This window comes from Macaca fascicularis, chromosome 3 (genome assembly GCF_037993035.2).
Source record: "Macaca fascicularis isolate 582-1 chromosome 3, T2T-MFA8v1.1".
Taxonomy (NCBI): Eukaryota; Metazoa; Chordata; class Mammalia; order Primates; family Cercopithecidae; genus Macaca; species Macaca fascicularis.
In genome coordinates, this window is record NC_088377.1 from 4,628,915 (window position 1) to 4,698,689 (window position 69,775).

The window sequence follows — 69,775 nt, forward strand, 5'->3', positions numbered from 1 at the left end:
TGCGTCTGCTGGAGCCCCTGTGGATTTTAGCGCTTGGAGGAAGCAGGTTCCCAGAGCAGCCATGCCTGATACCTGGGAGAGGGAACTGGAGTTTAATTGGGAACCATCTGCTATTTTTCTACTTCCTCTGCCCTCTCAGAGTTACTGGTAATGACTTGGAAAGGTCTCTGGTCTTTGGCGTTGTGATAGGTGGAATTCTTTCATAGGAAACACAGCCCCAGGATTGTTTTGATGCAAGCCGTGGGTCCAAAGCCACTCCCCACTTTGCTATGTGGGGGAAGGACCGAGAACCGGATGGCTTGGATACTTTCATTCTTAATTAGGTCATGCCCGTGTGAGCCAGGAAAGGTCTGTGTTTATGCGAAGCTAGTAATACTGTTGCCTACTATCTCTTCTGTGGTGCCATCTACATTTTTGGGACTCGGGAATTATGTGAGTACCGAAACAACTTATGCTTATAGTAGGTGTACACACGCACAGGGAAAGAATTGCGTTTATGTGGGACAGGTGAAAACAGTCGCAAAAAAGCAATGGAAAGGGCTTTGAAAGTAATTTATCTTCTGAAGAATAACGATATGGAAACTTCTAAATGGTGAGAGGGAATCTCTCTAAAGCAATCGATTTGAAGATTGGTTGGACAAACAGCGGGAAAGTCGTTGTCTTAGCAGAATTAAGTTCATACTTTTTTTTTTTTTTTTTTTTTTTTTGCTAATTCTAGAAGGTTTTCTGTTATCTGCGGTAGCTCAGACAAAAATGCATTCTCACCAGACGAGTTTTCGGTTAATCGATACTGAATGCGCTTTGTGTAGACTGTCGAATTTCAAAGATTTATCGTATGACCAAGATGCACCTGATGCTACAATTGAAAATAGGGGAACAAATGCTTTCTGTTCTTCCTTGGCTAAGGAGATAGAGGTGGAGGTGGAGCCGGAGGTCAGAGGTCCTGAAATAGTCACCATGGGGGAAAATGATCCGCCTGCCGCTGAAGCCCCCTTCTCATTCCGATCACTTTTTGGCCTTGATGATTTGAAAATAAGTCCTGTTGCACCAGGTAAGTAGACCCAGGTGAGGACCCTGTGATTTCTGACCACACATGTCCCATGTAGATGACCAATGTGGCTAACTGTCCCTGTCGGGGAAGTATCTTCCCAGCCGTTCTGACACCCATAGGCTGGTCTTCCTTAGACCTGCGGAATCTCGGGGAGAAGGGGTATTGGAGAGGGGATCGTTTGGTTAAGCCCCTTGCTCTCTCCCTGGAGATGGGTATTTTCTTCCCTTGTTGGAGGTTTTCAGAGACTGGGGCTCCACAATTGCCCTGTCAATCTTGAAGGAGGTCAGATCCTGGCCAGGAAATCTCTGAGCCCTCCAGGAAGTCCTGAGAAGCAGCGGCCACCAGTCCTTCCGAAAACTCAGGATAAACTGGATGTCGCCAAAGATATTAGAGGCCTAGATTAAAATAGAGCAGCAGATGACAGAGTGGCTCCTAAGAACTGAAGAAAAAAAGTTGGTTTTGTAAATAAGTCACAAATGCCTGGTAAAACAGTGGACTCTCTAGCAACCTATATGGCTAGGATCTTTTTGACCAGAGATGGTCAGGACTGGTCAAAGGGAGCTGTGGGGTTGCTGGTTCTGGAAGTCGGGGCTTGGACGCAGGCAGATTCCTGACCCATTGGTTCTGGGGAGGAACCACAGGAGCTCTGCCTGAGGTTCCAGAAAGCGGGAGTGGGGGTCACCCTAATGATTTCTTTTAAACCACCTGGAAAATTGGCTTGGAGAAGGTTTGGAAAGGATGGGAGGTGGGAGAAAAGATTTCAAGTAACTGAAAAGACACACTATTTAAAAATATGGCTCAAAATTAGTGTAAGTGTCAATGAAAGAAAAAAAAATCTTGCAATCACCTGACCCCCAAAACTTACCTGGTTTTTTACATCTGCAAAGTCTCTTCCTGCTTTTGCTAATATGTGTGGTTTCATGCACAGTACGGATATAGGTAGGTGGGTTTTTTTCCATAAAAGGTTTTTATAAATGTTTTCTTATGGAATCACAATATTCCATTAAGTAGATATGCAATTTACATAGCCATTTGGTCATAGTTTGACCTATAGTTGTTCCTAATATTTTATAATATAAATAATATAAATATTGATAGCATTATAATATTCCTTTCTCTTATTTTTTGATTTTTTTTTTTTTTTTTTTTTTTTGAGACGGAGTCTCGCTGTGTCTCCCAGGCTGGAGTGCAGTGGCGTGATCTCGGCTCACTGCAAGCTCCGCCTCCCGGGTTCACGCCATTCTCCCGCCTCAGCCTCCCAAGTAGCTGGGACTACAGGCGCCCACCACCGTGCCCGGCTAATTTTTTTTTGTATTTTTAGTAGAGACGGGGTTTCACCATGTTAGCTAGGATAGTCTCGATCTTCTCACCTCGTGATCCACCCGCTTCGGCCTCCCAAAGTGCTGGGATTACAGGCTTGAGCCACCGCGCCCGGCCATTTTTTGATTATTTTGCTATGACTAAGTAGTGGGGAGGAACAAAAACTTTTCCTTGTAAATAGAACAATACATTGTTCATTAGAAAAACAATTTAGAAAATACAGTTCATCAAAAAGATTTTAAAAAATTACCCACAATGGCACCATTACTCAGAGATAATCCTATTAGCAATGTACTATTGAATTTCTTGCCTTTTTCTATCTATATATCTATATTTCCTCTTGAAAGTAACATGTACTATTTGTGTTATTTTGAAGCTTTTAAAAAATTTTAACAATATCACCTTCACCTTTCTATGGCATTAAATAATTAAATATTTTCTAGATGTTGACAAACTATGGCTGATGGGTCAAATCTGGCCCACCCCTTGCTTTTGTAAATAAAGTTTTATTGGAACACAGACACACTCATTTGTTCACATACCGTCTGTGGCTGCTTTCATGCCATAACAACAGAGTGGGGTTGTTAGGACAGACCACATGGTCCATAAAGTTTAAGTACTATATTTACTATCTGGTCCTTTACAGAAAAAGCTCGCCACCCCTTTTCTATATCATCTTGTCCTCCTATAGGTATTCCATTACGTATGTACCTCATTTGTTATTTCATCCGTTCTTTTTTGTGGGTAATTTGGTCTATTTCCTGTGCATCAATATTATAAGCGCCATTCTTCTAAGTGTCCTTGGGGTCGATATTTGTGTATATCTATGGTGACATTTTGGGATAAATTCCTAGAAGTGGAACTGCTAGGTCAAAACTTTCATCTGTTTTTGAGCTTTCTGGTGTCTAAGTTTACACAGTCGGGAAGTTTATACAATTTCTACCCCTGTGACTGTAGGTGGGGGGCCATTTCCTTTCACTTCATGTGAATCATTGTGAAGTTTGTACATAGTTATGTCTAATTTGCATTGTTCATCATTTTCATTTCTCAAGAAGTCGAAAGTTTTGTTTTGTTTTTTTTCCTTGAGATGGAGTCTCACTCTGTCACCCAGGCTGGAGTGCAATGGCGTGATTGCACTGCAATCTCCACCTCCCGGGTTCAAGTGATTCTCCTGCCTCAGCCTCCTGAGTAGCTGGGATTACAGGCACCTGCCACTGCACCCCGCTAATTTTTGTATTTTTAGTAGAGGCAGGTTTCACCATGTTGGGCAGGCTGGTCAAGAAGTTGAAAGCTTTTTCACACTTGTGTGCCACTTGCATTCCTTCTTTGGAGAAATATTGTGCATTTTGTTGTTTATTCCAGGCAATGCCCTCAAGGACCAAGTACAGAGGAGACGTGGGGCACCTGCAGTGCCCTCAGGGCAGCCTGGCAGAGAAGCAGAGCAAATGGGAACTGATACAACGTTTCTATTAAATGTCAATCTTTGACTTGACAATTTGGGGTCATTTTCTAAATCTGACTTAGATACAGAGCAGGTGGAATGCGAAGAGGTCATTCCTGGGGTTCCTGAAGATTTCTAAGTGTAAGACGGAGGATAGGCATCCTCATAGAGGAGAATCGTTAGTGTGCGGGGGACTGAGGTGTGAGGGTGGAGCGAGGATCCTTTTTACGCGCTCACCACCACAGACGGGCTGTCCTGGAAGGACTTGGTCTCAGACCCTGAGTTAAAACCACCTTCATTATCATGATGTCATTCATACATTCATCTAGCACATTTTTATCAAGGACTACGGTGTGTCCCCTGCTGTTCTAGGTATGGAGAATGCAGACTCAACAAACCACTGAGCTTGTCCAGGCCTGAAACACAGAGCTGGCCACTGTCTCTTGTCCTCCTCGCAGCCTCCACATCTGCGACGTGCAGCTCCTATTTCCCTGCTCTTCCTCCATCTCCCGCTCACCCTCCCCTCCGCACACTCTTTTCTCCTCGCATTCTACGTCTTTTCATCATTTTTGTCTTCAAATTCTCTTCTTTCTTAGGCAGCCTCAGCTGATACTGATCGTTTTATAATCACACTCCTTATTGCCAGAGGGTGAAGTTGTGAGTCTCCATGGACAGGCAGGGAAAGATCTTCCATGAGAGAGTTCTCGGTTCAACAAGTCCAAGACTAGGAGGAGAGAGGCAGGTGCTAGTCTCATCCTGGGCAATTGTGTGCCCTGGGCAGGCTTCTCTCCCCTTTCTGGATTCCAATCTTCCTAATTTTTAACAAAGACAACTTGGGTATTCATGCATTTTCAGGATTGATGAAGTAATTTATGTGAAGTGGCCTGCTCTCCCCAGGAGGGAAGAGTGCTAGTGGGAATTCTTCTGCTGCCCGGAGAGGCTTATACTTCTGTCCAGGCATCTGGACACTCCTTACATATTGTCCACCAGATTTGCCTGGTTCTGGAGGCAAGAATTGCAAAGGGTCTGAGATGTCACCCTACTTGCAAGCCAAAATTTAGCCTGCCACAGTTTCATGGGTGCTTTGGAAGACACGAGAGTCCTGGGTCAGAGACAAAGGACTCTGTTCCTCTCAGTGCAGCAAGGGGCACAAGCATCCTGTTTGTGCTGGCTGCCTTTGCCTTCTCAGTCCCACAGAGGCATGTGGAGCAGCCTACGTGTATGCTGCACGTGCAAGTGGTTTGCATTGCTGCTGCATATCCCAGAGTCAAGAGAACCCTCATCTTTATAATGGTCTGAAAGCAGACCTGTGCAAACTTTGCTCTGGAGGAAGACATTACATTTGTTAAACTGGACAGTGAACAAAGCTGCCTCTTGCTCTGGAGGGAGACACTCTCTGTATCTTCCAAGGCTGTTTGCTCTACACACAACCTTGAAGAGATGATCTGGAATGAAAGCTGTCAGTGTCTGTGCACAGCAGCTGTGGAGAATGGTGTATCAACAGCCTGTCCTCAGCTGGACATGGTGGCTCACGCCTGTAATCCCAGTACTTTGGAAGGCCGAGTGGGGAGAATCACCAGAGCCCAGGAGTTTGATATTAGTGTGGGCAACATAGTGAGATCCCCATCTCTATAAGAAAAAATTTAAACAAACAAACAAAATCAACATCTTGTTCTTGTGTCCCCTCTGGGAGATCTCAGCCCTACCTCTGCCTGCAAGCCCCCTGTGTGGGTTTCATATCCTCCTCTGCAGGGGAACAGCCTTGGAAACTGGGATGCTACTTCCCCTCCATATTAGTGTCCTAGAACTGCTGAAACAAAGTCCCCAAAACTGGGTGACTTAAAACAACAGGCATTTGTTGTCTTAGTTCTGGAGGCCGGAAGTCCAAATTCCAAGGTGTCATCAAGGCCATACTCCCTCTTAAACCCATGGAGCACCATGCCCTGCCTCTTCCTAGCTCCTGGTGGTTTGCCAATAATATTTGGCATTTCTTGGCATGTAGATGCATTGCTCCCATCTCTGCCTTCATCTTCATGAGGCTGACTTCTGCCTGTGCCTCCTCCCATCCTCTTCCCTTCATGTATGTTTGTCCCTGTGTCCTGATTTCCCCGTTTTTTTTTTGTTGTTGTTTTTTGGAGACAGAGTTTCGCTCTTATTGCCCAGACTGGAGTGCATTGGCGCGATCTCGGCTCACTGCAACCTCTGCCTCCTGGGTTCAAGTGATTCTCGTGCCTCAGCCTCCTGAGTAGTTGGGATTACAGGTGCCCACCATCATGCCCAGCTAATTTTTGTATTTTTAGTAGAGATGGGGTTTCACCATGTTGGCCAGGCTGGTCTAAACTCACCTCAAGTGACCCACCTGCTTCAGCCTCCCAAAGTGCTGGGATTACAGGAGTGAGCCACTGCACCCAGCTGTTTTCCCCTTTTTATAAGGACAACAGTCACTTTGGATTAGAGCCCACCCTAATGACCTCATTTTAACTAGATGACTTTGTAAAGACTCTCCAGTCCATATCCAAATAAGATGTCATTCTGAGGTACTAAGAGTTAAGACCTCAACGTGTCTTTCTGGGGGATACTATTCAACCCGTAGCACCATCCCCTCATCCCCCATGGAATAACCGGGTCAGAGGTGGAGCAGGTAGGACTGAACTTCTAAAGAATGTGCCCCATGGTTGGTGGCCCTTTCCCTAATTAAGGCACCTTTCTTTGGGCTGAGACTTCTCTGCAAAGAGGGGAGGGGGAATGGATAGCTGATGTGTAAGTTCCATGCCACTCCAAGTCAAGCTCTGTGACTTTCTGCTCTTCCTCTTTCTGGTTTTCAGATGCAGATGCCGTTGCTGCACAGATCCTGTCACTGCTGCCATTGAAGTTTTTTCCAATCATCGTCATTGGGATCATTGCATTGATATTAGCACTGGCCATTGGTCTGGGCAGTGAGTACAATTCATTATTTAGTAGGATCTCAAATACCTAGCCAAGTAGTTAAACTTTCATGAGCGCTCCCTCTCACCCCGGCATTTTGCTGCTGCCCAGCCTTAATTACTGGAGGCAAACATCCTTTTGGTTTGCTGACTTGAAGTTTTATTTGCCCACATGAATGTAAAGCCAGTCTGGGGTGCAGCAAGGGCTGCTGGCCATGCTCATGGCTTTGTCACCAAGGAACCTGCCCGGTTAGGAGTGGCCAAAGGCAGCTGATGAAATAGAATCCCACAGGTGGGAAGGAGGCACTGACCGGGGCAGCGGGGAGAAGACAAAGCGGCCCATTCAAGCAATGCAGGCACATCAGCTGCTTTTACAATAAGGTGCATGTGACTTTTGAGAAAGTGGGTCATTTGGACGAAGGGTCTCTAATAGGGAACAATTTTTCTTTCAAATACCTGAATCACAGGTCAGTTTAATTCGCCACCTGCCCCACTGTGTGGTCCACAGTTCATTCACTTTTTGCCCTCGGTAAGAGAAACCAGGAAGGCCCGAGCAGTTCTCAGTCAGGACTCCTTGCTTGGCCGGCTCAGCAGGTCGGCCCCCAGCTATGCAGTTTCTCTCTTGACTTTGAGCCCTCCAGAGTCTCAATTCACCTCGCGTTGTGGTTCCCAGGCCAGGCCACTTAGCGAGACCAAGTGGGGCACAGCAGCCCCACCCCTTGGAATTCAAAACAGAAACTGGGCTCCAGGAAACAGGCTGCTGACAGGGATGCAATTTCAACACAAGTTTCATTATTCACGGGCAGCTCCGTGCCGTGTGGCAGGTGGACAGTTGCTCGTGTGGCACTCTGAAAGAGCTGTTGGTGAATTCTTGCCTTCCTCCCTTTCCCAGTCCACTTCGACTGCTCTGGGAAGTACAGGTGTCGCTCATCCTTTAAGTGTGTTGAGCTGACAGCTCGATGTGACGGAGTCTCAGATTGCAGAGACGGGGAGGACGAGTACCGCTGTGGTAAGGTCATGGCTCTTCCCCGGGGAAGTAGAAGGAAGCAGCAGAAGCCAACCCTGACCCTTCCCATCTGTAAAATGGGTCCAAGCCATTGGATTTTTAGGCCATGTCCTCAGCTGGGATTGAACTGGCATTTGCCCAAAGACATGTTGGACTGGGGGTCACGGAGGGCCTTCCATGGAGCTCTGCCTCACGTGGGGAGACCACAGAAGCAATAAGATGAGACCACCGAGAAGTCTCAGGGGTCCAGAGTCCCTGCTCTGTGATGGGGAGGCTGCTGTGGACAAGAAGTGGGTCAGGTGTGGCAGAGGAGGGGTTTGAGCTGGCTGTGGAGAAACCCCGGCCTGCGGTCTCAGGGTTCCACCTGCCACTAACGAGCCTTTCTCTCTGCACATCGGCCAGTCCGCGTGAGCGGTCGGAATGCCGTGCTCCAGGTGTTCACAGCTGCTTCGTGGAAGACCATGTGCTCCGATGACTGGAAGGGTCACTACGCAAATGTTGCCTGTGCCCAGCTGGGTTTCCCAAGGTAAGTTAAAGAGCATTTCCAACCCATGGGCAAAACACAGAGAGGATAACAATGAGGAAAGACAACTACCGTTTAGTTGGGCACTATTGGGTGCTTTAACGCTCTCAGATTCCATCCTCGCAGCCACCTTAGGATGCCCGATATCATCCTCACTTCACAGGCAAGCAAACCAAAGCCAGACAGGCTAAGTGACTTGCTCAAGGCACATGGGAAATGGCATGTTTGGGGGTTCTCAGGGCCAGGCCAGGATCGGAGCTGCACACATGCAATAAAAAGCTTCAAAGTGAAAAACAGAAAAACAAAAACAAAACCAAAAAACCCTCCAGCTCCTCAGCTTGCAGCTCCTAGAGTAGCTTCCTGGACACTTTCGTGCTTGGTCCTGGTGGTCACATCAGTGTCCACGCATGCTTCCCCAAGAACCCCACAGAACCAATTGTTGAAAGTCAGAAATTTAGTGAAGACAAAATCATCCAAAACAGTTGTTTAGCAACATGTAGAACAAAAAACTATAACAGCTGACTGTTCACTTTTTAGTGTTTGTGTTGCCTACATGATTTTTTGCATTGGGGTGACACATTTTTGGCCCAGGCATGGGCCTCCTTCTCTTCCCTGGCCCCTTTCTTCTGACTTCCTACAGCCGCTGTACTTCCACGGGCTCCCCTAGCAGCCTCCTTACTCCCCTTTGCTCTCAAGTCTCAGCGCTCAAAACAAACAGGCTGCATTCTGCTTTGCCCTCAAGTAGATGGGGTCATTAAAGCCACACTTCCCTGAGTCCTCCAGTCTCAGTTTTCAAATTCCATGCATCATATTCTTGGCTCTCTTTCCCCAAAGCCGGTGGAAGCCAAAATGCTCTCCAGCCTCTAGCCCTGAGGTCTGCCTCCTTCTCCCTCCACACCAACTGAGATTCAGAAATGAGCTGCAATTCAAGTTCAATGAGAACAGCAAAAATCATCCACACTAACACCTTCAGGAATTATATATTACTCCTCAGAGACAAGGAGGAAGAGGTACACACACACACACACACACACACACACACACACTGCACACAGCTGAGAGCTTCCCCGTCAGGCATTTCTCTTCCCTGCGAAGGTCGTGCCAACTGCCTTGATTACATTTTCCTCAAAACTCAAAGCTGACCGAACTTTGTATTCTACATACACATCCCATAGCATTTACAGTAAGCTGAAGAAATCCTACTGATAAGCTGGTGTGTTCGCCATGACAACAAGCTACTGCACTATGTTTTGTTCATTTCACAAAGAAAGGAGAACATGGCTGTTTATTCACCATCTTCCATCTTGTGACTCTCCAAACATTTGATTCTTTTTTAAAAAGTTGCACCACTTTCTCCACTGTTCTCCAGAAGACCTGCGTCCTGGCACTGTGAACATGAGCTGGGCTCTGGTGTTCGTGGAATCACTTTGTTGTATGTGTTCATCTCTTCCAGTGGGGCCCCACGCCGGTCCTGGGCAGATAAGAAATGTCTCTCTTGTTCCTCCAACTCGTTGTTCATGGGGAGCTTGGTGTCCCTGCTTGGGTGTTCCCCGACAATACTGCGCCTATTTCTGTGCTCACCTCCCCTCTGGACTTGCTTCAGGCCAAGCAAAGGGCATTTCACTGGAATGTGCAAAGAGTGACCCATCCAGGGACATCAGGAGGTGGTCACTCACTGTGTGGCTGCAGCCCAGGGTGGGTGGACAGGGCCGTCAGGTGCAGGCCAGAAGCGGGGGTCATCCCGGAACAGAGCAGGCCTGGAATGAATGCCTTGCCAGGGTGAGTGAACTTCATTCTCTTGGCAAAAGGAAGCCTTTGACGGGTTTGGGGGGACAAAATGACATCCCCCAGGTACAATCCCTGTCATATTGTGACTCGCACATAGGCTGAATGCTTCAAAGGGTAAATTTACCACATTGGGTCTGTGTTTCCGATGTACTTGCAGCTATGTAAGTTCAGATAACCTCAGAGTGAGCTCGCTGGAGGGGCAGTTCCGCGAGGAGTTTGTGTCCATCAATCACCTCTTGCCAGACGACAAGGTGACTGCGTTACACCACTCGGTATATGTGAGGTAGGTGGTCAGGCGATGCTATTGTCTGCATGGGTATCGAGTCACCTGCTGGATTTGTGATACTGTTCTCAACTCCACAAGGACGTAAGAAGCATACGTGTGTTATCTCAGATGGAAGGTGGGAGTTGGCCACCTTGGTGAGACTGGTGGATGCACCAGGCTGGGGATGTGAGAACCTGGACCCAACTGGGCAAGTATGGCCCAACGAAGAAAGGGAAGGAAATAGAGTAGAAGGGTAACAGTGCTGTGTGTGTGACCAAGGTACTGTCACATGACAGGCACTCTGGGTCTGTGTGGGGAATGAAAGCAGGCAAGAAAGAATGGGGGTGGGGAGGAAAAGAGGAAGGGAGGGAGGGAGGGAGGGAGGAAGGAAGGAAGGAAGGAAGGAAGGAAGGAAGGAAGGAAGGAAGGAAGGAAGGAAGGAAAAGAGGGAAGGTAAAAGGAAGAAAAACAGAAATTAAGATAGAAATTTATCCTTCTTTGTTTACTAAATATTTTAGCATTCATTCTTTAATTTACATGTTTTCCCCAACAACTCATGGGGAAGGTAAAACCAGGTGTCCTTAAATAACCATCAGGTAGCTGAAACCTACAGGGACCACCTGCCTTGCCCCAGGTTAGACGGTACATAGCAGATACAGCCAAGAGTTCTGAATCCAATTCCATATTATCTTCCTGACACCTTGGCCCAAACCCTAAGATGCTCATTTTCTGCTCTGGGAACGACAGGCTTGTTGGTCTGTCCATCGGGGATGAATAAGCACCTGGGACCCACATGTAGTCTGGAGGGACAGCTCATGTCTTGGGTGCTAAATCCACAGTCTGGTGACACTAGCTTTCTCTTGCATGATGAGCTGGGGCTCAAAAGGCAGAAAACATTACAAAGATTTTGGGATCCTTTTCCCTTCACTATAAGAAAAGCACCCACCCAGGTCTCCACCTGTGTGTGGGGATGGGGGTAGGACTGTCAGTTTTGGGGCAATCACACTTTGTTGCTCTGGGGAGGAGTCCTCTGCCAGGTGTGTGAACCCAGGCTACAAGGAGTCCTGGAGAGCTTGCCACGCTGTCCCTTGGGCACTCTTGTGTCCCCAGGGACCAGGAGGTGGAGAACATTGGGCTGAATCTCCACGCAATGACAGCGTGATATGTTGATAGAATATATCTCCTTATACATCCTTTATCACTAGCTATCTAAAGCTTAGAAATACAGAACAGCCCGTTGCATACACAATACTTCACTGTTAGTCGAGTGTTTTGGAATGAATTGTGTGACCTCATCCTCATTTTTTTTAACATAGACTAAAACTGTAATCTATATTCAAGAGAGGGGGAAATAGAATTTATTTTTCTGTTACCCTAAGATTAAGTTTTTAAGAGTGTTCCTTTCACAGACCTGGGGCATTTTTCACGGAGCCTACTTTTTCTCCGCTTTAGGGAAGGATGTGCCTCTGGCCACGTGGTTACCTTGCAGTGCACAGGTAAGAGTTCTAGAAAGGCAGGGGTCTGGGGGAAGCAAGCACACGCTGAGTCCTATCTCCTTGCCCGCTGAGTCCTCTCTCCCATGGGGCTTTGTGTCCCTTCCCCTTGGGTGCCAGGTGGGAACTCTGTGTACCCCTACCTGCCGGACGAGGGGAGCAGTGTCATCCTCACCTGTTGGCCTCACCTGTCAGGTGGGGGAGACAGCCAGAGCAACTCATTAGCAGCAGACAGGACCAAGGCCCATGATGTCCCATCGCTCTGTAGAGCCTTGAGTCCCTGACTTAGTACCCATTTCCTCCTTACACGTGCACAGTGCTCACTCCAGACCTCGGGCAGTACCCCTCATTCCTGGCAGAGGGGAGTGTTCACACTGCAAGGGTGGAGTCTGGAGCAGTCAGGGAGGTGTGTACACCTGCGGCCGTGAGGAGGGGGCTGCAGAAGGTTCCTGCCTGCTCCTGACATCCCAGGGTGTTGTCATCACTGGGGGAACAGGATGGGGAGTGGCACTGCCAACGCTGGGCACTGACCAAGTAGGGCAGATGCTTTTCCCACCACATCCCCCACAGCACCTACCATCCTCAGGTCTCCCCAAGAGCCTCCCCTGCTGAGCTCCCCCTTGCAGCACTTGTCTTACAGCTGCTGTGAGCTCTGGGAGGGTGGGGGGCAGTGAGGGTGGGGAGACAGGAGCAGGTGCATGGTGGTGACACCATGTCCCCCAAAGAAGTCTGCAGCGTGGAGCCACAAGCCCTTGTTCCCTTCCGTAGCCTGTGGTCATAGAAGGGGCTACAGCTCACGCATCGTGGGTGGAAACATGTCCTCGCTCTCGCAGTGGCCCTGGCAGGCCAGCCTTCAGTTCCAGGGCTACCACCTGTGCGGGGGCTCTGTCATCGCGCCCCTGTGGATCGTCACTGCTGCACACTGTGTTTACGAGTGAGTGCTGCTGACCTTCTTCCCAGACCCCTGTTCACTTCTGGGTCATGTCGGGGCGGGGCTGCTTTGGGTGGTGAGAAGCAGGTCCAGAGGGAAGACAGAGAGACCAACCCCCAAGTAATGTCCAGTTGGAGAGGTGAGAGGTGCCTCCAGCCTCACTGTGGACCATCATCATTGGCTGGTGGTGACTGGTGACCTTGAGCTTGTTTTCAGGATTGTAGCTCCTACAGAAAGGACAGACAGAGGAGGAAGGAAGCTCATGTGCTGGAGGAAACCCACAAAAGTGAAAGGACCTAGACCTTCCTGTAGCTAATTCCAGTGGACCATGTTATGGCAGAGACAGGGTGAGATGGTAGTGAGGGAGGCTAGAGGGAATATGTTGGGGGCCAGGTACTGGGTCTCTTCTTCTTAAAATCTCAGGAGCTTAGAGTGCAAGAAAACTGCAGAAAAGACTTCCAAACACAATGATTCTCCCTGATATTTTTACCCCTGATTTTGTTGCTGTTTGAAGAAGAATGGGCCCTGATAAACTCCTTGCAGTGAGCAACGTTGAGTTCAGCCCTCAAATGCCAAGAAGACCTCAGAGGTGCTGAGAGTGAGGCCTGTCTGGGAAACACATGGGGTGTGGGTCTGTGTTTCTGCAGGGCATGAGAGTGCAGTTACGTATACAGCATAAACAAGCAGGGTGATGGGACCACCTCTTGCCTGATAACCTCTCCCACCATCTTCCTAGGTTTTCAAGACACCTGAAGTCAATGAGTTCAGTGGTCAGACTTTTCCTGTGCTTCACCTCTTGCTCTTCTCATTTCAGCTTGTACCTCCCGAAGTCATGGACCATCCAGGTGGGTCTAGTTTCCCTGCTGGACAATCCAGCCCCATCCCACTTGGTGGAGAAGATTGTCTACCACAGCAAGTACAAGCCAAAGAGGCTGGGGAATGACATCGCCCTCATGAAGCTGACTGGGCCGCTCACGTTCAATGGTACATCTGGGTCTCTATGTGGTTCTGTGGCGCTTCCTTTGTTTCAAGAGGATTTGCAATTGCTCAATGAAGCAGTCTTATGATGGCCGCTTTATAATCCTTGTCAGATATTAATAATTCCAACTCCTGATTCATGTTGGTGTTGGCATCAGTTGATTATCTTTTCTCATTAAAGTTGTGATGTTCCTAGTTCTTGTGATTTCATGTGATTTTCAGTTGTATCCTGGACAATGTGGCTATCATGTTTGCAGACTTGAGTCCTACGTACCTTTTCAATGTTACCCTGTTTAAATGTAGTTTGTAGATCCTGGCCTACAGAATGAATGCACTGATGACTCTGCCAGGTAGATTGGTGGGTTGTGGTTCCAACCATAACTTAATTTTAGAGCCTTCGTGGGCTGTGTGCTTTGTCTGGTGCCACCTTCTCCCTGTTGGTGCCACCTGGAGGCAGGAAGAGCTTCTTGAGGCCAGACCACCTGGGGCCTCTAGGTGGTGGAAGAGAGTCATCCATCTGTAGGGACAAAGAGCCCTTCCCTGTCCAGATGCCTAGTGGGGATGCGTCGCCTCCGCCAGTGCCACCCGCCTGCCTGTTTTCTCCAAGTAGAGGGGCCATCTCGGTTGAGAAACAGAACCTCCCAGGCTGGCCAGGTGGTGTGGTGGCACCCTCTCATTTCTTTACAGGCTGAAAGATGCTGGGCACCCTCAGCCCCCTGGAAGTACAGAAAAGTTCTCTCCCTACCAGCAGCTCCTAAACACCCTGTTTCTTGAAAAAGTCAAGCCCTGCCTTCTGGACATTACGAAAATGCCAGAAGAGACACACCTGATAAAACTTGCAAACATCTCGTAGATGCAAACAAAGTACTAGGAGACTACTCCCAAATAAATTAAAGCCCTTTCTCCTTCTCAAGTAAACAGGGAGAGCATAATAAATAGGTGAATTCCCTCTTATTGGAGCAGAATCCTGGCCTGAGACCAGCTGCAGGCTCTACTTGGCAGAGTCACTACTGCATCCATCTCATGGACATGTAATGCCCGAAAACAAACATTTCCAGAGAGGCAGGAAAATGGTTGTGGTGGTGCCAGTTTGCCAACTATTATTAATGATATTGGTTACAGGAAATGAGGTGCCAGCACTTGTTCTTTGACAAAAATTCAAGTGAGTTCTTTCATTCTTTCTCTACCTCTCCATTACTGTGCTGCACAGAAAAGCTTGGGGGAACCTTAGGGTGTGTTCACATGAAAGCCTGAGGTATGTGCAGAGCACTCTGGCTTTGGGGGAGGCCCACAGGACCCAGCTCTACACACAGGCAAACTTGTCGTCTCCAGATGTCCCAGGAACCGTAGCAATATTCATGGAGCCGTGTTCTATAAGCAACACATGTACATCTAGACCAGGAGTGGGCACGTGCTGGCCTGAGGGCCAGGTCTGCCCCATCGTGTTTTGGTAAATAGACATTTTACCGGACACAGTCACACCTATGTGGGTACCTATCACCTGGGGCTGTCTTCATGCTCCAATGGCAGCCATAGAGACCGCACAGCCTACGAAGCCCAAAACATTGACTATTCAGCCCTTTCCACAAGAGGTGTGCTGACCCTGGTCTAGGCTCCCTCACCCTGCCACGGTGGAGGGCTGTTCTACAGTTTTAAGTGCTCTGGGAGTGGTGGATGGGGTAAGGGGCTCCTGCTGTGAGCTGATCGTTTTCAAGTAACCAAGGGCTTGACCTTCCCTTGTGAGATAGTTCGTGCTCCTCCGAGGCAGAAGCACAGATGAGATGGTTTTCTTGGACTCCTGCTTCAACTGAGTTGAGAACTACTGTTTCCTTTCAAACAGAGATGATCCAGCCTGTGTGCCTGCCCAACTCTGAAGAGAACTTCCCTGATGGAAAAGTGTGCTGGACGTCAGGATGGGGGGCCACAGAGGATGGAGGTCAGTGGGCTGAAGCCAAGATTCTGAGCCCGGGAGCCCAGAACCCAGAGGGCTGTGGAGGGGGCTCCCCCAATGTTCCAATGTGATGTTCCCATGGGTTGCCCAGATACGCCGGCCAGGGAGTGTGTGTCAACTGCTCAGGACACAGTCAGCCGAGGAGCTGTGGGTCAGGAGTCACGGTTCCATTGTTATGGGGACAACATGACACTGCAGACCTTCTCAGGAGAGAGTTAGACCTTCTTAAACACAGCAGGTGTTTCCCTTCCCCTGCCCAGACCCCCAGCCTCGTTAACTGAGGACATACAGAGCCCACCTAGACAACACTCCCAGGCTTCATTCGGAACTCAAAGATTTGTGTTTGTGAAGACTCTTTGCCTTGTGGGACTTTGGAAGATGTGTTCTTTCATCCTACAAAGAGCAAGTGGAAGCAGCAGCAGATGAGATTGCTGTAATAATAAGGGAAGCAGGAGTGGCAGTAACCATAGTCCATGCAAGTGAAGCCTGGGCGCCTTTCCTTAGTGTGGGCACAGAGCCGGTCACAAGTCTTAGGTTTTTCCATCAATCACTTTCTTTGTTAGTAGGAAGAGGATTCATTTTCTGTGGCTGCTGTAACAAATTCTCACAGTCTGGGTGGCTCAAAACGATGGAAATTGGCCAGGTGTGTTCGCTCACACCTGTAGTCCCAGCACTTTGGGAGGCCAAGTCTATGGGATCCCTTGAGGCCATTAGTTTGAGACTAGCCTGGGCAACATAGAGAGGCATCGTCTCCACAAAAAATACAGAAATTAGCCAGGCATGGTGGCATGCACCTATAATCCCAGGACTTTGGGAGGCCAAGGCAGGAGGATTGCTTGAACCCAGGAGTTTGAGACCAACCTGGGCAACATGGCAAGACCCTGTCTCTATAAAAAATTAGCCTGGGCCGGGTGCAGTGACTCATGCCTATAATCCCAGCACTTTGGGAGGCCGAGGCAAGTGGATCACTTGAGGTCAGGAGTTTGAGACCAGCCTGGCCAACATGGTGAAACCCTGTCTCTACTAAAAATATAAAAATTAGCCAGGCGTGGTGGCACATACCTGTAATCCCAGCTATTCAGGAGCGAGGCTGTAGAATCACTTGAACCCAGGAGGCAGAGGTTGCAGTGAGCCAAGATCACGCCATTCCATTCCAGTCTGGGTGATAGAGCAAGACTCCATCTCAAAACAAACAAACAAACAAACAAACATTAGCCTGACACAGTGGTCCCAGCTACTCAGGAGGCTGGGGTGGGATTGCTTGAGTCCAGGAATTCTAAGCTACACTGAGCTGTGATCATGCCACCATATTCCATCCTGAGTGACAGAGTGAGACTTTGTGTTTAAAAAAACAAAAAACAAAAAAGAACAACAACAACAAAAAAAGAAAATGTGGAGATTTATTTCCACACCCAACTGTGGTGTCTGTAGGGTGGTTTTCCTGGAGGCTGTGACCCGTTTCCTTGGGTCCTGGTGGCTGCAGCTGCACCGGCGTTCCTGTGCTTGTAGCTGGATCTCCAGCCTCAGCGTCCGTCCTCCTGTGGCTTTGTCCCCTGTGTCTCTGTATCTCAAACTTCCCTCTCCTGTGTCTTATAAGAATACCAAGTCGTTGGATTTAGGGTCCACCCTAAATGCAGGGAGATCTCATGTTGAGATTCTTACGTTAATTACATCTGCAAAGACCCTATTCCAAATAAGGTTGGGCTCCATAGTGGCAGGTAGGCATATTTTGGAGGGGCCCACAGTTCAGCCCAACACAGGAAGTTCAGTGTTTTCCTCTCAACACCGATCACTTGAGCCCCTCGCCCCGCTGAAGGCACGCAGGGGCTGAGCCGGATGCTTCGAGTCTGCGGGGCCTACTTACCCCCCACTCACTGGCAGTGCTGCTCAGCTGGCCGAGGGCACTCAGAGCTCTCTGTAGTTTCCAGCCCACCCACGTGGCCCAGGCCCAGCTCTGAGCCAGTGCGGCTGGTCCAGGGCCCTTCCAGCTTCATCAGAACCAGCACCCCTGGTGTGTGGTGGGAGCTGGGAGACCAATCTTTGCTCCCCTTTCTCTCGTGGTGGGCTCTCATTCAGGACCACTCAGCCCACCAGAGTCATTCTAATGACACTGGGCTCTGAAGAGGAGGCTGTGCAACAGCTTCATCCTCCCAGGAGATTCTCCATCCTGCTGCAGATTTGCTTCTCGCTGACAATCTGCTCTGTCCAGCACAAAAGGTCCAGCGAGCCCCTGTCCTGATGCGGCTTCAGCCCCAGCCTGGGCTGGAATCTTCTCCCATAATGCGTTGAGCTGTTTCGCCACGTTCCGGGCAGGAAGCTGAGTGTCTTGTGATACCATGTGCTCCTCAGAGCAGCCCCTCAGGGTCCTGTCATTGTGGGATTTTGTTGTCTCCATGAAATCTATGGAGTCTTTAAAACATCAAGATGCCTGGGTCACATGAACCAGCTAGGCTGGAGGGGTCCATCGCTCCGTGTCGGGGGTGTGCTTGGCCCACTGCAGGTGGATTGAATCTCCTGTGACTGTTGCAACAAACGACCCCAAATTCGTGGCTTAAAATGACACAAAGGTATCATCTCATAGTTAGGAAGGTCACAGGTCCAAACTCAGTCTCAGGGCGCTGGTGTCAAGTGTGGGCTGGGCTGGCTTCTCCTGGAGGCCCTCGGGGAACCTGCCTCCTGCCTTTCCCAGCATCTGCGCTCTGCCCGCACTGCTTGGCTCGTGCCCCTCCTTGGTCTTCCAGGTCAGCAGTGCCACATCTTCTAATCTCTCTCTGACTCTCTGACTCTGGTCCCTGCTCTGTCGTCACGGCTTCTCCTCCGGCTCCTCCAAAGACCCCTGTGACTTCGTTGGGTCCACCCTCTTACTCAGGATCATCTCCCCGCTCAAGGCCTGTGCCTCAATGAACCTGCGATGTCCCATTTGCCCTGTAAGGTGACACAGTCATAGCTTCTGGGGATTGGGGTGAGAATGTCTTTGGGGGACATTTTTCTGCTGACCACCCCAGAGTTCACAAAGATGCTGAGTGACTTTCCTGAGCCTCAGTTTCCCTCCCATAACTTGGGGTGTTCTGATGGCTGATTGGGCTGGTGCCCTGGGGAGGTGCCTTGGCCACTGTTGCCCCCCCCTCCACTTTGGACACTTTAGGAGAGTCGGTGGCCCTGCCTTGAAGCAGAGTGGCCCCTTGCAGCCACCTAACAGGTGGGCAAGCTCTGGGCTTGACATGCTTCAATACGGTGGGAATCTACTCATCCCACCGGCAGGGCCCTGTCCTTTTCTGCTGTTGCATCACACCAGGGAGCACCCCCCTCGTCCCTCGTTCCCTCGTTCCCTCGTCCCCCTGGTCCCAGCACGTGCCCTCTGTGTTTTGAGCCAGGCTTCCTTCTCACACGCCTCCTCTCACTTGCTTTGAAGCAGGTGACGCCTCCCCTGTCCTGAACCACGCGGCCGTCCCTTTGATTTCCAACAAGATCTGCAACCACAGGGATGTGTACGGTGGCATCATCTCCCCCTCCATGCTCTGCGCGGGCTACCTGAAGGGTGGTGTGGACAGCTGCCAGGTACGGGGCCACAGCGGTGGGTGGGGCCGTGGCAGGGTGATCCAGCCCTTGGGACAGGCCGTTGCCAGCATTTCCCTGTGACAGAACAAAAAGTAAATTTACAGGGCGTGGAGAAGAAATTTGCTCAAGATATCACTCCTTCTCCTGGCTGCCAGGCCTGTGTTTACCCAGTGATCTGGCTCTGCGTGGGTGCTGGGTGGTGGGAGGGGTCTCGTGCTGCTCCCCTCCAATTCTGACTTTGTGGGGGGCCACAGGGGAGGGAGGTGGCAGGGAAGCAGTGAATCTGGCCCTCCGAAAGCTGCAGTGGGTGGGACTCCAGTTCTACCAGGTGGATCACAGGTTACCTGAGGGCCCTGGCCAGGCGGACCCTCCCTCTCACCAGCTGCCCTTGAGCTTCAAAGGGTCAGGGTCTGCATTCTGGAAGGGACACACAGCTGGAGGCAGCACCCCAAAGGGGTCGAGGGACATCCTCTCTTGGGGATGCTGTGTCTGGACGGGCTGGTGGGTTTTCTTCTGTAACCTGGGTGGTCCATTGTGACATCGTGAAGGGGATCCCAACTCCACAGCAAGCAGCCTCGCATGGCAGTCTGTCCCCAGAAAGCAACCTCGCATGGCAGTGCCTGTCCCCCAACATTTGCTTCTCTCCTGTCACCCAGGGGGACAGCGGGGGGCCCCTGGTGTGTCAAGAGAGGAGGCTGTGGAAGTTAGTGGGAGCGACCAGCTTTGGCATCGGCTGCGCTGAGGCGAACAAGCCCGGGGTGTACACCCGCGTCACCTCCTTCCTGGACTGGATCCATGAGCAGATGGAGGTGGGTGCAGCGCCCTCCCCACCTCACATTGTCCCTGGTTTTTGACCCCTAGGGTTCATTAAATGCAACCCTGGTCTTGCCATAAAGAACCAGGGAGTGACCAAGTGGTTGTCAGTTCAGCAGCAGTGATTTGGTGGCTCCGGGGTGTCAGACGCTTGTGCCGAAAACAAAGATCACAGCTAGTCCTGGGCAGCTCTGGGTGGGTACAGCCTGGCAGGCAGAGGAGCTGGGGCCGGCAGGAAGAAGGAGCCTCACGACATGGGAAAGGAGGAGGCAGTGAGGAGGAGCCCCTGCTGGGATGGGGATGGGTCAGGTGTGCCCCTGTGTGCCAGGAGCAGGGAGAAAATGGGAGGGAGCGAGGGGCTGAGACAGTTCGAGAGAGGACCCTGCCTGACTGCTGAGGGGCTGGAACCTCGCTGGGAGCCAGGGATGTGAGGCAGCCTCTGCAGTCAGGAGGGGCTTGGAGAGCTCTGCGTTGGTAGTGTAGGGGTGGGTGGTCCTGGAGGGGGAGGGGTGGAAGTGGGAGGGGCCTACAGGGGGGCACCGAACAGCGAGGCTGGCTTGGCAGGACCCAGGCATGGAGGGGAGCTCTGAGACGGTGGAGGAGGAAGAAGGAGGCTTAGGGCTTTGCTGGGATCCTGGCAGGTGAACACAGAGCCTTTCTCATGTGGGCGCTGGGGAAACATTTGCTGGCTCGATCTCAGAGTCTCTCACCCCACTCCTTGGGATGGTTTTAAACACAGGAGGTCCTCACTCAGTACGGTTGACGGGATCTTGGAAACTGCAGCTTTAGGAGAAACAGTGCACACAGGCCCTCCAGCAACGTCCTTGCTTGCAACATAATTTTGTTACAAAGTCGATGAGAAAAAAATTGGTTTCATTATATATCATTTTGCTTAAAGTCGTAGTTTCCAATAACTAACAATGATGTCAAAGTGAGTACGGTTTTTTTCGTAATTCAGGTGAAATTTATAAAACATACAATTCACCATTTTAAAGTGAACAACCCTGTAGCATCAGCACATTCCCAGGGCTGTGCAGCCGCCACCTCTGCCAGTTCCCAGCATTCTCATCTGCCAAAAGACACGTGGCACCCTAGAAGCACGCAGTTACTCCCCACTCCACTCTTCTCCCCAGCCTCTGGCACCCACCAGTCAGCTTTCTGTCTCCGAGGCTCAAGGACCTTAAAAACCTTTAATTTGAAACAATTGACCAAGAAAGGACATCAGATGCTGAATGTGCCTCAGGCGTTAATTCCCATTTTGCTCTCATTGATTTTGTGCCTTAATTGAGAAACTACAGAACGGTGCCCACGGCAGAGGGCGAGGCCTGGGACTGAGACCTGGGCTAGTTTCACCTTCAGCACTGCTGCCCTGCAGCCCTGAGCACAGTCACAACCCCCGGGGTGTGGCGAGGGCTGTGCTCCAGCTTGGTGGAAAGTGCTTGTTCCTGTTCACCTTGCTGGGAGAGGCAGCCTGGCCTCGTACCGGGCACTGAGTGGCCTGCAGTGCTCTTCGGTACAAAGCTCAGCTCAGCGTGCCCGCACTGTAGAAAGGACCAGGATGGACAGCTGAATGGGAGACCTCCTCACTGTTCAGGGTTCTGTGGGAGCCTGGGGCACAGAAGGGTCGTGGGTGCAGAGGGCAAAGGGCAGGAAAGGAGAAGCTGGTCCTCCGCACGGGTCTGTGGGGGCATTCACGGGACACAGATCCCCAGGGGTTGACCACTGAGCCGGTGATCCTAAAAGTCCTCCTTAAGACACTGAAGGCGCAAGGCAGAGAAGCCCACTGCCATGTCTTCCAGCTGTCGTGGGCGAGCTGGAGAAAAACGTTCAAAATCAGCCTGGGAAGCCCGCTCACAACGGTGCCACGACGGGGCCGCCTCAGCCCCTCCCCTGTCAGCACCATCCTGGGCCACAGAGGCTGTGACCCTCCCTGTACTACAGTGGAGGGGACCTGCATGAGACCCCCGGCTAACAAGGGCAGAGTGTGAGTCTCATCAGATCCCCGACGTGGCCGCAGCGCCACTGCACAGCGGAATCAACAGATCTCACACTTAGGGGTGCAGAAGCCTGTCTCAGGCTGTTTGTTAAATGTGAAGATTGCAGGGCGTTTCTCCAGAGTCTGATGGGGAGGTCTGGGGTGAAGACCCTGGTGAATTTGTTGCACGGGGGCTTCAGGGCACACTGAGAAGCCCTGGGAGGGTCTTGGGGGCAGTTTCCCCTATTGTGGTGAAGCTGTGGGAAGCTGTGGTGGAGGAGCTCGTCTGTGACACTGGCTCCGGTGGTGCCTGGAGCCCCTGCTCCTTGCACGACGCCTTAGTCATCCGCTGCCTCCAACCCACCAGTGCACGTGTGAGATGCGCTGCCTCAGACACACACAGCCTTTCCCAAGTCTCTCTTCAGACGTCCTAGGGGAGACTCAGAAGAGACTGCCTTTCCTAGGAGGCTTTCCAGCGGCCCGCTGTGCGTTTCAGTTGTTCCGTTGTGAGGAATGTCAACGGGAGGGCCTTCCGAGGACTCACTCTCTTGCAGGGAAGTGTCCCGTGTGCTAGTTGGTGGCGTGCCCGCGGCCTCATCTTCATTTTCATCCAGCACTTTTCTCTGTCTAGTTGAGGGCTTAAAACAAAATTGTTCTGACTCAAACCAGAACTTAGGAACACAGTGCCAAGACCTAGAAGTTTCCTATGGAAGTGATGAAATGGTCACAGGGCAGAGATGGGACCTGCAGATGCTTTGCTGGTCGGCGCTTTTCCTGCCTGCCTCGGATCCGCTCACAGCTGGCAGCCCCAGGGGGAGGCCAACCTTGTCTTCATCGTGGAGAACAGCCTCACAATTCCTGTAGGGCAAAATGCAGGTGCCTGTTCCGTCACCATGCTGGACGGATGGCTGGAAGTGCTAAAAACAATAACACCTTTGTTTTCATTTACAGAGAGACCTAAAAACCTGAAGAGGGAGGGGACAAACCTGCTTTCCTGCGGTGATGAAGACAGCCCAATCCTCCCCTGGCCGCCCGTGTGGGAACCTGCACATCAGCAAACACCCTCAGAACTCTGCGTTCCGGCACCAGCAGCAGGCCCGAAAGAGGCGCCCTTCCATCGGATTCCAGCACAACCTTCCAGCTCCTTTTTTTGTTTTGAGATGGAGTCTCGCTCTGTCGCCCAGGCTGGAGTGCAGTGGTGAAATCTCTGCTCACTGCAGCCTCTGCCTCCCGGGTTCAAGTGATTCTCCTGCCTCAGCTTTCCCAGTAGCTGGGACCACAGGCACCTGCCACCACGCCCAGTTAATTTTTATATTTTTAGTAGAGACGGGGTTTCACCATGTTGGCCAGGCTGCTCTCGAACTCCTGACCTCAAATGATGTGCCTGCTTTAGCCTCCCACAGTGTGGGGATTACAGGCATGGGCCACCACGCCCAGCCTCATGCTCCTTTCTGATCTTCACTAAGAACAAAAGAAGCAGCAACTCACAAGTGTGGTCTTTCCCACTGGTCCACTTGGTTTTCTCTCCAGGGGTCTTGCAAAATTCCTGATGAGATAAGCAGTTATGTGACCTCATGTGCAAAGCCACCAACAGCCACTCAGTAAAGATGTACCGGCCCAGAACTGCGTAATTGCGGTCATTGCACGTTTTTATCCCTAGGGACCAGAACCAAACCCACCCTTTCTACTTCCAAGACTTGTTTTCACACGCGGAGAAATTAATCTATGAATGACTCGTTTAAGGCATATTTTCATGATTTCTTTGTAGCATTTGGTGCTTGATGTATTCTTGCCCTTTGATTCCAAATAATACGTTTTCTTCCCTCATTGTGTGGCATGTCTGAGTGGACACTGACTGGTCATGTGAATCGAAGTCATCCACTGAATTCCAGAGGCTCCGTTACCGTCATCTCTCCTGTGTGCACTGTGCATTTGGCATTCTTCTGTCAGAACAGGTTGCTCAGCAGATTAGCATCAGCTCATGTCATACACAAAACTCAAAAGCAGAGCAAGGCCAGGCAAAGTAGTGGGTGTGAGCAGTGGCCGGAGGGAGTGAGTGGTGGCCAGAGGGTGTGAGACCTGGACGGAGGGTCTGAGTGGTGGCCATAGTGTGTTAGTGGTGGCCGGAGGGAGTGACTGGTGGCCAGAGGGTGTAAGACCTGGACAGAGGGTCTGAGTGGTGGCCATAGCATGTTAGTGGTGGCTGGAGGGAGTGACTGGTGGCTTGGGGGCGTGAGACCTGGATAGAGGGTCTGAGTGGTGGCAGTAGTGTGTGAGCAGTGGCCGGAGAGTGTGAGCGGTGGCCAGAGGGAGTCCACGGTGGCCAGAGAGCGTAAGTGGTGACAGGATAGTATAAGCGGTGGCCGGACTGTGTGAGCCATGGCTGGAGGTTTTGAGTGGTGGTCAAAGGGTGTAAGCGGTGGCCAGAGGGAATGAGCTCTGGTTGAAAGGAGTGGGCAGTGGCAGGAGGGTGTGAGCAACAGCCAGATGGTGTGAGGGGTGGCGGAGGGAGTAACAGTAGTTTGAGGGAGTGAGCAGTGGCCGAAGGGTGTTAGCGGTGGCCAGAGGGTGTGAGTGGTGGCTGAAGGGTGTGGGCGTGGCCAGAGGGAGTGAGCACTGATCAGAAGATGTGGGACCTGGACCGAGGGTGTGAGTGGTGGCCGGAGGGAGTGAGAAGTAGCCGGAGGGTGTGAGTGGTCGTTGGAGGGAGCGAGCGGTGACCAGAGGGTGTGATCGGAGGCCGGAAGGAGTTGGCGGTGGCTGGAGGGTGTGAGCAGTGTCTGGAGAGAGTGGATGGTGTCCAGAGGGTGTGCACGGTGGCCAGAGGAAGTCGGTCTTGGTCACAGGGAGTGAGTGGTGGCTGGAGGGTATCAGCAGTGGCCGGAGGGTCACAGGAGTTGCTGAGGTCTGCTGTTCCCTTCACATGTGCCGTGGCCATTTACCAATCACTCTTTTCACCAGGAGCCGCTGGTGCAAGGACGGCGCAGCCCCCCACCTTCAACCCTCCTGCTCCTAATCCGCCCTCATTAGCACCTGGGACTGGTCCAGCAGAGGCCAGGGCACCTCCAGGCAGGGATGTTGTGTAGGAGCTGGCCAAGCCTTTAAGTTATATTTTCTACAATATTATTGGTTCCCAATGCAGTATTAAAGTTCCTGGAGGCCACAGAGGAAGAGGCGGGAAAAGGGAAGGGACAGGAGTGGGGGACGGAGCCCAGGACCAGAGTGCTGCTGGCCTATCGAGCTCACTCTCAGAGGAAACCCAAGAACTTCCCAGGCCTGGCTGCCAGGAAGGGCTCCGGGGAGGGCAGCCAGTCCCACTCCTCCACGGACCTGGAAACTTCCAGATCAGGTGCTATTTCCAGACCGCTAGGCAGCTGTCTCCTAGGCCAGTGGCCTGGGTGCCTCATCTCACCTCCCTCCTGCTGTCAGAGCTCCCTGGAGGAAGAAGGACTGGGGAACTTGGGGGTCTACTTCCTGCCAGACCAGAGCTACTTACAGCAGCCATACCTGGGGGTTCCGTAGTGAGAGTTGGCCTGAAAGCTAAAGCAGGAAATAGGCTCCATGGCTAGGCAGGCCTCAGGGACCACGGTCAAGGGTTTAGAGTCTGCAACCCACTTCAGCCCCAGCAGACACGTCTTTTATCTCACTAGGAGTCAGCCCTTCAGCTGGGCAATGCTAAGAACAGTTCTGCAGCCCAGGGGCTTCCATAATGTTCAGGCAAGACCCTTACAATTAAGACTGTTACGAAGGTTTGTGTTCAGGTTTTTGCATTTGTGTACAAGTCTTCACTTCTGTTGAGTAAAAGCCCAGGTGCAATTACTGGGGGATTTAATAGCTGCATACTTCGATTTTTAAGAAACTGGGTCAGGGACGGTGGCTCACGCCTGTAATCCCAGCACTTTGGGAGGCTGAGGCGGCAGGCAGATCACGAGGTCCAGAGATCAAGACCATCCTGGCCAACATGGTGAAATCCCATCTCTGCTAAAAATACCAAAAAAATTAGCCAGGAATGGTGGTGCGCACCTGTAGCCCCAGCTACTTGGGAGGCTGAGGCAGGAGAATTGCTTGAACCCAGGAGGCGGAGCTTGTAGTGAGCCAAGATAGTGCCACTGCACTCCAGCCTGGTGACAAAGCAAGATTCCATCTAAAAAGAATAAAAGAAAAGAAAGAAGGAAAGAAGAAAGAAAGAAAGGGAAGGAAGGAAGGAAGGAAGGAAGGAAGGAAGGAAGGGAAAGAAAGGAAGGAAGGAAGAAAAAAAGAAAAAAGAAAGAAAAGAAAAGAAAGAAGGAAAGAAAAGAAAGAAAGAAAGAAAGAAACTGCCACATTCTTTTCCAGAGTGGCGCCACCATTTTACATTTCCACCAGCAACACAGGAGGGATATGGTTTTCCAAACCCTCACCAGCATCTGGTGTTGCCACTGTGTTTATTTACCACTCTGATCAGTATCTCATTATGCTTTTAATTTGGATTACCTGATGGCAAATGATGTTTTCTGCCAGCTGTATATCCTCTTTGGTAAGATGTCTGCTCACGTCTTTGGCCCATATTTTCATTGGATTGCAAAGGTCCTGAGTTTTGAAAGTTTTTATATGTTCTAGATACAACTCCTTTGCCAAATATGTAGTTTGTAAATATTTTCTCCCAGTCTGTGGCTTAACTCTTTATCCTCTTCTCATGGGCTTTCACGGAGCAAGAGTTTTGCTTTCAATGAGATCTAATTTATCAATTTTTCCTTTTAAGTATCATGTTCATGGTGTCAAGTTGAAGAAGCCTTTGCTCAGTTTGAGGTCCCAAAGATGTTTTTCTGAAAGTTTTATGGTTTTATGCTTTACACTTTATGATGTATTTTGAGTTTTGTACAAGGTTTATTTAGATCAAGTTTCATTCCCCCCATTCCCCCCATGGAGGTCCAATTGTTCTTGCACCGTTTGTTGAAAAGCCTCTATTTCTTCCATCGAATCACTTTTACACCGTTGCCAAAATCTGCTGGGCATATCTGTGTGGGGCTATTTCAGCATTCTCTGGTCTGTTCTATTGATCTCTGTGTCTATCCTGCTGCCACTACCACACTACTTCGGTTCCTACAGCTCTATAGTAAACTTTCGTATCATGTAGAGTGATCCCTTCCATTTGCTTCTTACTGTTTTAGCTATTCCAGCGAGTGTGTCTTTCCTTGAAAATTCTAAAATAAGCTTATCTATGTTCGCCAAAAAGCCTACTGGGGTTTTGATAGGAATTGCGTTAACCCTATAAATCAATCTGGGGAGAAATGACATCTTTGCTACATTGTCTTCCAATCCATAAACATGGTATGCCTCTCCATTTGTTATTTAATTTCCTTTGTCAGAACATTGTCATTTCCAGCATATAGATCCTGTACATGTTTGTGAAGTGTATACCTACATATTCAATTTTTTGAGTGATTGTAAATGGCATTTGTGATTTTAATGTCAGTTTCTTCACATTCACTGATAGTATATAGAAATGTGGTTGGTTTTTGTGTGCTGATATTGTGTGCTATGATCTTGCTGAGCTCTCCTATTTCTGAAAGTTTTTTTGTTTTCATTTTGTTTCACAGACTCCTTGAGATTTTGTGCACAGGGCCATTTACAAAGAGCTAATTTTATTTCTTCCCTTTCCATCTGTATCATTTTTGTTTTTTGTTTTTCTTGCCTTATTCCAGTGACTAGAACATCTAGGACTATGAACATCCTTCCCTCATTCCCAGTCTTAGGGGCAAAGTATTCAGTCTTTCACTGTTAAGTATGACATTAGCCATAGTGTGTTTAGATGCTCTTTTTCAAGTCAAGGAAATTCCCCTGTATTACTGAATTGCTGAGAGTTTTAATCATGAATAGGTGTTAGATTTTGTCAAATATTTGTCCACATCAGTTTGATGTGATCAAATGACTTTTCTTCTTTAGCTTGTTGATAGACGGATTGTACTAATTATTTCATAATACTGATCCAGTCTTGTGCAGTTGAAATAAGCCCTACTTGGTCACGTATTTAATTATTTTTTATACATTGTTTATTAGATTTGCTAATTTTTTGTTGGGGAATTTTGCATCTAAGATCATGAGAGATAGTGGTCTGATGTTTTCTTTTTTGTGTCTTGCCTTTGGTTTTGTTATTAGCGTGATACTGGCCTCACAAAATAAGTTGAGAAATGTTCACTCCTCTTCCATTTTTCTGGAGGAGATTGTGTAAAATTCATGTTAATTCTTTAAAAACTGGGCCTATACATTTCTTTGGGGGAAGAGATTTTAAATTATGAATGCAATTTCTCTGATGGCTGTAGAGTTTTTCAGATTGTAAAGAATTGACATCTTTGTTGAGTATTGGTTGAGTGTTGATAGTTTGTGAGTTTTGAGGAATTAGTTCATTTTTTTCTAAGTTGTCAATTCATGAATGTAAAGCACTTCACCATTTTTCCTTATGATCCTTTAGACATCTGTGGGATCTGTAATGATGTCCTCTGTTTCATTCCTGACATTAGTTATTTGTGTCTTATCTGCTGTTTGTCAATTTTATTGATTTTTCCAAAGAACCAGTTGTCTCATTGATATTTTTTTCTGTGGTTTTTCTATTTTCGATTTCATTGATTTCTGCTCTTTTCTTTATTATTTCCTTCCTATTCTTTGCTTTGGGTTTATTTGGCTCTTTTTTTTTTTTTTCTACTCTCAAAACTTAGCTTAATGATTTGAGAGCCTTCCTTATTTCTGATGTAATTTAGTGCTGTAAATTTCCCTCTCAGCACTGCTTCAGCTGAGCCTGACAAATTTTGATATGCTGTGTTTTTATTTTCATTTGGTTCTATGTATTTTAAAATTTCTTTTGAAACTTATTTTATAATCCATAGATTATTTGGAAGTGTATTATTAATTTCCACAGGTTTAGAGATTTTTCTGTTGTCTCTTATCGACTTCTAGTTGATTCTGTTGTGGTCAGAGAACCCACTCTGTATGATTTCAACTGTTTTACATGTTGGTGTGGTTTGTTTTATGGCCTGGGATATATATGTTCTATCCTGGTGGATTTACATGGATCCTTAGAAAAATTTGTATTCTGTTACTGTTGGGTGGAATGTCTTATAAATATCAATGAGACACTATTGGTTAGTTGATAGCTCAGATCTTCCAGATCCTTGCTGATTGTACGTCTAGTAGTTCTGTCTGTGTTCATTGCTGTGAAGGAGTCTTGAAGTCTCCCACTCTAACTATGGTTGTGTCTCTTCTTCCTTTCTGCTCCATCCATTTTCTTCTGTGTATTTTGAAGCTTTGCTGTTTGATGAGGACTAATTCTTTTGAAAATTTTAAATGGAAAATCGTTTTTAGAGCTATGTAATTGTCATAACACATTTGAGAATACGTACACCCCCTTTTTTCTCCTCGAACCACATTCGTTTCTTCATCACGCCATCCTCAGTGCAGACAGAGGCAGGAAAGACCAGGCCCATGGAGGTCTGGGCCTCAGAAGCTGACTTGCTGCTTTAATTGGTCTTGGGAAATGTTTTTACACTTCTCCTTCTGTGGAAAAATGAAAAGAGATGAAGGGTGGACTTGCAAAGGAGTTTTCTAAACATTCCATCCCCTTGATAAAGTAGGAATTTAAAACAGAAAGTAACGGACAGATGAGTGCACTTCACACATTCTCTGCCATGTGCATTAAAGATGAGTCTGTCACGGGGAGCCTGGCTACGTTCAGCTCTGAGCTTGAGAGAACACAGTCACCCCTTCCTCTCGTGCTGAAGCAAGTATGTGAGGATACAAAAGAGGGAGAGCAGCTTGATAGAGAGATGCTTGAATCTCCCCCAACATATATTTAACAATGAAGTCACGCATTTAACACGCCTGGTGACATCCTGGAGGACTGCTGAGCAGCGCTGACTGTGGCCACACCATGCGTGGGCCCTTGTTACCAAGGGCAACAGTCTGCGTGCCACTGAGTGCCTCAGTGGTTCTCCAGTGGTGAGGACGGCCCAAGAGGGAGGCAGTGCCACCCTAGAGCATGGGCAGTGAATCCGGGGTGGGAACAGGAACCCCAGGAGTCCAGGCCTTTCCCCCTGGGTGATCATGCAGCTCAGGCATTTTCCTTAAGCCCCTCTTCTCCAGAGTCCTCCCTCGTAACTTGTCTTAGCTAAATCTTAGGGTTGTTAGGATGATGAAACAGGATTGTTGTTGGGAGGGACCCTGTGCTTTTGCGTTAACTTCCAGCAGCAAGTCAAATGATAAAAGTGGTATGAACGTCTTCGGTGTCTCCTGCAGGTGTGAAGTTTGTACAGAGGCAGAAGACTGGTGGCCCCCTCAGACAGGCGGCCCAGGCCACACCTGTTGTCAGGGCCTCTGTCCTCCAAAGGCACAGCACAGCAGGGACACAGAGACTTGGATAAGGACACAACCGACGAGATAGGATATGCCCAGACGGCACAATCCCGCGCGCATCCCCCACTGATAGACGATGGACATTCCGTCAGGGTGCCTGGGCTTCAGAGCAAGTAATTGACAAAGGGAAGACATGGTTACAAGGTATAAAAATAGAAATAAAGTGTAATGAGTGTCTTTAGAGGTGATCAAATCCTGGGCCTTTGTCCAGCAAACGAAGGTTTTCCTCTTGGTCAATCTTGATGGATCACTAAACCAATGGACACTCCAGCCTCTTCTTCATCATGTCTTTATCTCTGGGACTCATGGAGTATCATGGTGGGAACAGGCCTTGGAAGCAGTACCAGGGATGAGCCACCACCATCCTTGGGACCTTCTCCGTACAGATAATTTGTAGTTTTTGACCTTTCCTCAGTAGAAGCGGGAACTGTTCATCATCAGTCCAAACCAGACAGAAAATCCTCACACTTGGACTAAAAACTTCACCACATGTCTCTGTCTTGGGTAGGTATGAGTTGACCACCACGAGGGGCCATATTCACAGGGTTGAGGCCGGGGTGGTGGGCAGATGGCCAGAGGGAATACTTGGGTCATGGGAGGCTGCACCAGCCAGTGCACGTGGCCAGGACAGGGGGAGCACAGAGGTCAAGGAGCCAAGGCTCCAGCAGTGCCCGTGAGAGAGAGGAAGGGACATGGTGTCGAGGAAGGGGGGCTTGCCCAGTCTACTCACTGCAGGGACTGGGGTGCTGATAAATGAGAATCTACAGCGTCCACACTAACCCAGGCTGAAACCTTGGCAAGGAGTCAGCAGCTTAATTCCAAAGTCACCCACTGGGAGGAGCAGGTCTGCATTCCAGCCTGGTTGGAGTTGTGCCTAGGCATTGGTAGTTTAAGTAACTACAGCTTGGCAGAGCCGGTGGCACCTGGAAAGGAGGGTGTAGAATTGAGACCTGTGTATCTGCATCCCAGAAAGAATCCTAAACTCAGGAAAATCACTTTGTGTGAAGATGTCCATCAAAAGAAATCTTCCTTTATAGTGAAATATTGTAAGCAACCTAAATTACCAATACAAGAGGAGTTATTATTATTATTATTATTATTCTTTTCTTCAACTTTTAAGTTCCAGGGTGCGTGGGCAGGAAGTGCAGGTTGTTACATAAGGAAACATGTGTCACAGTGGTTTGCTGCACAGATCAACCCATCACCCAGGTATTAAGCCCAGCATCCATTAGCTTTTCTTCCTGATGCTCTTCCTCCACCCACCCTGTCCCTCTTCCACAGGCCCCAGTGTGCCTTTTTCCCCTGATGTATCCACGTGTTCTTGTCATTCAGCTCCCACTTATAAGTGAGAACATTTGGTGCCTAGTTTTCTGTTCCTGTGTTAGTTTGCTGAGGATAATGGCTTCCAGCTCCATCCATGTCCCTGCAAAGGACATGATCTCATTCCTTTTTATGGCTGCATAGTATTCCATTGGTGTACCACCTTTTCTTTATGCAGTCTATCATTGATGGGCATTTGGGTTGATTCCATGTCCTTGCTATTGTGAATCATGCTGTAATGAACATATGCGTGCATGTATCTTTATAATAGAATGATTTATATTTGAGTATATACCCAGTAATGGGATTGCTTGGTCAAATGATATTTCTGCTTCTAGATTTTTGAGGAATCGTCACATTGTCTTTGTCTTCCACAATGGTTGAACTAATTTACATTCCCACCAACGGTGTAAAAGCGTTCCTTTTCTCTGCAACCTCACTGGCATCTATTGTTTGTTGACTTTTTAGTAACTGCCATTCTGGCTGGCATGAGATGGTATCTCATTGTGGTTTTGATTTGCATTTCTGTAATGACCAGTGATGTTGAGCTTTTTTCACATTTGTTGGCCAAATGAATATCTTCTCCTGAGAAACGTCTGTTCATGTCCTTTGCCCACTTTTTAATGGGGTTGTTTTTTCTTGTAAATTTGTTTAAGTTCCCTGTAGACTGGATATTAGACCTTTGTCAGATGGATAGATTGCAAAAACTTTCTCCCATTCTGTAGGCTGTCTGTTTGCTCTGATGATAGTTTCTTTTGCCATGCAGAAGCTCATTAATTGGAACCCGTTGTCAATTTTTGCTTTTGTTGCAATTGTTTTGGGCATTTTTGTCATGAAAACTTTCCCTGTACCTATGTTCTGAATGGTATTGCCTAGATTTTCTTCTAGGGTTTTTATGGTTTTGGGTTTTACCTTTAAGTCTTTAGTCCATCTTGTGCTAATTTTTGTCTAAGGTATAAAGAAGGGGTCCAGTTTCAATTTTCTGCATATGGCTAGCCAGTTCTCCCTACATCATTTATTAAATAGGGAATCTTTTCCCCATTGCTTCTGTCAGGTTTTTCTCTTCGACATTTGATGATGTGAGTGATGTCTCACTCCCAGTTCTCAGCTCCTTGGAGGCCACGGTTAGGCTTTCTTGGCTCTTGGAGTCATGATCGATGGAAGGGCTGCCCTGCCTTGCCATGCCCCTCTGAACAGGAAGGGTGGTGGGAGCTGCAGCAGGTGGCTGTGAGGGGCAGGGAGTGTGGCGAGGAGGGGCGGGGGCCGTTTTACCATTGATGGGGCCAGATGTGTTCTCCTCCCTCCATGGGCACATCTGCATCTCACTGATTTGTACTGAGTTGGGCCTCTGGGATTTGTTGGGTGGGACAAGGAGGACTCAGTGGGCAGGAATGGGCAGCCTCTCCCTAGCAGGTGCTAAAATCTAAGAGATTACAGGCCACTCACACCACAACCTTAGACCTGTGTTTAACTTCAGGGAAGGTGTGAGGACACAGGTCATGGGGCAAGCGTGACATGGGACATGGCCTGCAGAGAACCCCAAAGTTAAACACCTGCCTCCGTCTCTTACTCACGGAGTCATCGACTAGGGAAGGTAGGAGAACTCCTCTGTCTCTCTCTTTTTGGGGAGAGTAAAATCATTACATTTTATTTGTAAGCATACAGTATTTTTCCACTGTAAAAGTTAATGATGCTCATCATAGAGATATTTCAGTAAATAGGAAGGCAGAATCCAGGAAAAAAGACGTAACTGATACTTAAGCACTCTCTGATGCCCACTGGTATGTATTTTTTTTTTCTTTGCTTTTTTCTACTGAGTGGTTTGTAAACTTTTGTATCCTGTTCTTTTTGATTTAACACTAAAGCATGAAACTATTCCATGTTATTACAAATTCCACAGAAATATGCTAGTGAGGGTTCCATAATATTTCATCATAGAGCTAAACTAACATTTAGTTAATAATTCCTCATATTACACGTTTTTATTATGAACTAAGATTTCTTTTGATGGACATCTTCATGCAAAGTGTTTTTCCCTGTGTATAGGATTTTTTCTTTAGCTCATCCACCAACATAGTCTGTAGCCATAGCACCTTGAGTGCGTCTGATCTTGTCTGAATCTCAGAAGCTAAGCAGGGTTGGGTCTGGTTAGGACTTGGATGGGAGAACGCCCACCAGTGCAGATTTACTGGGTCTAAGAGTGGACTTTTCCTCAGACTCTTGATACAAAGTACCATGTTAATTTCCAAAAAGGTGACACCGATTTCTACTTTCTGTGTCTGTAGGTATCTGTTTCCCCCAGTGGAGGGTGTATGACCTTATTGGACCCATTGTGAGACCCACGTGGGCCCAGACTGCCCTGTCACCTCCAACCCACAAGCTGCAGCCTTTGGTGAACCACGATGGGGTCTGGGTCTCTGACTGGTGTCAGTTCAGAGTTAATATTTACTGCAGTCAGATCTCGATACTTTCTTCTTCCCAGGGCAGAGTCACTCTGGTTGTGTTAACTTCCTGGAGTTGTTGTAATAAAGTCCCACAGACTGAGTGGCTTAAACAACAGAGATGGATTCTCGCACAGTTCTGGAGGCCTGGAGCAGGAGAGGAGGAGGCTGTCCTTTAAAATACAGGAGTCCGGGGGACTAACTGGGAAGGCGTGGGAGGGGGAGGGAGGGAGTCCCATAGACACAGCGGAGTGAACCATGTTCACTTTGTCAGTTTTTGATAGCAGCTCGTATATACAATTTGTTTTTCCCCCCACCTGCCCTCAGCCCCTCCCAGAAGGAGACTTAATCTGTCACTCAGGCTGGAGTGCAGTGGCGTGATCTCGACTTGCTGTAACCTCCGCCTCCCAGGTTCAAGTGATTCTCCTGACTTAACCTCGGGAGTAGCTAGGATTACAGGCACCCGCCACTATGCCGGCTAATTTTTGTGTTTTTTGTAGAGACAGGGTTTCACCATGTTGACCAGGCTGGTCTTGAACTCCTGACCTTAAGTGATCTGCCTGCCTCGGCCTCCAAAAGTGTTGGGATTACAGGCGTGAACTACTGCGCCAGGCCTACAATTTCATGACTAAAACAATTCCACTGTAAAAGGGAAAAGAACAGAAAAGAATTAGCTCAGATACATAAGTAAAAATGTGCATACAGTTCCTTGGCTTAGGATGCTGAACGGTTGATAGTTACTGCTGTCCGTGCAAACCCAAGCAGGAGCCTCTTTAAATGAGGCCACGTTTCCCCCATGAAGGACCTCGGGTGCTTTGCTCACATGCAAATTTGCCGTGGACATGTCTAACCGGATGAAATTCGTGAGAAAAGATGCAGTTTGAAGGCCCAGATCCCTTGGGGACAGAAGGAAAGAGGGAGGAACACGCCTTGTATTTCCATACTCATCTTGTTCAGACACAGACTTGGAGACTTGGATTTCAAAATAGTTGAAAACCGCTCACAGGCCCATTTCAATCTGAGACCAGAGCAGATGGAATGGGCTTCATGAGCTCCTTCCCTTCCCCCTGCAAGGTCACGGTGGCCACCCTGTGAGCCACTCTTGTCACGGCCGAGCCTTTTCCGGCCATCTCTCACTATGAATCACTTCTGCAGTGAGTGCAGTATTTACCCTGGTGGGAGGGCCCCTCAGATATGAGTAGGACCCGGATTAAGGTCAGGTTGGAGGAGACTCCCACGGGATAAGAGGGACTTTCTGAATCTCAGATCCCTCAGCCAAGATGACCTCACCACATGCCCTCTCTTCTATCAGCAAATCCGTCCATGTGGCTTGACCATGTCTGGGAAACACCTTTGCTAAAAATCAGTGGAGATTATTGTCTCAGAGGATCCCAGAACCTCCTTAGGCAAATGTTACCTAACGCTCTTTAAGCAAACAGAGCCTGCCCTATAAAATCCGGGGCTCGGACGGAATCTCATCCCTGACTCGGGGTCGCCTTTGGAGCAGAGAGGAGGCAATGGCCCCCATGCAGAACAAGGTGATCTGCGCCCTGGTCCTGGTGTCCATGCTGGCCCTTGGCACCCTGGCCCAGTCCCAGACAGGTAAGGTGTGCTTCTTCCTGCCCTGTGGGGCCACAGCCAGCTCGGGCAGCCTCTGCCGGGAGCCACTGTTTTACATACATATTTTTGAGCACCTGTTTTGTGCCAGGTGCTGTTCTAGGCCCTTAAAAGTATATCCCATGTTACAGGATCGGCAAAAGCAGGGGGAGAATAACTAACACAGGGCGGCAGGGCCCGGGAGGCCTTTGAGATGTGTGACGAGGAGGGTGCTGCCCTTGGTCGGGGCTGTTTTCCCGTGTTGGGAAGACTTTACAATCCTCCCAAGTGTCATGTTTCAAAGAGGAAGTGTTGGTGTGGAGTCTCAGAATAGTGCTTCTGAGTGTTCATGCAACAGTTCCCCCAGGGGCAGACCCTCCCAAGGCCCATCCAGATAGGCCCAAATGCCTGTCCCAGTGATGGCCAACTGGGAGACCCTCTTCCACAGGCCCAAATGCCCATCCCAGTGGTGGCCAACTGGGAGACCCTCTCCCACAGGTGCCCGGGCTCCCCTGGGATCCATGCTCTGGGAGGCAAAGCCATCTATCCCATGAATGCGTGGCTGGCAACCCCTGTTCCCCGGTGTTGTCAAGTGGATCGGTTGCCCTGGCTCCTTCTAGGGAGTGGAGGAAGAGCCCACTCTTGCTTCCTTGGGAAGTGTTTGCATCTCAACTCCTTTACCTGCAGAATGGATCAATGGTCTGCCCTAGGGCTGTCGGGAAATGCGGTGTGGCAGCGTCTGGGACTTGCACTTTGCCAGCTGCAGGGAGATGAATAAGTTATTCGCTGTTGTTAGGTTCAGTTTCAAGCTGGGGGCAGGAGAAAGGGCTTTCCACGCTTCCAAAGCAAGGCTTTCCAGAGAGGCCTGAAGAGGGGGCGCCCAGTGGTGGTGTCCATGCCTCTACTGCCCTCCAGCCACCTCTTGATCGCTGCTGTGGGGTACAGGGCCTGAGGGGTGGGCTTGCGCAGCATAGAAGAGAAGCTGGCATCAGGCGGCAGTGGGAAGCCCCCAAGCCCATGGCAGGGAGCGGGGGAGCTTTGGAACCCGAGAGAGGAGGTGGCCTCTGGGTACAGAATGAACCGGGTGGTCCTCATGCTGGCCACCCCCAGGCCCATCTGCCTCCGCCCTTGTCCCCACCCAGTCCCCAGCCCCCTGTGCTGTGGGATCACAGAGGCCGCGGCTAACTCCCCTCCCCCCGCCCCACACACCCTCTGGCTCAAGGCTCAGAGCTTCCTTGTGGGTCACTCAGGTCCATGACCCTCTTACAACAGAAATCTAGAAAATTGTGATTACAATTTAGCGCATTCACGTGTGGAAACCATTTCCATTTATTTCTGTCACGCGACAAAGCGGGTGGGCAAGACAGCATCTGCTGGAGGCAGAGCGCCGGGGCTGGAAATCCTCCTTCCTGAGGAGGAAACTCCCCCACCTCCCAGGATGTTGATCCTCCCTCACCACAGGGCCTCTCTTGACTCCACAATGCCCTGGGGGTGGGCGATGGTCACCTTCACTTCGTGATGGATCCAGACCCCAGGAGGGTAAAGTTCCCATGGAAGCTGCTGGGCAGTGGGAGGTGAACCCGGATCCTTTCCAGCAAGCCAGGAGCACTTTTTCCAAAGAGAGCTCAAGGCCATCTCCGATAGCAAAGCAGACAAGAGAGCAGCCCCTCCTGGCCTCCCTGGGGCACCCTCACCTGAGCCAGTGTGGCCAGACGGAGCTCCTCCCCTCCTATGCCCCAAGACAGGGACAGGGACACAGACAGGGACAGGGACAGGGAGGGTGCTCTGGGCTCCTCTTTCTCCCCGCGCTGCAGGCTGTCAACCGCCAGATCCTAATAGGTTGCTTTCTTAGACCTTTGATTCCGCGGAGCTCTGAGTCTGAAGCTCTTGTGTTAGAACGTCTTGCATAAGATCCTGTGGCAGCCCCCAGCCAGCTCCGTCTGTCCACGTGTCTTCCCCCTCTAGCCCGTTTCCTCACTGCCCTGCTTCAAGCTGTTTCACAGCTCACAGCCCTCTGTCGGCTCCTCCTAGACCACCCCACCCCGTCGTCCTCTCACCTTACCTGCAATGGGCTTCCACCTCCTGAACACATCTGGGTCTCTGGAATGGCCTTTGCCCATGTGGCCCCATCTTCCCCTGGTGAATCTGCTCCTACAGGGAGCCCCCCTGCTTTGTTCAGCCTGCTTGTCATTGGCCCCTCCTGGGAGCACCCCCTACCCCCGTGGTTACCCTGGGCACCCTGGGATGATGGCCTTGTGTTGTCTCACACATTTTCTTGCCTTTCTCCTCCATCAGATCCTCACACTCTTTTGTTTTGTTTTGTTTTGTTTTTGAGACGGAGTCTTGCTCTGTCACTCAGGCTGGAGTGCAATGGCGCGATCTTGGCTCACTACAACCTCCGCCTCCTGGGTTCAAGTGATTCTCCTGCCTCAGTCTCCCAAGTAGCTGGGATTACAGATGTGTGCCACGACGCCCGGCTAATTTTTTGTATTTTTAGTAGAGATGGGGCTTCATCATGTTGGTCAGACTGGTCTTGAACTCCTGACTTCAAGTGATCCACCTCCCTCGGCTTCCCAAAGTGGTGGGATTACAGGCATCAGCCTGGCCCAGATCCTTAGACTCTTAACGACGACTTCTCTGGTTTTAATTTCTGGGTCCCTCTCACCTGGCACAGTGCCTGGCTTTTGCCATACTAGCTTCTCATGCACACAGATGGTGCTCAGTAAAATTTATGTATTGAGTAAAATTTAATAATAGTTTGTTGAAATTAAACAGTGAATAAATAAGTTACCTAGAAAGATGCAAAGTCCACAAACCCGGGGCACCTTGCATTTTCCCTGAGCGTAATGTTTGTACGTCAGGATGTGAGGACCACATCTCCCTCTCATGTCCTGAGGGTTTCATATCTGCCTCACCGGACGGTTGCTGATGTCATTGGAGAAGGAAGCTGGATGGGTGTGTGCACAATAACATCAAGGAATTCAGCCCACAACTTACTTTGCTTCTTACCTGTGCACTTCTAGAGACATGTACAGTGGCCCCCCGTGAAAGACAGAATTGTGGTTTTCCGGGTATCACGGCCTCCCAATGTACAAGTAGGGGCTGCTGTTTCGATGACAGCGTTCGTGGGTTCCCCTGGTGCTTCCATCCTAACACCATCGACATCCCTCCAGAAGGTACGACCTTTTTATACCATGGGTTCTGAAGATTTAGAATTAGTTAGAAAAGCCACATAAGACTGCAGAGGCTCTGATCGGCATCACCAGCTGTGCCTTTCCCCGGAGTCGTGGCCGCAGGTGGTGGTGCAACGGGGTAGCCTGAGTCAGGCTGCATTCAGGTCCGGGAATAGAAAGACAGGGCTGAGGGGCTTGGGAAGAAACCTGATTTTTCCCCGGCTTCTCTTCACATCTCTAACCAAAAGCCTGTGAAGAGCCACTATTGGTAATGTTTTCCAGCTTGCCTAGGATAGAGGGAGAAGGCATGACAAAATTTGAAGACAGTTCATGTATTCTTTTCTTTTTTTTTTTTTTTGAGATGGAGTCTCGCTCTGTTGCCCTTAAGCTGCAGTGCAATGGTGGGATCTCGGCTCACTACAGCCTCCGCCTCCTGAGTTCAACCTCAGCTTTTTTTTTTTTTTTTTTTTTTTTTTTTTTGAGACGGAGTCTTGCTCTGTTGCCCAGGCTGGAGTGCAGTGGCCGGATCTCAGATCACTGCAAGCTCCGCCTCCCGGGTTTATGCCATTCTCCTGCCTCAGCCTCCCGAGTAGCTGGGACTACAGGCGCCCGCCACCTCGCCTGGCTAGTTTTTTATAGTTTTTAGTAGAGACGGGGTTTCACCGGGTTAGCCAGGACAACCTCAGCTTTCTAGTAGCTGAGATTACAGGCGTGTGCCACTGTGCCCAGCTAATTTTTTTTGTATTTTTAGTAGGGACGGGGTTTCACCATTTGGCCAGGCTGGTCTTGAACTCTTGACCTCAGGTGATCTGCCTGCCTCAGCCTCCCAGAGAGCTGGGGTTACAGGCGTGAGCCACCGTGCCTGGCTGACAGTTCATGTTTTCTAAAGAATGTGCCTGTTGATACTTTAAAGTAAAAACTCTGTAATTGCTTAAATGTGAAGGAAACTATTTATCCTCACTAAAGCATCTCTTCCTCCCTCTCCCTCAACCCTGCAGAGGAGTGTGAATTTTAGACACTTCTGCATGGATCTGCCTGCATCCTGACGCGGTGCCATCCCCAGCACGGTGGTTAGTCCCAGAGCTCGGCTGCCACCTCCACCGGACACCTCAGACACGCTTCTGCAGCTGTCGGCTCACAACACAGATTGACTGCTCTGACTTTGACTACTCAAAATTGGCCTAAAAATTAAAAGAGATCGATGTTAATCTGTGCTTTTCATTCTTTTAAAGAATATGAATGATTTTCCTTTCTTGAAAGTGAAGCGCAGCCTTTCACCCTGGGCTCTCTCTGTGGGTTCTGAGCCTTCTGGGCTTCCTGAGCTGGGATACGAGTGGGCAGCTGAGTGCAGAAAGCAGGGACGGTGGGGTGTGCAGCAGGTGCCCAGCTCAGTGCTCAGTGCTGATGCCCGAGGACCAGACCTCGGGCTCCTTCTATGAAACTACAGAATCCCCCAGAAGCAAGTCCAAGCCGCACTCTTGTCCAGTCGTGAAAATGGACACCAACTCCCGTGGCATTTCTTAACTACTTACCGCGGATGCCCCAGCGACCAAGGGATACGAGTTCCCTTTCCATGTATTTGCTTTCCCAAATAGAAACTGGCGTAGGAGACGAAACCCATAGCAGAGTGTCTGAAAGCATGTGTAATAAAAATTGCAGAGGGAGGCATGGGCTGACCCCTCCAGGAAAACCCCTCCCCAACCTGAGATCTGAATGAACTAGAAAATAGAACAGCAGGGGAGGGATACAGAAGCCAAAATGTCACTTCATTCCCACTGGCCCCTCCGTACCTTGGCGAGGACTGGGGGAGGGTGTCCCCCAACCTAGTCGTCCTTGCTTCAGGGGCCTCAGCTCAGCAAGCTCCAAGCCAACTGCACCCTGGGTTCCTGCTCCTCCCACCTGTCCCTCCATCTGGTGCTCTTGTGCTGGGCATACGTTGCACAATTATACTGGAGATGGGGTCCCAGGAGCTCTGGAAAACTGCTCTCTGCAGCCAGCTGGTTCCAGGGAGGAAGAGGGAGGTGCAGAATTGAGTGCGGCCAGCTCTTTCCACATTAAGCAGTCTGGTAAATCATTCCCAAACCCTTGGCCACTAGGGTCAGCAGGTAAAGAGGCCCGAGAGGCCAGGAGACACCCACCATGAAGAACCATCAGGAACAGGAAGCCCCCTGTTCCCGGCACACAGCAGCACACACATGAGCTGTAACAATACATGTTGTCACGTATGTGTCGGGGGGGCCACAGATACCTCCTCTTACCTCTCAGATGTGCGAGGAAGTTTTAGCTTCTCTTTTCCATCTCTGGTATGTCTGATCTTACACTCTCTGTCTGCTAATTACAGGCAAAAACAAGCATTTATTTAGTCCAATTCCTCTTAAAATTCAGTGTGTCATAATAATTTGCACAGCTTCTGTCGGTCACAGTCTTCGGGGATGCATTGCTCATTCTCTTACCTCGTTCCACCCCATCTTGCCCTCTCTACCCCTGGGTGGGGTGAAGGAGCCCCTGGGTCTGCCCATGCCCTTTGGATTCCTGCTGGCCCACTATGGAGCAGTGGCTGGGGGTTCTCAGAGCCCAGCCGGTGTGTGGCCTGTCCCTTCTCCCCACGGTTCCCCAGTGCCTGAAAGGCGGGCTTTCCCCATGACACCTCGTAGCCGACTGTTTCCTGGCTGTCCACCATCCATTCCTTCCCTTCTTTCTTACCTAATTTGCACTCTACCAAGGAAGGGGGAAAAGGAGTTCACTTTTCTAGCCACGCCGTTAGCCAGAAATGGCCATGCAATTCTATGTGGCCCGTGAGACGTAGGGGGCATCTAATTGAATGTGAGACAGGCTTCTCCCTTGATGATTGAAGAGCGCCCTCTGGCTTCCTGGGCCAGCCCCTGCAACCTGCCTTTGGGTATTGTGGAAGGTAGGTGTGATGTAGTGTTGCAGTCAGCCATTCTGTGATAATGAGGTAAGGCCCAAGCGCTAGAGCCTTAATAACCCTGAGTTGCTGATTTGAGCCCCTCAACCACCTCCAGACATCATGTTAAATAAACCTAAGTGTGCTTATGGGTTAAATCACTGCCAGTTTGGTTTCCTGTTACATTTCAGTGTATTACCAAGGCCCATATCTTCCCTCTACTATAGAGCAGTGAGCCTATGGCCCAGCCACGATGGCCAGGAACAACTGCTGTCACCAAGGACTGCAGGTAGAGCCAGTTAACAAGGTGAGTCACTGCCTTCCTGTGGTTTCCCTGGGCCTCCACCCAGTGGAGCCTGGGCAACAGGGCAAAACTCTGTTTCTACTAAAAATACAAAAATTATATGAGTGTGTGGTGCATGCCTGTAGTCCCAGTTAGTAGAGAGCCTGAAGTGGAAGGATTTCTTGAGCCCAGGAGGTGGAGGCTGCAGTGAGCTGAGATTGTGCTACTACACTCCAGCCTGGGTGACAGAGTGAGACACTGTCTCAAACAAACAAACAAACAAAAAAAGAGGCACCCTTCCACTCAGATCTGCTCAATGGAGTTACATGTCAGTTTATACTTCTCTTGTAAGCTGCTCCTTGGCTTGCAAGCAGCATCCTTGTGCTGCCTCTTCCCATGCTTCTCTGTCTGTGTGTCTGGGGTCTGCGTGTCCAAATGTCCCCTTCTCATAAGGACACCAGTCAGGTTGGATTAGGGCCCACCCTAACAACCCCATTGTAACTTGATAAAAGAAAAACTTGACCAGACATGGTGGCTCAACCCTGTAATCCCAGCACTTTGGGAGGCTGAGGCGGGCAGATCACCCGAGGTCAGGAGTTCGAGACCAGCCTGACCAACGTGGAGAAACCCCAGCTACTAAAAATACAAAATTACCCAGGCGTGGTGGCACATTCCTGTAATCCCAGCTACTCCAGAGACTGAGGCAGGAGAATTGCTGGAACCCGGGAGGCGGAGGTTGCCATGAGCCAAGATTGTGCCACTGCACTCCAGCCTGGGCAACAAGCAGGAAACTCTGTCTCAAAAAAAAAAAAAAAAAAAAGAAAAGAAAAGAAAAGAAAAAAAACGAAAAACTTCAGCTGAATTAAATTTAAAGAAGTTTAATTGAGCAACGAACCATTCACAAATCGGGCAGCCTGCTGAGTCAGAGTAGGCTCAGACTCCAGCACGGCCACGTGGTGGAAGCAGATTTGTGGATAGAGACAGGAAGGTGACGCACAGAAAACGGATGTGAGGCAAGGAAACAGCCGGACTGGTTACAGCTCCGCCTTTGCCTCACTTGAACTACGTTCGGACAGTTGGCTACATTTGATTGGTCAGAACTCGATGATTGGCACAAGTGTAGGCTAAGGTCAGTTTACGCCTCCACCCGTTATAGTTCACGATGTACAGAGAAACCTTTAGGTCAAAGTTAAAATATGTAAGGGGGCAACTTTAGGCTAAACTTGATTTCACAATTTTAATCACTTTTTTAAAGGTGATTAAAGACCCCTTCTCCAGATATGATCCCATTCTGAGGTGCTGGGGGTTCTGGCTTCACATAGAAGAACACAGTTGGGCCGTAACAGTGGTATTTATTACCTGCAACCAAGGAGCCCTGGCCAATGCAAATAATTAGAGTGCTGTCACCATTGTTCACCATTGTTCACCACTGTGTGAGGCGAGGCAATTCTGCTGTGGGTGACAAGAAAACAAAGTGGATTTTGGGAAACTGGAGGTGTGTCAAGTGCATATGGGGGCACACATTCGAAAGGAGTGTTCAAGGTGGACAGTGAGGGAGTGGTCCCCCGTGAGAAATGCTATGTGATGAGAAGGATGGAACCAACAAGAACGTCATTTGGGAGAGAAAAGGACAAGAAGGCCGCATCACAGGGAACCGATGGTGCACTCTAGGCTGACAACTCCTTCAGCCCTGAACCAGCATCTCACGGTGACCGCCCTGTGCGCTTGGCCCTGGAAATACGCAGTAAACATGGGCTGCTCTGAGGATCATGCGGGGCTGCAGCCGGGCTCAGGAGCCCTCACCCAGAATCTCTTAGACGAAGCAAGAGCATGTGTTAGCCCCAGGCTCCCTCCACCTCCTGGTCCCCAGCTGAGATCTCCATTACCATGACCCTGGTGGAGAAGGTGGAGAGAAGGAGAGGACGCATGACTGCCTCGTGGCCAGAATTCAGGCGTGCGATCCTTGTACCCTCCCACACCTCTATGAGGTGTTCACCTCCTCTTTCCCTCATTTTCCACTACATGCTGTCAATCAATTTAATAAATAGCAGGTTTCACACCTTAATTTGGTCTGCGCACCCCTTTGTTCTGCCACTGGCCATGTACTCGGAGACCACAATTGGTTCTAGATGATTTCCCACACAATAGGGTTCTGTTCAGGGCATGTATTGAACTAAAGGTCAGACCAGGAACTAATTCTCGAAGCCAAGCTGTAGCTTAAGTTCATATTTGTAGGGTCGTTGGGAAAGATATTGTTAAGAAAACTCCCTCACCTTTCTTTGCAAGTAGAGGGAGGGATGGTTTGTTGCAATATTTTATTTTTATGAATTTGATAGGAAACGTCAGCTCATAAGAAAGAAACACATGCCTGGCAAATCCCAGTCCTAGTAACGTACCAGAAGGAAGGGATACCCATGAGGCTCCCTGACTTAAAGGTCCAAGCAGACAGAAGATACCAGTTGGTAACACAAGAATAAATAGTATTATTTTTAAAGGATTTCTGACTTGTTCTCTTCAGCTCTTAACAGTGCCCTGAGCTGGACATTTTTGAGGTAGCAAACAGACTAAATTAGATCAAACCACACATGCCCACACATGCCCACACATGCACGTGCTACAAGAGGACTCAGTGAAGCTAAAGGCAAGTATTGGAAGGATTTTCTACATTTCATCTGATCTAATCTATCAGTATCGAGAAGTTGGAAGGGCTGAGCTTATTTATTTATTATATCTTATGTGCAAGCTAACAGGTGAGTCTGCCACAATTTCCTGTTTCCAGAAGACAGGAAATTCCTGGTTCAAAGATAAATGACTTTATTACTCATGCTACAGCAAGCAGCATGAAGAAAGGTTACTTGTATCAGTTCTGTTTGCCTCCAAGACCCCCAAGGGACTGGGACCGGGAATGCGCTCAGATGGGTGCCTGCACACACAGTGGGTTGCCTTATGGGAGAGAAGCCCTGGATTTAGGGATCCAAGTGTTTTATAAGGGACAGTGAGCTCGCCTGCTCTTTGCTCCAGAGGGAGACACCTTATCCACTTTCCAAGATTGTTTGTGACCCAAACATCCTTGGAGAGAGAGTCTGGAAGAAAGGACTGTTTTCATTGCCTCCTGTGCATCTTGTTGGTGAGGAGGGAATTTCACCCTAGGACGATGGGATGGCTGAACACACCACCCCCAACACCGCATAGGTGAGAACAATAGCAGTTTGTGAGTCCCATATCCTTATAGCCCAGGGGCTGAGGACATTGTGCCATGTGGGACCACACAGAGGTGGCATTCAGGGGCAGAGAGAATAAGCAAAGGTTGTGGGAAGCAGGCTTTGTAGTATCAAGAGGGCGTGGTGGCCAGTGGCTCCCACACGAAGATGCAAATGGCTTGTTTAAATAATTCTGTGGGCTGGCAGAAAACTGAAATCTGCAGCTCACGGATAAGCAAGCACAGTGCCTAATCCCTTGATAGGCAGGGTTGTTTGGCTAGGGGACCTTATCCATGGGAGTAGAGGTGGGAGGGGAACTTTTGGTGAGGCTGCTTGAGGCCCTCCCTGTTTCACTAGATGCCAAGGCAGCACTTAATATTGTGCCTTAAGTTTAGGTCTTACGCCATAAGGATAGTTAGTTTCTTACTCACGCGATGTGCAGAAATGTGAGAAATTTATGGAGAACTGTCTCCCAACAACCAGTATACTAAATATCTTATTTTCAGGACAAGATTATAGAGGGAGGAAAAAGGATTAAGGCTCATTTCTGTAACATTTTATTAAGAAAAATAGAATGCAAATATTTCCCTCCATTGTTATTTTAAAATTTTATTTTTAGACAGCTTAAGACTATAATATAGGGGTATGTGGATATTTTTTTTCCTTTTTGAGAGTCTTGGTCTGTCACCCAGGCTGGAGTACAGTGATACTATCTTGGCTCACTGCAACCTCTCCGCCTCCTGAGTTCAAGTGATTGTTCTGCTTCAGCCTCCTAAGTAGCTGGGATTGCAAGCATGAGCTACCAGGCCTGGCTAATTTTTGTATTTTTAATAGAGACAAAATTTCACCATGTTGGCCAGGCTGTTCCTGACCTCAGGTGATCTGCCTACCTAGGCCTCTCTAAGTGCTGGGATTATAGGCGTGAGCCACCACACCAGGCCTGGATTTTTTAAAGGGCTACATAGTAAATATTGTAGGTTTTGGGGGCCTTACAGTCTTTGTCACAATGAGTCAACTCTGCATTGTAGCTAGAGTAGCCTTAGATAATATGTAAATCAATGGACTTAGTTATATTTCAATAGAGCTTTATTTAAAAAACAGGCAATTAGACCAAGAACCATCATTGTCCAACCCCTACTGTCATCCACCATTTTATTTTGACATGTGATAACCTAAATGGTTAGAATACTTTTCAGGTTTAAGGCTGGTCAGATCATGTCTTGTCTGAGCATGGTCTCAAATAAACAACCCATTCAGATACTAAAGAGATATTTAAAAGTAATTTACATCTTGAGTAAAGTCTTCTCAAAAAAGTGCAAAGAGGGCCAGGTGCAGTGGCTCACGCCTGTAATCCCAGCACTTTGGGAGGCCGAGACAGGCGGATCACGAGGTCAGGAGATCGAGACCATCCTGGCTGACACGGTGAAACCCCGTCTCTACTAAAAAATACAAAAATAATTAGCCGGGTGAGGTTGCGGGCGCTTGTAGTCCCGGCTACTTGGGAGGCTGAGGCAGGAGAATGGTGTGAACCCGGGAGGCGGAGCTTGCAGTGAGCCGAGATGGCGCCACTGCACTCCAGCCTGGGCGACAGAGCGAGACTCCGTCTCCAAAAAAAAAAAAGAAGTGCAAAGAGGAATTACCTTGCACAGCACATTAAAAATGTGCTAAAATTTATGTCCCTCCAATTGTATCTCCCAAATATAATAAGACATTTCTAATTTCATTCTTCCCCAGACTCAGTATTAGCATCAGCACTGGTTCATCTGTTTATGTCTTCTACTAGCTTTGGTCAAGTTCTTTATGATGTAGATAAATTTAGTCCTGGGCTCTAAAAAACTCTACTCTTCACCCACTATATTCATCAGCACAACACAACTCTGGAATCCTGGGATGCTGGGAAGAGAAATTGAATGCGTAAGTCACTCAGCCTTGCCCTTCGACACTCAGAAACATTCAGCATGTAAATATTAGTAATAAAATACTGTCCCCCCATAATAGTGTAAAGATGAGATATTAGCACACTTGGGTTTTAGGAGATGCATTGGAGAGCATCTGATAAGTTTTCACTGCACCTCCCCTTCACAGACAAGGAAACTGATCAAGAGAAGTAAAGAGGCTTGACTCATTTATTTGCATACATTCATGTTGTACATGCCCAGATATTATTTTATGAATTTCAAAAGGTAATTTGAGTGATGGGCAACGCTAGGTGGCAAATTTCTATCCCCCAGACTCCTGCGATGTCAGTTATCTGTTTCTCCACTGACTCCCTCTCATTCAGTCTACCATGTACCAGAGCTAGGATGGCTTCTGGGGATGCACATGAATGAGGCATGGGCTTGACTCTGGATCTTTCCTCCATTTGCTTGCTGTGTTATTTGGGCAAACGATTTTGCCGATGTGATGATAAAATGGGGATGATCATTTTAGCCTTACTTTGGATTGATGTAAGGATTAAAAAGAGCAAAAAGTAAAATTCTTAGAATAATGCCTGGCACACGTAATAAAGGACCTTAATAAAGGACCCAGAGAAGCAAAAAACTCATTTACAGTATGGGTGTGGCTAAGTGTTATGATTCAGATAGATAAAGGGTGCTGTGGAGAACTGGGTGAAGAGTACACGTCTTTACTCAGGAGGAAATAAAGGGCGGTTTCCTGGAGGAAGTGACTCCTGAGTTAAGAGCTGAGGGAAAGATGAGTGTTAGCAAGGCAAAGAGCAGGGGAAGGGTGCTGTGGGGGTGGAGAGCACACATGAGCCAAGGCTCCAAGATGAGAGCGTGTTTAGAGAAATGCAGACTCGTGTGTGATGATGCAGGGCTTAGCAATAAAAGGAGGTGGCGGCACATGTGGAGTCCAGTTCATTCATGAAGGGTCTTGCTTTTCATACTCAGGAGTTTGGTCTTTACCCTACAGGCCGTGAGGAGCCAGAGAGTGACAGAGAAGTGACACAGATTTTTAATATATAAAAATTAAGCAGGGCCGGGTGCGGTGGCTCACACCTGTAATCCCAGCACTTTGGGAGGCCGAGACGGGCGGATCACGAGGTCAGGAGATCAAGACCATCCTGGCTAACACGGTGAAACTCCGTCTCTACTAAAAAAATAAAATACAAAAACTTAGCTGGGTGCGGTGGCAGGTGCCTGTAGTCCCAGCTACTCAGGAGGCTGAGGCAGGAGAATGGTGTGAACCCAGGAGGCGGAGCTTGCAGTGAGCCGAGATTGCGCCACTGCACTCCAGCCTGGGCGACAAAGCGAGACTCCGTCTCAAAAAAAAAAAAAAAAAAAAAAAAATTAAGCAAGTTTTTTTTCCTGGATAGGGACAACACCATTTTCATTTTAGAGTCTAGTTAGGAGACAGTTGTAGTGAACCAAGTGAGAAATCCTGCAGACCGGACAGGGTTGTAAACTCAAATGCTAACAGAGGTCAAGCAGGGGCCATAGCTGAACAAATTCAGCCAGGTGGGAACTGGCTGGAGCAACCTGGAGAATTCATGTCCTGTGTTAAGGGATGCCTGTAACTTCAGCCTAAAGCACTTTTTAATTTTCTTTAAAGTTCCTTGAAGAGCAGATTTGCAAGTGAGAGCTTCTCTAAACTTTTGTTCACCTGAAAAATTGTTTTGAAAGCATATATTCAGAGTGTAGAACTTTTCCCTAGCACTTACACATGTTATCCCACTGTTTTCTGGTTTGCATTATCAGATAAAAAGAAATACTTGATCAAGAATGCATATTGAGTAAATAGTACTGTGTTATCAAGTCATTATTGTTATTATGTTCTCCTCCATGCTGTATGTCTTTGTCTTAGCCCATTTTCTGTTGCTAAGTTGAAACTGGTGATTTATCAGAAATGAACTTCATCTCTTACAGTACTGGACACTGGGATGTCCAAGGTTGAGGGGCTGTGTCTCTTGAGCGCCTTCTTACTGGTGGGGACTCTCAGACGTGTCCCAAGGCAGCCCAGGGTATTCCATGGAAAGGGCGAGGATGTGTCAATGTGCTAGCTCAGGTCTCTCTTCTTACAAAGCCACCAGGTCCCCTTCCACGATAACCCATGAACCCATCATCCCATGAATCCATTAATTCATGAGTGGATTAATTCATTCATAAGAGCAGAGGTCTCATGATTTAATCACCTCTTAAAAGCCCCACCTCTCAATACGGCCACACTGGGGATTAAGTTTCGACATTAGTTTGGAGGGACATTCAAACCCTAGAAGTCTTTTTCTCCAGCTGCTTTAAGAATTTTTAAATCACGGGATTTTCAACAGTTGAATCATGCTGTGCCTTGATGTGATTTTTTTTTTTTTTTTTGGTATTTATTTTCCTTGAAATTCTTTAAGCCTCTAAGATTTGTAGGTTTATACTTTTCATCAACTTCAGAAAAATCTAATGAATATTTACTCAATACTCATTCTTGATCAAGTATTTCTTTAAAAGATTTTCTTCTGTCCTCTCCTACTGGTACATCAATCACATGTATGTTAGATGGCTTGAGATTGTCTCACCAGTCATTGGAATCCTGTTTATTTGTTTAGTCCTTTTTCACTTTATGCTCTAGTTTGCATAGTTTATCGTGCACTGGCTTCATTCAAGTAAACTGACCATTCCTCTGCAGTATCTAACAGTATCTAATTTAAAACCCACACAGTGTAGTTTTCATTTCAGACGTTGTATTTTTTATTTCTAAAATTTGTACCTGGTTAATTTTTAGTTTCCATCTATCTATTGAGATTTCTTTTTGTTCCTTTATTATATTACGTTCTTCTTTCTATCTTTGAACATTTTATGCCATGTCTAAGTCTGTTTTTGTTCACTAATTTTTCTAATGACTGTGGGCCATGTTTCCTAGTTCTCTCCACACATTTAGTAAACTTCTGATTTTCTGTTAGACATTAGGGATGTTATGCTGTGTATTTAGGTTTTGTTGTCTTCATTAGTAAAGTGTTGGAAGCTTTGCTCTCTCAGGTAGTGTCATCAGTTGAATTATTCCTCCCAAATTCATATATGAAGCCTTAAATTCCATTAACTAAGAATGTGACTACATTTGGAGACAGTGTCTTAAAAGGGGTAATCAAGTTAAAATGAGGCTCTTAGGGTGGGCTCTGGTTCAATCTGACTGGTGTCCTTATAAGAAGAGAGACACCAGGGATGTGCGTGCACAGAGGAAAGACCATGTGAGATATGGGAAAACACAGCCATCTGCAAGCAGAAAGAGGCCTCAGTAGACACCAGATGTGCTGACACCCTATCTTGGACTTCTGGGCACCCGAATTGTGAGAAAGTACATTTCTGTTGGTTAAGTCACGCAATCTGTAGTATTTTGTTATAGCAACCTGAGTGAACTAATACAAGCAGTTAATTTAATTGGAGGTTAACTTGATTCTTGCAAGACTTGTTTTAAAGTTTTGTTCGAATGGGTTTAGAGTAGCGTTCCTCTAGAAAGATCAAGCTTCCTTTTACGGCATGGCCTTTACTGAATGTTTGAAGTGGTCAACACCTCTAGCTGCTCAGAGCTCAAATGCTTTCCAGCCCCACGAACCCTGCACTAGTCATTTAGTTCAGCCTTCCCGGTGATTGTTCTGTCCCCAGGAGCTGTTTAGCCTGGCCTTGTGGGCACGAACAGCACAGTATTTGACGAAAAGCTTAAAGGACCCCCATTTATATTTCTGGAGCTCCCTTCTTTTACCCTGATAACCCGCCTGCCTCAGAAGCTTCCAGTTCCGGCCTCTGTGTCCTCATCCCAGTGGGACTGCGGCACTATTGGGGTTCCCCTCCCTGTGCTGTAGTCTGGAGAGTGTCTCCAGGAAACCAAGGCAGCCGTGGGACTCCCCCTATTGTTTCCCTTCTCTCGGGGATCACTGTCTGGCCCTGCCTGCTGCTCAGCAACTGCAGACAGTTACTCATGTAGTTTTAGAGTTTAGCCTCACGGTGGGAGGCTAGCCTGGTAGCCATGACTCCATAGTCAAAAGCGGAGGTCCACTTGGGTGATATTTGAGGTGGTTCCCATTTGTTGACTTTCTATGTGAACTGATGGACAGTATCATCCCCAAAGTATGCAGAATGGAAGTGGGCAGGGGTGGAGAAGGATAGACAGAAAGAAGGAGGGTGCCAGCCCTGAGTGCCTGGATGGCGCTGAGATCATGCATTGAGAGTGACAACAATCCAAGGCAAGTGTCGGCCATGCTGGGCAGATGGCGTAGGCACAGAGACAGTGCAAGACAGCAGTGAGGAAGATGGTGGGTGAAGACAGCACCATGGAAATCAGGCTGGAGAAGCAAGAAGGAAGGATAGACAGGAGGGGGCTCATGCAGGGGTAGGGGATTGGAGGGCTTCGGGATTCAGACAAAGGTATGGTGGCAGGGAGAATGTTAGGAGATTAGGACATCCTGGGCAGAAAGGACATTTGCATACCGTCTTTCAGAGGTAGAGCTCAAGTTCTGAGTGTGGTCATGGGAGGGTGGCAGAAATGGCAGAAGTGGAGTGGAGTTGGAAGTTCCTAGAGATGAGGAAAAATAAAATCTGAGCGACTGCATTTGGATGAAACGTCCACCGCCATGTTGAAGATGTCTGGGATGTGACCAAGTCTTAGCATGACAAGGAACACGGTGAACTCAGTGCTGAAATTCTTAACAAAAGGGACAGGCTGCACCAAGGTCAGTAGATGACAGCAAGGCAGGGACCCCGGACATGGTGCCCTTCCCAGCCTGCATCTCCAAGGAGGATGGTTTTTGCATGAGGGTGAAGACTTGGGGCTCAAAGTCAATGTCCAGTCCCCCAGTCTGAGCCCATGTGATGGGGAGGTGGCCAAGTACAGTTGTGGAGGTTGTGAGCAGCTCCACTTTCAACCAGCAATGCCACTCTATTGCAGATGTCCCATCTTATGTAATGGTTTCCCAATTCTGTGGGCACTCAGTGTCCCTGCGTGGGGGCCTGAGCAGGATTCCAGGGAAGCATCCCTAGGACAACACAGGCTTCCGCCAGGGCCAGGAAAGTGCGAGAGGCTGAGAAGGGGTCTCTTTTGCATGGGTCAGGCGGCTGCAGCAGCAGGAATCCTGAAGGGGCTGCAGTGAGTAGTGGGAAGTCGGGTTAATGGCGAGGAAGCAGAGAGGAGAGGTGGGTGGGAATATGAGAGAAAACGACGACTCAGGCACTTATGTCATGATGGTGACTAAAGTGACCTGCCAGAGTTTTCATGGATTGAGTCCCCATGGCTGCCCAGTGGTGAACAGTCAGCGGTGAGCCTGGAGGCACTTGATCCGGATCCAGAGGAGACCTGGAGGATGGAGCCTGGAGGATGGGGGCCTGGAGGATGGGGGCCTGGAGGACGGCAGCATAGAGGGCGGGGGCTGGAGGATGGGGGCCTGGAGGACGAGGACCTGGAGGAAAGGGGCTTGGAGGATGAGGGCCTGGAGGATGGGGGCCTGGAGGATGGGGATCTGGAGGATGGGAGCCTGGAGGATGGAGTCTGGAGGATGACGGCCTGGAGGATGGGGACCTGGAGGACGGGGTCATGGAGGATGGGGGCATGGAGGACAAGGGCCTGGAGGATGGGGGCCTGGAGGACGGCAGCATAGAGGGTGGGGCCTGGAGGACGAGGGCCTGGAGGACAGGGACTTGGAGGATGGGGGCCTGGAGGATGGGGGCCTGGAGGATGGGGTCATGGAGGATGGGGGCCTGGAGGATGGAATCTGGAGGATGACGGCCTGGAGGATGGGGGCCTGGAGGACTGCAGCAGAGAGGGTGGGGCCTGGAGGACGGGGGCCTAGAGGATGGGGGCCTGGAGAATGAGGGCCTGGAAGACGGAGCCTGGGGAACAAGGGTCTGGAGGACGAAGCCTGGAGGATGGGGACCTGGAGTACGGGGCCTGCTCTCCAGACCCTGAGGACAGCCCTGTGGTGGACCAAGAATTTTGGGTTTCCTGTCTCTGGGCCCCTGACCGCTCAGCCATCAGAAAGAGACCGGCAACCCCCTGCCACTCCCCGGCGTGCAGAACTTCGGGTCCCCCTCTGTCCTTCCCACCACACCTTCCCCTCTTTCTTTCCAGGTGTCTCCCCTCTGGCTGCTGTCCTCACTGTCCAGTTCACAGACTCCTTCTCCAGCACATCCTACCCCGGGGAGGCCATGGACGGGGTCCCAGGTGCCATCTTTTAGGAGATGCAGAGCGTTCCCATGGAACAAAAATAACCCATTTCAGGGGCTGGCTGAAAATGAACTTATTAAAACCTGCCTGTCACAGGCCGCTCCGCTGACCCTGTCCGTCTCATCTCCGTGGAGAGCAGCTCCTTCTGCTGAAGATGAGACAAAGCACACGGTGCTGTGGCTGGGGAGGCTCTAACCACAACACCGGGAGCAGTCTCTTCCCTCCTCTGAGACGCTTCCCTTCCTCGGGGAGGGTCTTTTCCATGCTGCCTGCTGGCCTGTTCATTTCCCCCAGTAAACTTGGCCCTAATATTTTCTAAATTCCTGTGGTGCCGCCCACTCTAGCAGCAGAAATGCATGGCTTATCCGTTCCTGGGTGTGACCCTGGGTATGCCCGGCCCCAGACCTGCACGTGGCTGGTTTTCACGTTGGCAGCCTGGCACGACCCGACTCCCCGGCCAGGGCAGGAGGAGGCCTCACCGAGCAGGGAGTCACCCTCGCCCGGAAGCCTCGCCTGCCCAGAGCACGGCTGCCACTTGCCTCCTCTTCGCCTCCACGGTGGAAGGGCTGGGGCCACAGGGAAGAGAAGAAAGCTTATCAAAGGGCTGGGGCCGTGGTGCAGAGGAGAAAGGTTATCTGTGCTTGTTAGACAAACAGAGAGGAGATTATAAAACACACCCGGCAGTGGGCGCCATGCATTCTGCAAGCCGTCCTGCGGTGCAGCTGAGCTGGACATGGGACCACGAGACGCCCAGCTCCTGGCAGTGCTCCTCGTCCTGGGGCTGTGTGCCCTGGCGGGGGGTGAGAAACCCTGTAAGTGAAGGAGAGGGTCTCTTTACGTGCTTTCTTTATTTCTCTTAAAGAAATAAATTTACTTGAGAGGGGAAGTAGCCATAAAGGCATCTGGCCATGTGTGTTGTTCACACGGGATTCCCTGCTGCTCAGGAGGGTGGCTCCAAGAAGAGCCTCCCTCCTAGGGAAAGGCTGAGTGATGGCAGGTGTCAGTGGACCCCATGTCAGGCTAGGAGGGCATTCCCACCAAGGGTCCTTGGAGTCCCAGAGCACTCACCTGTCACCTCGATCTTAGCCTTGGGTCCATCTGTTCATCTTCCTCTAGAAGGGATTTTTTTTTTTTTTTTTTTTTTGCTTTTTCAGACACGATCTGGTCTGCCACCCAGGCAGGAGTGCAGTGGTGTGATCTTGGCTCACTGCAACCTCTGCCTCCCGGGCTCAAGTGATCCTCCCACCTCAGCCTCCTGAGTAGCTGAGACCACAGGTGTGCACCACCATGCCTGGCCCTTTTTTTTTTTTTTTTTTTTGGTATTGTTTGTAGAGATGGGGTTTTGACATGTTGCCCAGGATGGTCTTGAACTCCTGAGCTCAAGCAATCTGCCCGTCTCGGCTTCCTAAAGTGCTGGGATTATAGGTATGAGCCACCATGCCTGGCTTTTTTTTTTTTTTAAACTAATATAACAATTTCAGCAAAGCCCTATCCGTTTCTCAGGAGGAAACTGCATTGCTTAAATATGGGCAAGATAAGACTTTGTGTTTCTCTATGTGCCAGCAAGACAGTAGAGGCACCCCTAAAATCCCTGAGAGAAGGAGCAGTGTGGTCTGGGGTACCCGGGCGGGGCTGACCGAGGGTCTTTCCACAGCCCCCTGCCAGTGCTCCAGGCTGAGCCCCCAAAAAAGGAAGAACTGCGGCTTCCCTGGCATCACCAGCGACCAGTGCTTTGACAAAGGATGTTGTTTCGACTCCAGAGTTGCTGGGGTCCCCTGGTGTTTCGAACCCCTCCCGAAGCAAGGTAACCTTCCAGGGAAACCACACCCTCTTCCTGGGCTGCCATAGCTTCACAGGCAGAGATCAGAGCAGGGGCTGGAGGAGGCCCAGTTGCTACTCTAGGGTTAGCCTGGGTGGGTTAGTCTGGAGCTAGCCCTGGTTGGTTAGTCTGGGGTTAGCCCAGGTTGGTTAGTCTGGGGCTAGACCAGGTTAGTTAGTCTGGAGCTAGCCCAGGTTGGTTAGTCTGGGGCTAGCCCAGGTTGGTTAGTCTGGGGCTAGCCCAGGTTGGTTAGTCTGGGGCTAGTCCAGGTTAGTTAGTCTGGAGCTAGCTCAGGTTGCTTAGTCTGGGGCTAGCGTAGGCCGGTTAGTCTAGAGGTAGCCCAGGCTGGTTAGTCGGGGACTGGTCTGGACTGTTAGTCTAGAGCTAGCCCAGGTTTGTTAGTCTGGGGCTAGACCAGGTTGGTTAGTCTGGAGCTAGCCTGGACTGTTAGTCTCGAGGTAGCCCAGGTTGGTTAGTCTGGGACTAGCCTGGACTGTTAGTCTAGAGGTAGTCCAGGTTGGTTAATCTGGGACTAGCCTGGACTGTTAGTCTAGAGGTAGCCCAGGTTGGTTAGTCTGGAGCTAGCCTGGACTGTTAGTCTCGAGGTAGCCCAGGTTGGTTAGTCTGGGACTAGCCTGGACTGTTAGTCTAGAGGTAGTCCAGGTTGGTTAATCTGGGACTAGCCTGGACTGTTAGTCTAGAGGGTAGCCCAGGTCAGCCAACAGTGCGATGAAAATGTTCCACCTATCCCGTTTCTATACTGTTATTTCCTTCAGCAGACATGTATGTGTGGAGCCATCAGTTTTATTTTAGTTGAGAAAAAGAAAAAAAACAATAATATGTCTCCTCTAGCTTTTGAAGTGTGACTTCTGAGGAAGCTTCCATGGGGAAATGAAGGTTATTTAATAGGATAGTAGTAACATAAGGGCTGACAGACCTCAGATGTTGGGGAAGGAAGTGAAGCCTTCTAGGGTTCTTTGGGAGTGAGTTTTATGTCAGCGCAAGGGATCAGGACCCAAGTTGTAACCACCGAGGATGCTCAAAGGAAGATTGCAAGTGTGCCGTGCACCTGTGTGCGTGGAACCGGGCACGTCCTCTGGAGAAGGGCGATTCTTCCCCCAGATTGTTGCTGGGAGGCTTGCTGGGCCGGACAGGTAAACCAGGCAGATGGTGGATTGTTCACAAGCGCCCACCGAATGGCAGTGTCTTTGGGTATCAATACCGTGTCCAAACGCTTTCCATCTTTCCAAGGTGCCCACAAACCTTTTCTCATATTGGTCAGGGGGACCACCCCATTTACAGAGGATAACACTGAGTTCTGAGAGGCACAATGATTTCCCCAACGTGGGGGACTCCAGAGCTTCCGATTGTGACCACCCCACATGGGCCCCACCTTCGGGGAGGACCGGCCAACCAAGCGTCGCTGGGGCGGACACTTCCACAGTCCGCGGGGGAGGCGGTCCCGGGGGCGGACACTTCCACAGTCCGCGGGGGAGGCCGTCCCAGGGGCCAACACTTCCACAGTCCCCGGGGGAGGCAGTCCCAGGGGATGCTGCCCCCGGCAGCACCTTATGATCCATGGAGGCTGTAAACCAGCGCTGCTCTCAGAGGAGGAAGGGGTGGAGCTTTCCAGGGCACAGCAGGCCTGACTGGGTCTCGGTGTCGTGCCTGTCCCGTGGCAGAGTCGGAGCAGTGCGTCATGGAGGTCTCAGCCCGAAGAGACTGTGGCTACCGGGGCATCAGCCCCGAGGAATGCGCCTCTCGGAATTGCTGCTTCTCCAACCTCATCTTTGAAGTGCCCTGGTGCTTCTACCCGAAGTCTGTGGAAGGTAACGTGGCTGTGGGACGCGCCGTCTGGTTCCTGGACACCATGATTCCTCCTCCGTCCCCAGACGTGGGGTGCGGGGAGGGCAGCTGCCTCGCTGCCTCAACGCCATCGAGGCCAGGGCCCCTGCCTCCTATGGGTTTCTGAAGGCAATTCCAGAATGTTCTTGGCAAAGACAGCGTCTTTTCAATAAGTTTATAACCTCCAGCATTGCCACTGTGTCATCTGTGATGGTTCTAGAAACAGCAGCTCATCCCTGTCGCCTCCCCAGGTGTTGCAACGTTCAGGGGGGTTGCCTATTTTATTGCAATCTGATCTGTGTTTGGAGGCTACTGAGTGTCTTGTGCTGTGCTGGGTACCAGAGAGGACCCAATTCAAGCAGACCTGGCCCCTCCTCCCGTGGCCTCCCCCTTCTCCCCCACATGACCCCGAGTGACAAACGTCCCACACAACGTCCTGCTCCGGGCAGTCTTGGGAGGGTCCCGCCCACGGAGGGGAATGGGTCCACTTCTCCCAGCCACTTAGTGACAGTGTGTTCCTGACACAGAGTGTAATAAGATAATAAAAAGACCAAGCAGATCCAGGAAAATGGGGAAAGAGCGCGCTGGTCCTTGAAGGATGCCTTTTCTTAGGATATCAAAGTATTCCAAAGAGCAAAATATTTCATGTTCAGGATTTTCCGAGTGATTTCCTTATGTGACCTAAAGGTCATAAAAAAAGGTCTGGGGAGAATGCGCCCCACAGAGGAAACTCTAGCCTGGGGTGGGGGGATTTGGTCCTCTTAAATCCCCTCCCCAGGAAAGGGGCTCCTTCTTCAGTAGGAAGCTCCTGGGCAAAGTGACGTGGGCCCACCCCAGCTTCACCTAGGTGCCCCCATTTCTGCGGTTCCCTTACCAACCATCTTGCATTTAAATTTCTAGACTGCCATTACTAAGAGAGGCTGGTTCCAGAGGATGCATCTGGCTCACTGGGTGTTCCAAAACCAAAGAAGAAACTTCAGCTCCTTGTCAGCTTCATGTTTCATGAAATCCTGGGTTTCTTAATCATCTTTTTATCATTTTCAATGGTTTAACATACCATTTCTTTAAATAAAACCCTTAAAATCTGCTAAATTTCATTCTGGTTTCATTAACGCAGAGGTGGTGATGGTGGTGTGCGTGTGTACACATGTATGGGTGTGTGTACACATGTATGGGTGTGTGTACACATGTATGGGTGTGTGTATACATGTGAATGTGTACATGTGTGAGTGTATGTGCAGGGTTTTTTTTTTGAGACAGAGTCTTGCTCCGTCGCCCAGGCTAGAGTGCAATGGTGCGATCTTGGCTCGCTACAATCTCCCCTTCCCAGGTTCAAGCTATCCTGCTGCCTCAGGCTCCTGAGTAGCCAGGATTACAGGTGCACACCATCACACTGGCTAATTTTTGTATTTTTAGTAGAGATGGGGTTTCACCATGTTGGCCAGGCTGGTCTCGAACTCCTGACCTCAAGTGATCCACCTGCCTCGGCCTCCCAAAGTGCTGGGATTACAGGCGTGAGCCACCACGCCTGGCAGTTTTAATGTCCCTTCAATTTTTCTAAGAGAAAAAATTCATCAAATACATTTAGGTTTCTCTAAAAGCAATAAAAAAGTATTGCACGTAAGTACATTTCAGAATTCACAATCACAATCACTTTGTACCTCTCATTCTCTGTCCTTTTTATGAAAACTCAAATGACTAGCCCTAAAACCCTCTTGGAGTGATACATGACTTCAGATTGCAATTGCAAAATCCTTTCTCTTTGACCAAATGCATCTCAGACCCCTTGCTTTTGAGATGGGTGTGCGGCAGCCGGTCGTCTCCTATTTCTAAGGCAAGCAGGGAGGGGCCTTGGACCAGGGAAGCCAAAAGATTCTCTCTCAACTCTTTGCTTCTGTGTTTTCTGGCCTCTGCCTGAGGGTAGCTTTGGTAATGTGCTAACATTTGAGGATACTCGAGGGAGGAAGTTCACAGCGTTTCATTAAGGCAATGCCGACCGTGGGGAGATCACCATGTGAAAGATGCTTATTTACCAATTATTATTATCATACCAATTTACAGGGTACATGTGCAGTTTTGTTACATGTGTGGTTTGCATAATAGTCAAGTCAGAGCTTTTAGGGTGTCCACCAACTGAATCATGTACGCTGTACCCGTTAACTAACTTCTCATCATCCACCCCCTACCCCCGTCAGCCATCCACATGTCCATTGTCCACCATTCCTCTCTGTGTGCATGTGGACACATTTTTAGCATCCACTTACAAATGAGAACAGGTGATATTTGACTTTCTGTGTCTAGTTTGTTTCACTTAAGATAATGACCTCCAGTTCCATCCATGTTACTGCAAAAGACATGATTTAATTCTTTTTATGGCTGAATATGATTTCATTGTGTGTATATACCACTTTTAAAATCCATTTACCTGTTGATGGACACTTAGGTTGATTCCATATCCTTGCTATTGTGAATAGTGCTGCGATAAATGTACAAGAACAGGTATCTTTTTGATGGAATGATTTCATTTCCTTTGGCTAGATACCCAGTAGGGATTCCTGCATTGAATAGTGGCTCTATGTTTAGTGGAAAGATTCTTTTGCATCTCCTTTAAGGGGTCCTGGTGTCATTTAGCTCGGTGGTGGGAGTGCAGAGTGGATGACGCTAGGTCAGCCTTTCTGTTGCTTCCCCCAACGTCCCTCTCCCACCCCAAGCTGACTGGCTTAGCAAATGTGTCAACCAATAGCCCACTCCTGTCACCCCAGAAAATCCAAGGCCTTGGCCCTCCAGGGTGGGGTGGGGCCAGTGCCACTAGCTTCCTATTGGAAGATGGGAGTATTGAGATAGGATTATAGGAGAGGGGTCGGTCAGCTTGCTGGGGGTGGGAACACCAGGAGTCGTTACCATGTGTGTGGGTTGATGGCCCAGGTGGGTCACCGTGGGGAGGTTTTTAAAAATCTTTCAGATTCTCAGGCTTTTTGTAAAATATGAGTAATGATTACTTCCCTAGCAGGATTCTGGTGAGAATTAAAAATAATGTTTGTGGCTGGGCATGCTGGCTCAGGCCTGTAATCCCAGCACTTTGGGAAGCCAAGGGAGGAGGATTGCTTGAGCCCAGGAGTTCGAGACCAGCCTGGGCAACATGGTGAGACCCATCTCTACAAAAAATACAAAAAGTAGCCGGGCACACCTTTAGTCCCAGCTACTCAGGAGGCTGAGCTGGGAGGATTGCTTGAACCCAGGGAAGTCAAGGCTGCAGTGAGCTGTGATCACAGTACTGCACTCCAGCCTGGGCCACAGAGCGAGACTCTGTCTCAAAAAAAAAAAAAAAAGAAAAAGAAAAAGAGTCAGAATTTTTTAAAATTAAAAAAATATAAAGTAAAAATGTTACAGTAAGTTGAGGATAGTTTTATTATTAAAGAAAGAATAGTATTTTTTTTTTATAAAGGGCACGTGTTTATAAAGTCTGTGGCACGACAGTCGTGTCCTGGGCCTTCGAGTTCACTCCCCACTCCCTCCCTGACTCGCCCGGTCCTGCAGGCTCCGTTCGTGCTAAGTGCCTATTCACCGTCCCATTCTTCATCTTTCACACCATGTTTTGACTGTATCTTTTCTTTTTCTTTTGTTTTGGAAAGGATTCTCACCCTGTTGCCCAGGCTGGAGTGCAGTGGTACCATCTTGGCTCACTGCAACTTCTGCCTCTCGGGTTCAAGTGATTCTCCTGCCTCAACTTCCCAAGTAGCTGGGATTACAGACAGGCACTCACCACCACACCTGGTTAATTTTTGTACTTTTACTAGAGATGGGGTTTCACCGTGTTGGTCAGGCTGGTCTCAAACTCCTGACCTCATGATCTGCCCATCTCGGCCTCCCAAAGTGCTGGGATTACAGGCGTGAGTCACCATACCTGGCTTTGGCTGTACCTTTTCTATGTTTAGATACACAAATGCTTACCACTGCGTTACAGCAGTTCCAGTGTTCAGTTCCAGTGTTCAGTCCAGTCGCTCTCTGCACAGGTTTGCAGCCTGGGAGCCAACCGTGCAGCCTGGGTATGCAGCAGGCGCTGCCCTCCAGCTGTGCGTTAAGCACACTCTACCATGTTCACACAACAAAACCCCTCATGACACGTTTCTCATAACATTTCCCTGTCATTCAGTGCTGCATGGCTGTATGTGTACAGGCACTTTAGTGCTGATTTATAGTGGGTATCTATACAGTCTGTTCTGGCATTCATGTAGTTAAGCTCTATGAAGTCGCTGCCAGTACTCACCTAGTGAATCTGGAACCCTTGCTCCTGAGGAAGCACAGGGTCAGGCTTCTGCGAGCTTCTGGAAGCATTTCATCAACCAGCCATACGTAGCCAGGCTCGAGTGTGTTTCCTGTGAACACCTTGCGGAGTGCACACGGTCGTTGCATTAATGCTGAATTCCAGGCCGACATCCTGTCACCCAGTGCCAGGGAGGCTGCCCTGACCCTGGTGTTTTCCCCGTATCCATGTCACCTCACGCTCAGGACACTAGACAGTTCCTCACCACGGCACATGGGGGCATTTTAAATGGGAAATCACATAGGCCAAGAAAAGGACACTTGTTCACAGTATAGATTGAGGCAAGAAGGCCATGTGTGGCTGGGTGCAGTGGCTCACGCCGGTAATCCCAGCACTTTGGGAGGCTGAGGCGGGCAGATCACCTGAGGTCAGGAGTTCAAGACCAGCCTGGCCAACATGATGAAATCCTGTCTCTACTAAAAATACAAAAATTAGCCAGGTGTGGTGGCAGGTGCCTGTAATCCCAGCTACTCAGGAGGCTGAGGCAGGAGAATCACTTGAACCTGGGAGGTGGAGGTTGTGGTGAGCTGAGATCGCGCATTGCACTCACCTGGATGACAAGAGCGAGACTCTGTCAAAGGAAGGAAGGAAGGAAGGAAGGAAGGAAGGAAGGAAGGAAGGAAGGAAGGAAGGAAGGAAGGAAGGAAGGAAGGAAGGAAGGAGGGAGGGAGGGAGGGAGGGAGGGAGGGAGGGAGGGAGGGAGGGAGGGAGGGAGGGAGGGAAGGAAGGAAGGAAGGAAGGAAGGAAGGAAGGAAGGAAGGAGACCTTGTGTGACTTCAGTTGGGAATGTGCATGCCTGCAACCCAAATTTGTCACCACTTTGTACATTTCTGCAAATGACCTTGAAAGCACCCCAAATATTGATTTAAGGGTTACAAATAAATTTTAGTGAGTAGGTAAATGTTCAAATAGAGAATATGTAATGAGAATAGACTGCATATTCATTACATGCATTTTATATTCATTATCTTTAGTTTGGAGTTGTGGTACACGCATAAATTTCTCTAGCTATTGCTTCAGGGGGCCAGCCCTGGTGTGATGTCCCCCTCAACCCACCCAGCCTTAGAAGCCCAATCTGACACCCCTGTGGGATGCTGGGCAGTTAATTGGAGTCAGGGGGCTACAATGAGGGCATGTGAATCAGATCTCAAAAATACCTATCGCACTTCTGCTCTACAGCAATTTCTCTCTCAGGGTCACTGTGTGGCCTTGGACAAGTTACTTAGACTTTTTGACCCTAGTTTTACTCACATGCCAAGTACATTCATAACATCTTCCCTTCTGGGTTTGTGGTGAGGGTTCATGAGTTGAATCAGGATATGCTTAGAACTGTTCTTGCTATGATTGTTCATACATGCACATCCCGATATCCCAGGCCCATTCATCTGGGTAGACAGTCACAGTGACTGTCCCAGTGGAGGGCACCTGGCTATCAGACCCTCAGCACTCCACCTGCTCACACAGCAGGCCAGTGCCTACCAAGCCCCCTCCATGAGCACATCGGGGCACCTCTCCCAGGGTCTCTGCCTCGCTTCCCTGTGATCCTGGCTAATGCTGTGGTCCTGACACACAGCCTCCACCCCAAGCTGGAACTCTGCTATTGCACCTCTCCCGGAAAGCCCTGGGGGTCTGCCCTCGCCAGTGAAATAGGTAGGGGTGGTGCCTCCTCTCTTGCTGCACTTGGCTGGGTGGGCCACGGCAAGGATGTCTGAGCCTTGGAGCCCTCGGGTGTGGAGCAAGCAGCTGTCTCTTCCTTGCGGAAGCAGCGTGCACTCTGCAACCCACAAGGCCACCGTTTCAGGGGCATGCATGCAGGAATATACAGCGTGGGGCTTCTGGGTATGGTATGCAGTCACTCGGCACTGGCTGGGAGGGAGCAGCCCCCTCCTTCCTCCAGCTTGTGGAGGGACCAGGCCACAGGGAGGTGCAGCCTGGGCACAGTGGTGCCCTCTCAGTAACTAGCAGAGGCCCAGCGACCTCCAGGAAGGCTGGGCCAGGGCTGGTTCCCATGTGCAGGACCGCAGCTCCCTGACGGCCTCTGTCTCCTCTGATGCCCCATCTGTCCCCCTGCCATCTGTCCCTCCCCAACCTGTCCCTCCCTGCTGGCCCATTCCCCGAGTCAGCCCGTCTGTGCAACAGAGCTTCCCCCACCTCAGCCCCTACCAGGTCTGTGTAAAGAGTGGTGAGAGGTTTTCGGCACTTTTCTGGGAACTTCCTCAGCTTCCAGGGAAACCAGGGGAGAGAGGAGTCGTCCCACTCCCGCTGAAGGGCTCTGATCTCAGCTCCAGCAGCGCGGACACCATGGCAGGACGGCCACCAGCTTTCCACAGGGCCCAGTGGCTGCAGCCTCTGTGTTTGTTTTCTGTGATCCAAAGACTGCTCAGCACTTAATACTTGTGTGACTTAATGTGGCGCAACCAGAAATGCGGCTTAGAGGACGGAAGGGCCGTCTATTCAACCTTCTGAGCGCGCAGGGCTCATTAATTTAAGGTGTTTCCGCGTGAAGAATCTTACAGGTCAATGATGCCCCGCAGCGCCCTCTGCTGTCCATGCTGGGAACAGACTCGCAGGCTTCCTGCCCCCTAATGGGCAAGTGGGTTCAGCTTTGGCATCCGATAACACGCAGCTTCCTGATGTCTGGAGAGAGACCTCAGTGCCTATCACACGTTGCAAATTGCCCCGTCATTTCATCAATTCACTGTCTTCACATTAGTCATGTTGATGATGGCAATGCTCATGCCTTGAGATTTTTAAAAAATTCGTTTCTCGGAGGTATAATTCACATACAATAAAACTCACCCATTTTAAGTGAATCAGTTCGTTGAGTTTTGACAAATGTATACAATTGTGTAAACACTACCACAATCAAAATGTAGAACATTCATTCCCTCCAAGAAAATCCCCTCGTGCTCTTTGCTGTCAGTAGCCTCTCCCTAGCGCCAGAAAACCAAGAATCTGCATTCTTTCACTTTAGTTTCATTTCTTCTAGAATTTTGAGTAAGTTTAATCACACAGGGCACATAGTGCACAGTCTTTGGAGTCTGTTTTCTTTCCCTCAGCGCACAACTTTCTTTGAGATTCTTCCAGGTTGTTGCACGGAAGGGTAGTTTGTTCCTTTTTCATTGCTGAGTAGTATTCCACAGCAGGACACACTGCAATTCACTTACCGATTCACCAGGTGATGACATTTGGATTATTCTCAGCTTTTTACTATTATGGATAAAGTTACTATGAACAATTATGAACATGTATGTGAAGGGATTTGGGTAAATGCTGGGGGAAATACCTTTTTTCTTGGATGTGTAGCTATGAGCAAATTTCTGGATAGTACAGTGTTAATGTTTAACTTCATAAGAATCTGAAAAATTGTTTTCCAAAGTATTGAACCATTTTGCCTCCAATTGTTCAATACTTTGAACAATGGAGAATTCCAAATGCTTACTATATCTTTGGTTTCTTAGTCTTTCACATTTTAGCCATTTTGGTGTGTGGAATGTGGTATCCCGTTTTCATTTTAATTTACATTTTACTAATAACTAAGGATGTTGAACATCTTTTATGGGCTTTTCACACATCTTCTCAGGTAAAATATCTGTCTAAATCTTTAACATGTTTTAAGTTACATGTTTTTTTCTTCTTAGTAATGACTTGTAAAATTCTTTATATATTCTGCATACAAGCCTTTTATTAGATATATTTTGTGCAAATATTTTCTCCTAGCCTGTGACTTACCTTTTCGTTCATTTCCCTAAGAACATTTTTCAAAGAGAAAATATTTTTATTTTTGATGAAATCCAATTTTTCTTTTATGATTCAAACTTTATGTGTCCTACCTAAAAGTCTTTGCCTAATTCAAGGCCACGAACATTTTTTGTTATATTCTCTTCTAGGAGTTTTATAACTTTAGTGCTTATGCTTTTGTCTATGACACATTTTCAGTTAACATTTTTGTATAAATTTGTGCATTTTCCTTTTTTTTTAAGTCTCTGAAACAATTTTTGCAGCATTGGGTCTGTTAGGTACTTGATGCTTGGCTAGAATTTCCCTGTGAGATTATCTGGACATGGAGATTCTTACGGCTTTTTTTTCTGTGAACCCCGAAAGAACCAGTCCTTCAAGGTGGATCCCGGGGAGCCAACTGGGGCTAAATTCAAAATAGAGCCTAGTGGCCATTTGCTGACCAGACGTCGCACACGTACTCTGCATTCCTGGAAACCCACACCTTTGCTTCGCTCTGGGACGTTCACAGCTGTTCCTGCTCACGCCTGTATCAAGGGCCCCCGGAGCTCATCAGGAGAATATGGCCCGCATTGACCAATCAGAACTAAACAAGGGTCAACCAATCACAGCTAAGCAAGTCTGCACCCTCATTTGCATAGCAGACCAGAGTGGGAACCCAGGAGGATCTTTCTCTTTAAAAGACAAGCCCTCAGCCGGGCGCGGTGGCTCACGCCTGTAATCCCAGCACTTTGGGAGGCCTAGGCGGGTGGATCAAGAGGTCAGGAGATTGAGCTCATCCTGGCTCACACGGTGAAACCCCAAACCCTGTCTCTATAAAAAAAATTAGCTGGGCGTGGTGGTATGCTCCTGTATTCCCAGCTACTCCAGAGGCTGAGGCAGGAGAATTGCTTGAACCCGGGAGGTAGAGGTTGCAGTGAACCGAGATCGCACCACCATACTCCAGCCCGGGAGACAGAGACTCTGTCTCAAACAAACAAACACAAAAAACAAAAAAGACAACTCCTGTCTTTGTTGTCTCATATCGCACCTTTGTTTTGCCCCGAAATGGGTGTCTCCCTGGTTTGCAAAATGTTTACTGGAATGAAGTCTCTTTCTTTAAAAAAAAAAAAAAGCAAAATCATTTTTAGTGATTTTGTTGACAGCTCCTTGATAACGTTTTTCATTTCTTCTATGGCTTATTTCAGCCCTATGTCTCTATTGGACCCGTTTTGTTAAACTGGTATTTTCCTAGGAACTTACGCGTTTCATCGAGATGTTAAAAATTAGTTGCATAAAGTTATTCAGGGTAGCTCTTACCGCTTTGAAAGTCTCTTCTGTTTCAACAGTTATTTCCTTCATTGTAAATTCTTATTTTGGATATTTGCGGATTCTTTTTTCATTTTTTTTGATTGGGTTAGCCAGTGGTTTGCATATTTTGTTTAATTTTTTGAAAGAACTGGGATTGAATTTGTGACTTAATTCCACTCTTTTTCTCTTCTGTACTTCATTGATTTCTTTCCCTTTGCTTTCTTTCAGCCTTTTTTCAACAAGCTATTCTTTTCCTAGTTTTCTGGTTTGGGAATTCAATTTATGGATTAATGGCGTGTATTTAAAGCTACACACTTTCCTCTAATTACCATTTTAAATATTGCCCACAGATTCAAAAATGTGGTGTTTTTATTATCATAATTTCTAAAATATTCTATAATTTTGGTTAGTAATTTATCTTTTAGCCACAAGTATTTAATAGATGATATTTCAATTTCCATGAGCAATAATATTGTTAAGATTAGAAGATATTTCAATTTCCATGAGCAATAATGTTGTTAAGATTTTTAGTTTTGTTGCACCTGATCATAGTGATTATAACATTTTTACTTTTCTGTTTCTGAGACAGAGTGTCACTCTGTTACCCATGCTGGAGTGCAGTGGCATGATCTTGGCTCACTGCAACCTCTGCCTTCCAAGTTCAAATGACTCTGAAGCCTCAGTCTCCCAAGTAGCCGGGATTAAAGGCGTGCACCCCCACACCTGGCTAATTTTTTGGGGTAGTTTTGGTAGAGACAGGGTTTTGCCATGTTGCCCAGGCTAGTCTTGAACTCCTGGCCTCAAGTTATCCCTCCTTGGCCTCCCAAAGTGCTGGAATTACAGGCATGAGCCACAGCACCCAGCCAATACTTTTCCTTTATGGAACTTATTGCTTTTTTGCATACAAAGGTACCGTTAAATTTTGTGAATATTTCATGTGCGCTTGAGAAAAAGTTGTATTAATATTGGGAATTAAATTTTGACATACGCATATGTATATATACATACACAGTGTATATGTCTATTCATATGATCTGCCTTATTAATTATATTCCTTAAGTTCTATTTTTTTACTGACTTTTTCTTTATTCACTTGACTTGTCTTATCCACAGAATGATGTTCTCATGACCAGTTCTTAGTTTTGCCTATTTCTGCTTGCATCTCACTGTTTCTGGCTTATAAAATAAATATACATTTCCTATCCCTTTATTGGTACAAAAGTATTTATAACTGTTATTGCTTCATTGTGAACTGTGACCTGCCAAGCGTCCGTCTTCATCGTGTTTGATGCCTGCTGGCCTGAATTCTATTTTGTCTGATGTTGAGATTGCAGCCCCTGCTCATAGCTCAAAGTCCTAGTAGTTGCATCAGTTTTGATCATCAAGTGATCAAAACTCTATGGTTTTAGCAATATATTGATTGATTTTTCATCAGAATAGTTGTTGGTTAACAGCAGAAAGGAAAAGAAATACCAGCCAAGAAATGTAAGGGGCTGGGCGTGGTGGCTCACACCTGTAATCCTAGCACTTAGGGAGGCTAAAGTGGATGGATCACTTGAGGTCTGGAGTTCGAGACCAGCCTGGCCAACATGGTGAAACCCTGTCTCTACTAAAAATACAAAAATAGCCAGACATGGTAGTGCATGCCTGTAATGCCAGCTACTCGGGAGGCTGAGGCAGGAGAATGACTTGAACCTGGGAGGCAGAGGTTGCAGTGAGCTGGGATTGTGCCATTGGACTCCAGCCTAGGGGACAAGAGTGAAACTCTGTCAAAAAAGAAGGAAAGAAAGAAAGAAAAAAGAAAGCGAGAGAGACAGAAAGAGAGAGAAGAAGAAAGAAAGAAAGAAAGAAAGAAAGAAAGAAAGAAAGAAAGAAAGAAAGAAAGAAAGAAAGAAGGAAAGAAAGAAAAGAAAGAAAGAAAGAAAAAGAAAGAAAGAAAGAAAAGAAAGAAAGAAAGAAAAAGAAAGAAAGAAAGAAAGAAAGAAAGAAAGAAAGAAAGAAAGAAAGAAAGAAAGAAAGAAAGAAAGAAAGAAAGAAAGAAAGAGAAAAGAGAAGAAAAAGAAAGGAAGGAAGGGAGGGAAACAGAAGAGAAGAGAGGTGCTAATGAGGAAGAGGATAAGAGAATAATAAAAATGACAATAGTGTCAATTCATCTTACGTTTTTCAATAGGTAAGTTATCTGATAGATTGGTTTAAAAGTCTTAAAGAACACATCAAAGTTTCTCTAGAATTAAAAATAAGGTTAAAAAGGAAAAAAATGACCATAATCTGAATTATTGCATTTTTGATGAAATGCTTCTCTAAAATAAAATAGTTTTATATCAGTTCACCTTATCTTATGCCAGACAAGGTTTACTGCAAATAAGTTTTTGTAAAATTCCAAACAAGATGGGTAAGATGGGTTTCTTTTCCCTGCGAAATGTGTTCACAAGTCAAAAAAGGTTGGGGGCTGGGCACGGTGGCTCATGTCTGTAATCCCAGCAATTTGGGAGGCTGAGGTGGATGAATCACTTGAGGTCACGAGTTCAAGACCAGCCTGGCCAACATGGGCGAAACCCCGTCTCTACTAAAAACACAAAAATTAAGCTGGGTGTGGTGGTGCACACCTGTAATCCCAGCTATTCAGGAGGCTGAGGCAGGAGAATCACTTGAACCCTGGAGGTGGAGGTTGCAGTGAGCCAAGATCATGCCACTGCACTCCACTCTGGGCAACAGAGCGAGACTCTGCCTTAGAGAAAAAGGATGTGTGTGTGGGGGGGTTGGGAACCACAACCCCAGTGTTTGCTTCTGCATTCCTTGTCACTCACAATAACCCCATGAGCTCTGTATTAGCTCTGGATTTCTCTGAACTCACCTGCTTTATGGCTGAGTTCTTTTGTAAACTGTACCTTGGCACTGAGTGTATTGAATTATGACCAAATACCCCTCATTATGGCAAATAAACAAGCCCAGGGTCCCTGCCTCTCTTCCTACCTTTGCTTTAGCTGGAATCTATAAAAGTCTGACGATCAGCAGGCATTCAGCCTCCTCTGCTGAAGGTTTTTAATCATTCAGCCACCAGAGCCATGCAATTTGCTGGAAAACTGACTTCTGGTCTCAGAGGTCAGCACTGCACTGCAAGGCTCCAAATCTGTGAGCTTCGGGCCAGGTCAAGATAGTTTATTGTCTTCATTTACCCATCCTACTTTCACACACACCCTACTGCAATCAATGACTTCCATCCTCCTGTAGCTGGGGTAGCAGGGAGCTGAGCTGAGAGCCACTCCCACCCAAGCAGAGGAGGCTCAAGAGAAGAGCTGG

The 69,775-nt window shown here is 48.6% G+C and overlaps 3 protein-coding genes across 6 annotated transcripts; all 3 read left to right on the forward strand.

The window, feature by feature from the left end:
- The first annotated feature begins 311 nt into the window (after window positions 1–311).
- On the forward strand, window positions 312–23,844 carry TMPRSS3 (transmembrane serine protease 3). 4 transcript variants are annotated; one of them, XM_005548618.3, is made up of 13 exons: window positions 312–432; window positions 907–1,051; window positions 6,638–6,748; window positions 7,629–7,745; window positions 8,145–8,268; window positions 10,211–10,336; window positions 11,771–11,814; window positions 12,580–12,745; window positions 13,557–13,726; window positions 15,561–15,656; window positions 19,084–19,229; window positions 19,886–20,038; window positions 22,969–23,844. In XM_005548618.3, exons 2-13 carry the CDS (start codon window positions 958–960, stop codon window positions 22,984–22,986), a joined length of 1,365 nt encoding a protein of 454 aa, XP_005548675.2. In that variant the 5' UTR covers window positions 312–432; window positions 907–957; the 3' UTR covers window positions 22,987–23,844. The 4 variants fall into 4 exon arrangements, with proteins under 4 accessions (XP_005548675.2, XP_005548676.2, XP_045245270.2 ...); XM_005548619.4 differs by having other exon boundaries at window positions 19,087–19,229; XM_045389335.3 differs by lacking the exons at window positions 312–432; window positions 907–1,051; window positions 6,638–6,748; window positions 7,629–7,745; window positions 8,145–8,268 and adding an exon at window positions 9,618–10,044.
- An 11,796-nt stretch (window positions 23,845–35,640) lies between these two features.
- Window positions 35,641–40,140, forward strand: TFF1 (trefoil factor 1). Its single transcript, XM_005548621.3, has 3 exons — window positions 35,641–35,765; window positions 38,783–38,935; window positions 39,931–40,140. The coding sequence occupies exons 1-3, from the start codon at window positions 35,681–35,683 to the stop codon at window positions 39,945–39,947; spliced, it is 255 nt and encodes an 84-aa protein (XP_005548678.3). The 5' UTR covers window positions 35,641–35,680; the 3' UTR covers window positions 39,948–40,140.
- Window positions 40,141–54,153: 14,013 nt separating this feature from the next.
- Window positions 54,154–58,215, forward strand: TFF2 (trefoil factor 2). The gene is made up of 4 exons (XM_005548622.4): window positions 54,154–54,271; window positions 55,114–55,263; window positions 56,961–57,107; window positions 58,024–58,215. Exons 1-4 carry the CDS (start codon window positions 54,193–54,195, stop codon window positions 58,035–58,037), a joined length of 390 nt encoding a protein of 129 aa, XP_005548679.1. The 5' UTR covers window positions 54,154–54,192; the 3' UTR covers window positions 58,038–58,215.
- Window positions 58,216–69,775: the final 11,560 nt, after the last annotated feature.

Coding starts and splice junctions, on each gene's coding strand:
- TMPRSS3 (XM_005548618.3), top strand. CDS start 958: ATGGGGGAAAATGATCCGCCTGCCGCTGAAGCCCCCTTCTCATTCCGA. Junction 7,746..8,144: donor GGAGGACGAGTACCGCTGTG/GTAAGGTCATGG, acceptor CACATCGGCCAG/TCCGCGTGAGCGGTCGGAAT. Junction 13,727..15,560: donor TGGGCCGCTCACGTTCAATG/GTACATCTGGGT, acceptor CCTTTCAAACAG/AGATGATCCAGCCTGTGTGC.
- TFF1 (XM_005548621.3), top strand. CDS start 35,681: ATGGCCCCCATGCAGAACAAGGTGATCTGCGCCCTGGTCCTGGTGTCC. Junction 35,766..38,782: donor CCTGGCCCAGTCCCAGACAG/GTAAGGTGTGCT, acceptor GTGCACTTCTAG/AGACATGTACAGTGGCCCCC.
- TFF2 (XM_005548622.4), top strand. CDS start 54,193: ATGGGACCACGAGACGCCCAGCTCCTGGCAGTGCTCCTCGTCCTGGGG. Junction 54,272..55,113: donor GGCGGGGGGTGAGAAACCCT/GTAAGTGAAGGA, acceptor GTCTTTCCACAG/CCCCCTGCCAGTGCTCCAGG. Junction 55,264..56,960: donor CGAACCCCTCCCGAAGCAAG/GTAACCTTCCAG, acceptor GTCCCGTGGCAG/AGTCGGAGCAGTGCGTCATG.